This window comes from Pleurodeles waltl, chromosome 8, assembly GCF_031143425.1.
Source record: "Pleurodeles waltl isolate 20211129_DDA chromosome 8, aPleWal1.hap1.20221129, whole genome shotgun sequence".
Classification (NCBI taxonomy): domain Eukaryota; kingdom Metazoa; phylum Chordata; class Amphibia; order Caudata; family Salamandridae; genus Pleurodeles; species Pleurodeles waltl.
Genome location: NC_090447.1, coordinates 375,468,180 through 375,540,268, shown reverse-complemented (window position 1 = coordinate 375,540,268; position 72,089 = coordinate 375,468,180).

Sequence of the window (72,089 nt, the reverse complement as noted above, 5' to 3'; positions counted from 1 at the left end):
TTCATCTATTTAAGTTGCGCAGCAAACCTACAGGATGTGGCGTACAGCAGGACTTCATCATTTCACCTTTGTTGTTTCTCACCTGTATTATTCCTTTGACATGCATTTTCATTTGATGGGAATCCTTTATTACATCTATTCAAATGCCAGTTGATATTCCAGCACTCAGACTTCAGTTTTATTCTAATTTATTCCTTTCCAATTTTCTAACAACAGTACATTAATGGATGTCTACAAACTTTATAAAGCTGATCCCTGTAGAGCTGCTTAACAACGTGAATAATAGCAATAAATGGAATTCCAGCAACTAACTGGAAGCAACAGGCTCTCCCCATGTAGGAGGCTGGCCTGGCTTGTAGTGAGTACCAAGGGGTACTTACACCTTGCACCAGGTCCAGGTATCCCTTATTAGTGCAGAGGGGTGTCTAGCAGCTTAGGCTGATAGAAAATGGTAGCTTAGCAGAGCAGCTTAGGCTGAACTAGGAGACATGCAAAGCTCCTACTATACCACTGGTGTCACATGCACAATATCATAAAAAAACACAATACACAGATATACTAAAAATAAAGGTACTTTATTTTTATGACAATATGCCAAAGTATCTCAGTGAGTACCCTCAGTATGAGGATAGCAAATGTACACAAGATATATGTACACAGTACCAAAATATGCAGTAATAGCAATAGAAAACAGTGCAAACAATGTATAGTCACAATAGAAAGCAATGGGAGCACATAGGGATAGGGGCAACACAAACCATATACTCTAGAAGTGGAATGCGAACCACGAATGGACCCCAAACCTATGTGAGCTCATAGAGGGTCGCTGGGACTGTAAGAAAACAGTGAGGGTTAGAAAAATAGCCCACCCCAAGACCCTGAAAAGTGGGTGCAAAGTGCACCTAAGTTCCCCAGAGAGCACAGAAGTCGTGATAGGGGAATTCTGCAAGAAAGACCAACACCAGCAATGCAACAACAATGGATTTCCAGACGAGAGTACCTGTGGAACAAGGGGACCAAGTCCAAAAGTCACGATCAAGTCGGGAGTGGGCAGATGCCCAGGAAATGCCAGCTGTGGGTGCAAAGAAGCTGCCACTGGATGATAGAAGCTGTAGATTCTGCAAGAACGACAGAGGCTAGAAACTTCCCCTTTGGAGGATGGATGTCCCACGTTGTGAAGAGTCGTGCAGAGGTGTTTTCGTGCAGAAAGACCACAAACAAGCCTTGCTAGCTGCAAGGGTCGCGGTTAGGGTTTTTGGATGCTGCTGTGGCCCAGGAGGGACCAGGATATCGCCAATTACGTGAAGAGACAGAGGGGGCGTCCAGCAAGACAAAGAGCCCACTCAGAAGCAAGCAGCACCCGCAGAAGTGCCGGAACAGGCACTACAAAGTGGAGTGAACCGGAGCTCACCCAAAGTCACACAGGAAGGTCCCACGACGCCGGAGGACAACTCAGGAGGTCGTGCACTGCAGGTTAAAGTGAACAGGCACTACAAAGTGGAGTGAACCGGAGCTCACCCAAAGTCACACAGGAAGGTCCCACGACGCCGGAGGACAACTCAGGAGGTCGTGCACTGCTGGTTAAAGTGCCAGGCTTGGCTGTGCACAAAGGAAATCCTGGAAGAGTGCACAGGAGCCGGAGCAGCTGCAAAACACGCGGTTCCCAGCAATGCAGTCTAGCGTGGGGAAGCAAGGACTTACCTCCACCAAACTTGGACTGAAGAGTCACTGGACTGTGGGAGTCACTTGGACAGAGTTTCTGAGTTCAAGGGACCTCGCTCGTCGTGCTGAGAGGAGACCCAGAGGACCGGTGAAGCAGTTCTTTGGTGCCTGCGGTTGCAGGGGGAAGATTCCGTCAACCCACAGGAGATTTCTTCGGAGCTTCTAGTGCAGAGAGGAGGCAGACTACCCCCACAGCATGCACCACCAGGAAAACAGTCGAGAAGGCGGCAGGATCAGCGTTACAAGGTCGCAGAAGTCGTCTTTGCTACTTTGTTGCAGTTTTGCAGGCTTCCAGCACGGTCAGCAGTCGATTCATTGGCAGAAGGTGAAGAGAGAGATGCAGAGGAACTCTGATGAGCTCTTGCATCCGTTATCTAAAGAATTCCCCAAAGCAGAGACCCTAAATAGCCAGAAAAGGAGGTTTGGCTACCTAGGAGAGAGGATAGGCTAGCAACACCTGGAGGAGCCTATCAGAAGGAGTCTCTGACATCACCTGCTGGCCCTTGTAACTCAGAGCAGTCCAGTGTGCCAGCAGCACCTCTGTTTCCAAGATGGCAGAGGTCTGGAGCACACTGGAGGAGCTCTGGGCACCTCCCAGGGGAGGTGCAGGTCAGGGGAGTGGTCACTCCCCTTTCCTTTGTCCAGTTTCGCGCCAGAGCAGGGCTGGGGGATCCCTGAACCGGTGTAGACTGGCTTATGCAGAAATGGGCACCATCTGTGCCCATGAAAGCATTTCCAGAGGCTGGGGGAGGCTACTCCTCCCCTGCCTTAACACCTTTTTCCAAAGGGAGAGGGTGTAACACCCTCTCTCTGAGGAAGTCCTTTGTTCTGCCTTCCTGGGCCAAGCCTGGCTGGACCCCAGGAGGGCAGAAACCTGTCTGAGGGGTTGGCAGCAGCAGCAGCTGCAGTGAAACCCCTGAAAAGGCAGTTTGGCAGTACCCGGGTCTGTGCTAGAGACCCGGGGAATCATGGGATTGTCTCCCCAATACCAGGATGTCATTGGGGGGGGCAATTCCATGATCTTAGACATGTTACATGGCCATGTTCGGAGTTACCATTGTGAAGCTACACATAGGTAGTGACCTATGTGTAGTGCTTGCATGTAATGGTGTCCCCGCACTCACAAAGTCGGGGGAATTTGCCCTGAACAATGTGAGGGCACCTTGGCTAGTGCCAGGGTGCCCACACACTAAGTAACTTAGCACCCAACCTTTACCAGGTAATGGTTAGACATATAGGTGACTTATAAGTTACTTAAGTGCAGTGGTAAATGGCTGTGAAATAACGTGGACGTTATTTCACTCAGGCTGCAGTGGCAGGCCTGTGTAAGAATTGTCAGAGCTCCCTATGGGTGGCAAAAGAAATGCTGCAGCCCATAGGGATCTCCTGGAACCCCAATACCCTGGGTACCTCAGTACCATACACTAGGGAATTATAAGGGTGTTCCAGTATGCCAATGTAAATTGGTGAAATTGGTGAAATTGGTCACTAGCCTGTTAGTGACAATTTGGAAAGAAATGAGAGAGCATAACCACTGAGGTTCTGATTAGCAGAGCCTCAGTGAGACAGTTAGTCATAACACAGGTAACACATACAGGGCACACTTATGAGCACTGGGGCCCTGGCTGGCAGGGTCCCAGTGACATATACAACTAAAACAACATATATACAGTGAAATATGGGGGTAACATGCCAGGCAAGATGGTACTTTCCTGCACAACCCCCCCCCCAAACGAAGGACAATAAGGCTAGCCATGACCTGATGAGTCTTCATTGTCTAAGTGGAAATATCTGGAGAGTCCATCTGCATTGGAGTGGGTACTCCCAGGTCTATGTTCCACTGTATAGTCCATTCCCTGTAGAGATATGGACCACCTCAACAATTTAGGATTTTCACCTTTCATTTGTTTTAGCCAAAGTAGAGGTTTGTGGTATGTCTGAACAATGAAGTGAGTGCCAAACAGGTATGGCCTCAACTTCTTAAGTGCCCAGACCACAGCAAAGGCTTCCATCTCTATGGCAGACCAATGCTTTTCTCTAGGGGTCAACCTCCTGCTGATAAAAGCAACAGGTTGATCCTGTCCCTCAGAATTAAGTTGTGATAAGACTGCCCCTACCCCTAATTCAGATGCATCAGTTTGGACAATGACTTTTTTGGAGTAACAGGGGCTTTTCAGGACAGGTGCAGAGCACATGGCCTGCTTCAGCTCCTCAAAAGCTTTCTGACAGCTAGCTGTCCACAATACCTTTTTAGGCATTTTCTTAGATGTGAGGTCATTAAGAGGGGCTGCTATGGAGCCATAGTTCTTTATGAACCTCCTGTAATACCCAGTGAGGCCTAAAAAGGCTCTCACCTGGGTCTGAGTTGTAGGGGGAACCCACTCTATAATAGTTTGGATTTTCCCCTGAAGTGGTGCAATCTGTTCTCCACCTACCAGGTGTCCCAGATAAACCACTTTGCCCTGCCCTATCTGGCACTTTGAAGCCTTGATAGTGAGGCCTGCCTTTTGCAGGGCCTCCAAAACTTTCCATAGGTGGACCAGGTGATCATCCCAGGTGGAGCTAAAGACAGCTATATCATCCAGATATGCTGCACTAAAAGCCTCCAACCCTTGCAGGACTGTATTCACCAACCTTTGAAAAGTGGCAGGTGCATTTTTCAACCCAAAAGGCATTACTGTGAATTGGTAGTGCTTTCCAATGGTTGAAAATGCAGTTTTTGCTTTTGCATCCTCTGATAACTTGATCTGCCAATACCCTGCAGTCAAATCAAAGGTGCTTAGATACTTGGCAGATGCCTGTGTATCTATGAGCTCATCTGCCCTGGGTATAGGGTGAGCATCAGTTTTAGTTACCTGGTTGAGACCTCTATAATCTACACTAAACCGCATTTCTTTCTTTCCATCCTTGGAATGAGGTTTTGGTACAAGTACCACAGGAGAGGCCCTTGGACTTTCAGAGTGCTCAACCACTCCTAGTTCAAGCATTTTCTGAACCTCTTGTTTTATGCAGTCTCTGACATTGTCAGGCTGCCCATAGATCTTACTTTTGACAGGCAAGCTGTCTCCAGTATCTATAGTGTGCTCACACCAAGAAGTGGTGCCTGGCACAGTAGAAAAGAGTTCAGAAAACTGACCCAGGAGATTTATGCAGTGGTCTTTCTGCTCAGCAGTAAGACAATCTGCCAAAACTACACCTTCCACTAGAGCATCTTGTTCTGTGGAAGAGAAGAGATCAAGGAGAGGGTCACTTTCTTCTTCCTGTCCTTCATCTGTTGCCATGAGCAGGGTGAGATCAGCCCTGTCATAGTAGGGTTTTAGGCGATTGACATGGAGCACCCTAAGGGGACTCCTGGCAGTGCCCAAGTCAACCAAGTAGGTGTCTTCTCCCTTTTTCTCAACAATAATGTGGGGCCCACTCCATTTGTCTTGGAGTGCTCTTGGGGCCACAGGCTCCAAGACCCACACTTTCTGCCTTGGTTGGTACTGAATTAGAACAGCCTTCTGGTCATGCCATTGCTTTTGGAGCGCTTGGCTGGCCTGAAGGTTTTTACTGGCCTTTTTCATATACTCAGCCATTCAGGATCTTAGGCCAAGTACATAGTCCACTATGGCCCTGATTCTGACCCCGGCGGTTCCTTACCGCCGGGGCCGGGGATGCGGGAGCACCGCCAACAGGCTGGCGGTGCCCCGCAGGGCATTCTGACCGCGGCGGTTTGGCCGCGGTCAGACAAGGAAAACCGGCGGTCTCCCGCCGGTTTTCAGCTGCCCGTGTGAATCCTCCATGGCGGCGGAGCGCGCTCCGCCGCCATGGGGATTCTGACACCCCCTACCGCCATCCTGTTCCTGGCGGGTCTCCCGCCAGGAACAGGATGGCGGTAGGGGGTGCCGCGGGGCCCCCGTAAGAGGGCCCCACTTTGTATTTCAGTGTCTGCTATGCAGACACTGAAATACGCGACGGGTGCCACTGCACCCGTCGCACATACCCACTCCGCCGGCTCCATTCGGAGCCGGCTTCCTCGTGGGGAGGGGTTTCCCGCTGGGCTGGCGGGCGGCCTTCTGGCAGTCGCCCGCCAGCCCAGCGGGAAAGCCAGAATGGCCTCCGCGGTCATGGCGGCTCCCTCCACGCGGGCAGCAACCGCCGCCCGCGGGGGTCAGAATGACCCCCTATGTCTTGTTTAGGAGCTTTTAAAGGTTGTTCCCAACCCTCCTTCACAAGTGTTAGAGGACCTCTTACAGGGTGTCCAAATAGGAGTTCAAAGGGGCTGAAGCCCACTTCTTTTTGGGGTACCTCCCTGTAAGCAAAAAGGAGGCAAGGTAACAGGATATCCCATCTCCTGCGGAGTTTTTCAAGGAGTCCCATTATCATTCCTTTGAGAGTTTTATTAAACCTCTCAACCAGTCCATTTGTTTGTGGATGATAGGGTGTGGTGAACTTGTATGTCACACCACATTCCTTCCACAAGGTCTTTAAGTAAGCAGACATGAAATTGCTTCCCCTGTCTGATACCACCTCTTTTGGGAAGCCCACCCTGGAAAAGATTCCCAGGAGGGCCTTTGCCACTGCAGGAGCTGTAGTGGTCCTTAGAGGAATTGCTTCAGGATATCTGGTGGCATGGTCCACTACCACCAAAATAAACCTATTGCCTGAAGCAGTAGGAGGGTCAAGGGGGCCAACTATGTCAACCCCTACCCTTTCAAAGGGTACCCCAACCACAGGTAGTAGAATAAGGGGAGCCTTTGGAGTGCCACCTGTTTTGCCACTGGCTTGACAGGTTTCACAGGACTTACAAAATTCATTTGTGTCCTCTGACATTCTAGGCCAATGAAACAAGGGGACAAGCCTGTCCCAAGTTTTCATTTGCCCTAAATGTCCAGCTAAGGGAATGTCGTGGGCTAGAGTTAGGAGGAACTTTCTGTATTCCTGAGGAATCACCAATCTCCTGGCAGCTCCAGGTTTTGGATCCCTTGCTTCAGTATACAAAAGGTTGTCCTCCCAGTAAACTCTGTGTGAGTCACTGACATCCCCATTTGCTTGTTTGACAGCTTGCTGCCTTAGACCCTCTAGTGTGGGACAGGTATGCTGTGCCACACTCAGCTCCTCCCTGGCAGGCCCCCCTTCACCCAAAAGCTCAGCAGTGTCTGCTTCCAGCTCCTCTGGTGAAGGTTCTGCACAGGGTGGAAATTCTTCTTCCTCAGAAGTTGAATCCACTTTAGAGGGAGGGATAGTAGGTAGTGTTTTACCTTTACTAACCCTAGCTTTAGGGAGCACTTGGTCCATTCTTCCAGGATCCAAGTCACCCTGTCCCTTTTGCTTTTTGGCCTGAGCCCTTGTCAAAGCAAAAATATGCCCAGGAATGCCCAGCACTGCTGCATGAGCCCCCAACTCCACTTCTGACCAAGCTGATGTCTCTAAATCGTTCCCTAGTAGACAGTCTACAGGTAAATCTGAGGCAACCACAACTTTCTTTGGACCAGTAACCCCCCCCCCCCCCCAAGTTGAGATTTACAACAGCCATGGGGTGGCTAAGTGTGTTGTTATGAGCATCAGTCACTTGGTACTGGTGACCAAGTAGGTGTTGTTCAGGGTGGACCAGTTTCTCTATTACCATGGTAACACTGGCACCTGTGTCCCTGTAGGCCTGAACCTCAACACCATTTATTAGGGGAAATTGCTTGTACTTATCCATATTAAGGGGACAAGCAACCAAGGTGGCCAAATCAATGGCCCCCTCAGAGACTAACACAGCCTCTGTGGTCTCCCTAACTAGACCAACCCCAACTAAATTACCGAAAGTGAGCCCAGCTACTCCCTTGGATTGGCTATTAGTAGGTTTGCTCCCACCACCACTGCTATTACTAGGGGCACTAGGTGTAGCAGCAGGGGTTGTAGTGGTAGGAGGCTTGGTGCTTTTCTTTGGACAACTGGGATCTGTTGTCCAATGGCCTTTCATTTTACATAAATAGCACCATGGTTTCTTTTCTTTGTTTTGATTTGAAGAGGATTTGGTCCCACCACCCCCACCAGAGTGTTTTTGTGGGCCTGATGAAGACTAATTTTTAGATTTGTCCCCACCCTTGTCAGAAGACTTACCATCCTTCTTCTTGCCATCCTTGTCACCCCCTGTATGAACTTTTCTGTTCACCCTTGTTCTGACCCATTTGTCTGCCTTCTTTCCCAATTCTTGGGGAGAGGTCAGATCAGAGTCTATCAGGTACTGGTGCAACAAATCAGACACACAATTATTAAGAATATGCTCTCTCAGGATTAAGTTATACAGGCTTTCATAGCCAGAAACTTTACTGCCATGTAACCACCCCTCCAAGGCCTTCACTGAATGGTCAACAAAGTCTACCCAGTCTTGTGAAGACTCCTTTTTGGTTTCTCTGAACTTGATCCTGTACTGTTCAGTGATTAAGCCATAACCATCTAGGAGTGCATTCTTAAGAACTGTAAAATTATTGACATCACTTTCCTTAACAGTAAGGAGCCTATCCCTACCCTTTCCACTGAAAGATAGCCATAGGATAGCAGCCCACTGCCTTTGAGGGACCTCCTGTACAACACAGGCCCTCTCAAGTGCAGCAAACCACTTGTTAATGTCATCCCCCTCCTTGTAAGGAGGAACTATCTTGTGCAGATTCCTAGAATCATGCTCTTTTACAGGATGACTATTGGGAATACTGCTGCTGCCACCATGGGGTCCAAACCCCAACCTCTGTCTTTCTTTTTCTAAATCAAATGCTTGCCTATCTAAATCCAGCTGTTGCTTCTTGAGCTTCAACCTGGATTCTTCCACTCTCAATCTATTGAGTTCCCTTTCTAACACTCTGTCTTCAGGGAGGGTGGGTTGGGCGTGCCTTGACACAGAAGAATGGTGTGAATGAACAGAGGGAGACCTGTCTCTAACAGATGGCACTCTAACATTCTAGCCTACAGAAGTAACTCTCCTACTGTGATGGGAACTCACATTAGTACCAACCATGCTAGGTGGCTTGCTAGGGGGCAGGCTGGAAAGGTTCCCTCCTAACTCTCTTACTAGGGGATTCCCAGAATCAGAGTGTGAACCATCAGCTAATTTCTCTACAGATGTGCCAACTAAGGTCTTATCCTGTTCAATGAGCATATTAACTAACAGTTCTCTTGAGGGATTCTTCCCTACCCCTAAACCTCTTTCAATGCAGAGACTCCTTGCTCCTTTCCAGCTAAGGTGATCATATGCAAGTTTAGTCAGATCAACAGTTTGACCTGTACCAGACATTATAGAAAAGGTTTAAGGGATAGAAAAAGGTAGAAAAAGTTTCAGAACTTTTTTAAAGAACAGAAAAAAAAACTTTTTAAACTTTTTAGAAACTTTTTGAAAGTTTTAGAGGTACTTTTCAGCACTTAGTAAGTAGAGTAAGAGAAGAAAAGCAAAACTTTTTGGCTAGGTGTAGATACACTGAACTTGTTTTGTATATTTTTCTCTTATGAAAAGTACAATATGACAAAGTGGTAAGTAGTTGCAAGTACTTATCCCACCGCTGCACAACCAATGTAGGAGGTTGGCCTGGCTTGTAGTGAGTACCAAGGGGTACTTACACCTTGCACCAGGTCCAGGTATCCCTTATTAGTGTAGAGGGGTGTCTAGCAGCTTAGGCTGATAGAAAATGGTAGCTTAGCAGAGCAGCTTAGGCTGAACTAGGAGACATGCAAAGCTCCTACTATACCACTGGTGTCACATGCACAATATCATAAGAAATCACAATACACAGATATACTAAAAATAAAGGTACTTTATTTTTATGACAATATGCCAAAGTATCTCAGTGAGTACCCTCAGTATGAGGATAGCAAATATACACAAGATATATGCACACAATACCAAAATATGCAGTAATAGCAATAGAAAACAGTGCAAACAATGTATAGTCACAATAGAATGCAATGGGAGCACATAGGGATAGGGGCAACACACACCATATACTCTAGAAGTGGAATGCGAACCACGAATGGACCCGAAACCTATGTGAGCTCATAGAGGGTCGCTGGGACTGTAAGAAAACAGTGAGGGTTAGAAAAATAGCCCACCCCAAGACCCTGAAAAGTGGGTGCAAAGTGCACCTAAGTTCCCCAGAGAGCACAGAAGTCGTGATAGGGGAATTCCGCAAAAAAGACCAACACCAGCAATGCAACAACAATGGATTTCCAGACGAGAGTACCTGTGGAACAAGGGGACAAAGTCCAAAAGTCACGATCAAGTTGGGAGTGGGCAGATGCCCAGGAAATGCCAGCTGTGGGTGCAAAGAAGCTGCCACTGGATGGTAGAAGCTGTGGATTCTGCAAGAACGACAGGGGCTAGAAACTTCCCCTTTGGAGGATGGATGTCCCACGTCGTGAAGAGTCGCGCAGAGGTGTTTTCGTGCAGAAAGACCACAAACAGGCCTTGCTAGCTGCAAGGGTCGCGGTTAGGGTTTTTGGACGCTGCTGTGGCCCAGGAGGGACCAAGATGTCGCCAATTGTGTGAGGAGACAGAGGGGGCGTCCAGCAAGACAAGGAGCCCAATCAGAAGCAAGCAGCACCCGCAGAAGTGCCGGAACAGGCACTACAAAGTGGAGTGAACCGGAGCTCACCCGAAGTCAGGAGTAAGGAGGTCGTGCACTGCAGGTTAGAGTGCTGGGGACCAAGGCTTGGCTGTGCACAAAGGAAATCCTGGAAGAGTGCACAGGAGCCGGAGCAGCTGCAAAACACGCGGTTCCCAGCAATGCAGTCTAGCGTGGGGAGGCAAGGACTTACCTCCACCAAACTTGGACTGAAGAGTCACTGGACTGTGGGAGTCACTTGGACAGAGTTGTTGAGTTCAAGGGACCTCGCTCGTTGTGCTGAGAGGAGACCCAGAGGACCGGTGAAGCAGTTCTTTGGTGCCTGCGGTTGCAGGGGGAAGATTCCGTCGACCCACAGGAGATTTCTTCAGAGCTTCTAGTGCAGAGAGGAGGCAGACTACCCCCACAGCATGCACCACCAGGAAAACAGCCGAGAAGGCGGCAGGATCAGCGTTACAAGGTCGCAGTAGTCGTCTTTGCTACTTTGTTGCAGTTTTGCAGGCTTCCAGCGCGGTCAGCAGTTGATTCCTTGGCAGAAGATGAAGAGAGAGATGCAGAGGAACTCTGATGAGCTCTTGCATCCGTTATCTAAAGAATTCCCCAAAGCAGAGACCCTAAATAGCCAGAAAAGGAGGTTTGGCTACCTGGGAGAGAGGATAGGCTAGCAACACCTGGAGGAGCCTATCAGAAGGAGTCTCTGACGTCACCTGCTGGCCCTGGCCACTCAGAGCAGTCCAGTGTGCCAGCAGCACCTCTGTTTCCAAGATGGCAGAGGTCTGGAGCACACTGGAGGAGCTCTGGGCACCTCCCAGGGGAGGTGCAGGCCAGGGGAGTGGTCACTCCCCTTTCCTTTGTCCAGTTTCGCGCCAGAGCAGGGCTGGGGGATCCCTGAACCGGTGTAGACTGGCTCATGCAGAAATGGGCACCATCTGTGCCCATGAAAGCATTTCCAGAGGCTGGGGGAGGCTACTCCTCCCCTGCATTAACATCTTTTTCCAAAGGGAGAGGGTGTAACACCCTCTCTCTGAGGAAGTCCTTTGTTCTGCCTTCCTGGGCCAAGCCTGGCTGGACCCCAGGAGGGCAGAAACCTGTCTGAGGGGTTGGCAGCAGCAGCAGCTGCAGTGAAACCCCTGAAAAGGCAGTTTGGCAGTACCCGGGTCTGTGCTAGAGACCCGGGGAATCATGGGATTGTCTCCCCAATGCCAGGATGGCATTGGGGGGGGCAATTCCATGATCTTAGACATGTTACATTGCCATGTTCGGAGTTACCATTGTGAAGCTACACATAGGTAGTGACCTATGTGTAGTGCACGCGTGTAATGGTGTCCCCGCACTCACAAAGTCCGGGGAATTTGCCCTGAACAATGTGGGGGCACCTTGGCTAGTGCCAGGGTGCCCACACACTAAGTAACTTAGCACCCAACCTTTACCAGGTAAAGGTTAGACCTATAGGTGACTTATAAGTTACTTAAGTGCAGTGGTAAATGGCTGTGAAATAACGTGGACGTTATTTCACTCAGGCTGCAGTGGCAGGCCTGTGTAAGAATTGTCAGAACTTCCATATGGGTGGCAAAAGAAATGCTGCAGCCCATAGGGATCTCCTGGAACCCCAATACCCTGGGTACCTCAGTACCCTATACTAAGGAATTATAAGGGTGTTCCAGTATGCCAATGTAAATTGGTAAAACTGGTCACTAGCCTGTTAGTGACAATTTGGAAAGAAATGAGAGAGCATAACCACTGAGGTTCTGATTAGCAGAGCCTCAGTGAGACAGTTAGTCATAACACAGGTAACACATACAGGGCACACTTATGAGCACTGGGGCCCTGGCTGGCAGGGTCCCAGTGACACATACAACTAAAACAACATATATATACAGTGAAATATGGGGGTAACATGCCAGGCAAGATGGTACTTTCCTACACCCCACTATTCAAGAGTAGTTTGTAATCTAGACATCCATCTGTATTCTTACCTCTTTTGTCATGACATGCCATAACATAGCATATCAATGTGAAGAAGGACAAAATATCTGACAGCTGATCTTTGCAGTTAAAATATTCTGCAGCGCTGGCTTGCAGCAGGCTGAGAGACTCGTTTTAAGGTTTGCAAATGTGAGCATATGTTACCAAATGACAGGTGACTAGACCGCCAATCTCTTGGTGCCCTTCTCCCGTTAATGTCTGATGAAACCACAGAGAATCAGACAGCAGAACCTCAGATAACTATAATTTTAGAGCCCTTGGCTTGATGACCAGTGGTGACAGGTCATAGTGACTGCTCTGCCATAATTAGGGCAACGAGAACATCAATTACATTCGCCGTCATGTGCAGGGAGAAAACTCAGTGCTTATGAGGGCCATTGATGTTTTATTTTACACATAGTCCCCCTTTGAAAGTTTGTTTCTGTAACATTAAATTAGTGTTGGTGAGTGGGCAAAAATATGACACCCATTCGACATTTGGACCTGCCTTCACTGTATCCTCTCCTTTAGCATAAGGACTGAAGGTATACAGATCCCTGCCAGGAAGAAAGGGGTCTCTAAACATAGCAGGGGACTCTCCACCAATGGCTCGAATACCATGGTCTCTTGTGACCTGGTGGGCTTGTGCCCAAGGTAACATCGTCTAAACGAGACTCTGATATTTAATAAACAGCTCTAAGACACATTTGCAGTATTCCAGTATGCTTTATTCTGGTGCATGCCAGAGATACTGAAACTTGTGCAACCTGAAGAGCTGCCAGTGGCCACATCCTGTTCTACAAAATTTAAAAAGATGGTACCTCTGATAGCTTTCTCGGCTTGAGAGGGATTGAAAATGCGTGTATCTAGTGCTCACCAGTCATGTACGTTAGTCCGGGAGCTGTAAAGAGGCTAGAAAGCTCACGCCTCCGGTAATTTTCATCCTTGATCATTGGGAAAGGTCAAAGAGAGAAGATGGGGTTCGGGTTAATGTCTGCGGAGGTTTGCAGTGTGCAAGACCCGTTAAGAGATCGGGTAAGTGAGGAGCTCCTGGTGATGGAGCTTTTTCTTGTTGGCTTTGACCAAAGCTGAGAAGAGTGGCAGTGCTCTCATTGGTCCTTGTCAGTCAAAACAAGAGAAAGGGGTAGAAAGTATATCATTTTTAGCCCTCCATGCACATCATTTGTGCCTGGATTAGGCTGAGGTGCCAAAAGCATTTTTTCCTAACAAAAGGCCTTTATTTTTCTCATGACATGTGCGATAGTTTGCTCGAATTATGGCTAATTTAAAAGGTTGGATAGAAGTTTGCAATGTGCTTCTTTCTTTGAAGTCCTAATCATAGGAGTGCAGGACATTAAAATCTCCCCTCTTCGTAAGGAATATTGGGCCAGATGTAGGAAACAGTTTGCGACTCGCAAACGGCAAAAATTGCCGTTTGCGAGTCGCAAACCGGAGTTTCCTATGCAGAAATGCATTTTGCGAGTTGGAACCGACTCGCAAAATGCATTTCAGACTCGCAAATAGGAAGGGGTGTTCCCTTCCTATTTGCGACTCGCAGTGGGATGCAATTCCATTTGCGACCGCGTACGCAGTTACCATCCATTTGAAGTGGATGGTAACCCACTCGCAAATTGGAAGGGGTTCCCATGGGATCCCTTCCCCTTTGTGAATGGACCCCAAAATATTTTTTCAGGGCAGGTAGTGGTCCAAGGGACCACTACCTGCCCTGAAAAAATTCCGAAACAAAAGGTTTCGGATTTTTTTTTAAGTGCAGCTCGTTTTCCTTAAAGGAAAACGGGCTACACTTAAAAAAAAAAAAACTGCTTTATTGACAAGCAGTCACGGACATGGAGGTCTGCTGACTACAGCAGGCCTCCATGTTAGTGAGTGCCCATAGTCGCTATGGGGCCGCAATTTGCGACCCACCTCATTAATATTAATGAGGTGGGTCTTTGCGACCCCATAGCGACTCGCAGACGGTGTCTGAGACACCGTTGTGCATATGGTTTTGCGACTCGGAAATTGCGAGTCGCTCGGAGTCGCAATTTCCGAGTCGCAAAACCAAGTTTTGCTACATCTGGCCCATTATTATTACTGAGGTAACAATTCCTTGAAAAGCTTTCTGATTCCAAATACACAACAACTTATTAAAATATGTTTTCAAAATTTTGTGCACGGATGATGGGCACAGAAGTGTACAAAACTAATGGGTGTGATAGGGCAAGGAAACTAATGCTTCCCATTTACAATCCCATTGCACGAAGCAACAACAACAAAAAAGTATTTACAAAGGCTTGACATTAATTTGTGGGCAGGTATAATTATTTAAAGTAGTATTTGATGTTTTAAAACTTTAAGACAATAAAAATAATTTTAAATTGGCAGTATGGTTTTGATACTGCTTTTTGTACTTTCCTCTATCACAGTTCTCAAGTGTGCTCGTGCATTCAGAACCTCATCTGTTGAAGCCTTTGGTGTGTTCAAGGATGGCCTACACATTCCGGAGTAGACTTGTGTATTGGTGATATTTTTTTCTTTACTATGTGTCCTACTGAGTATTGATACGCGCATGTGCGTTAGACAATGTATTATCTTGAGAATGTGCATGGGTATTTTAGAATAATGTGTGAGTGCTGCCTGCATCTATGCTCTGCACTTATTTTCATTTGACACAGAGCCAATCTCTCAGGCTCTGAAGCGCAAGAGAAACTGTGCTGGGCCAGAGACTATGTGCAACAACCTAGGACAGTGGTTCTTAACCTTTTGACTTCTGTGGAATCCCACTGAATCACATCAAACAAATGCACAAATTAATAATATTTTTTCAAATCTGTTTTATTGCATTTTCGTATTTCAACAGTAACCTTCTACAGCGATGGGTTATGACAATGTAATCCTCTTCCCGTTACAGAGTCCTATCAATCATCCATTTTTAAGGCTCCCTCGCAAACATCAAAAACACAGTAACAAAATCAATAAAAGACTGAAGCCTATTGCAATTCCCTGTTGCTCTGGTGGAGGTAGTGGGTCCTGAGGGGTAACAGGAGCGATGTGTCAGTGCTCAGTGTGGGTTAGGGTGTGTCCACCCTTGTCTGTTCCGCGAGGGTGCAGCCCATGCGGTGCCCATTCCATCATATCAAACAAACAAATTCGCAAATTACGAAACTGTTTATTTAATTCACAAACAAAATATGCAAAACTCTGTAGTTGAATTGTAATGGGAGGTTGGAGCTTTTCAAATTGTAAACTTTAGTTCTAAAGGGTGAAGCAATATGCCAGACTCTCGCATATTACTTTGGCCCTCATTACAACATTGGCGGTAAAAGCCGCGTACCGCTGTGCAGAAGACCGCCAATACACCGCGGCGGCGGCGGGAGACCGCCACAGCTATTATGACACACATCACGGAATCCGCCGAAATACAGACACCCACACAAGTCCGCCACACCAAAGGTCAGCGATAAATATGCGGAAACAAATCCTCCACCTCCACGCCAACAGAAACACGCCCATGCTATTACGACCCACGAATCCACGTGGCAGTCTTTCAACCGCGGTATTCCCTTGGCGGTACACACCGCCACGCTCAAAATACACACACCTCTCCAAAACACCGCCACATAGGACAATTCAAAATACACACACCTGATACACATACAAACACCACTCCCAGACATCCAATACAATATAAAACACACACTCATATCACCCACAAACCCCTACGACCACAAATTAGAGACGAAGGCCAGAGAGAGACAGCACAGAATAGATAACACCATCACACAGAGGCACACTACACCATCACCCACACAACATCCACGCACAAAACACCACATACCACTACACTCACCACACTCATCAACACATACACCACCCCACACATCACACACACCACCCAATGTCACGCCAAAGACACCCCCGCTTCTCCGAGGAGGAGCTCAGGGTCATGGTGGAGGAAATCATCAGGGTAGAGCCACAGCTATTTGGCGCACAGGTACAGTACACATCCATAGCCAGGAAGATGGAGCTATGGCAAAGAATAGTCGACAGGGTCAACGCTGTGGGACAGCACCCAAGAAATAGGGAGGACATCAGGAAGAGGTGGAACGACCTACGGGGGAAGGTGCGTTCCACGGTCTCCAGGCACAACATCGTGGTACAGCGTACTGGCGGCGGACCCCCACCTCCTCCCCCACAACTAACAACATGGGAGGAGCAATTCTTGTCCATCCCGCATCCTGGGCGCCTCGGAGGAGTCGTGGGAGGAACGGACACTGGTAAGTCTAATCTTCACTATCATATCCCCCACCCTACCTGCATGCTATCACACACCCCCACCCTCACACCCTCCCCTATCACCCTAACTCCTCACTAATTTACCCATAACACCAACCACCCATCCCAACCCCAAGACCTGCATGACACAACTAAACATGGACACCCATCACTAAAGCATGCCCACTGCACAGACCACAACACCCCACAACCATCACCACACAAGCCCCCACACAGGAATGCCTGCACTGGGGTTCACGCACACCCATCCATTGCACACCATGAAACACACACATGCAATAATCATGTTCTCATACCCCTGTAGGAACCCGAAGGACCGTCACCACACCAGAGGGTCCAGACAACACGACTCCACCCCCAGAATAGGCCCACAGTGACGACAGCAGCTCTGCCCTACTGGATCTTGATGACCAGCCCGGTCCATCGTGGGCCTCAGGACAGTCGGTTCCCCTTGCCCAGCCACAGCCCAACACCGAACTGCCACCCTCTGGGAACACCAGCACAGCACCCACCCAGCGGACCCATACCTCCCTACCCAGGACAGGTCAATCAGCGGTGTGTCCACCACTACAGGGCACCCAGGCTAAACCACCACCCCAACAACAACAGGGACCTGGGGGCAGTGGTAGTGGGCACACGGTCCAGGGGATGGAGGCACAGGAACACAGGGGAACTGGGAGGGCTGCTGTGCGACAGAGTGAGGACAGGCCAAGGGAACCCACTCTCAACGAGGCCCTCTCCTCCATCATGGGAGCATACCACCACTCCCAGGAGACGATGGCAACGGTCCTGGACAAGTTGCAGGAGACCCTGTGCCTGCAGGAGGAGCAGTATTTGGGGTTCAGGGAGGAGCTCAGGACCATCGGCTCCGCCCTGGGCACCATCGTAGGGGTGCTGACGGACATTCAAAAGACCTTGAGGGACACCGTGGCCCCTGACACTAGCCAGGATGACGAACTGCCCACCACCTCCGCCGGCGCTATTGGACAGGACGCCCCGCCACAGGACCAACACACCAGCACCCCACCCCCTGCAGACGGACAACCACCACGCAAGCGGGCCCTGAGATCCAGGAACATGACAGAGCAAGATGGCAAGACCCCCGCCAGGAAATAAGACTACCTTGATTGTCCCCCCACTGTCCCACTTTGTTACCCTGTCCAGATTGGAACTGCCCCAGCTCCACTTCCAATGGCCAGATGTGCAATGTACCTGTGAGACTAATAGACTGGACTCTGCCATGGACATTATTCCACCATGTCCTCTCCCCATTTCACAACCCCCCTACATTTTTATGCACTTCAATAAACACCCTTGAAACCTCAATAATATTGGAGTCAGTCAATGATTGTGAACTTTGTATTGTCAATTACAGTGTTAAAAAAGGTTAGCCATTGGAAGGTCAACATACCAATGTCACACATCACAAGCCTTTCAAGGGTGAAAGCTGTTGACACGTGGGTCAACACATTAGTGAAACTGAAATGGAAGGGGACAACTCAGTTAACAAATACGGAGTGAAATGTAGGTACAGGATAGAGGTAGACGTGTGAAATGTAATATAATGTGAAACATGAAATTGTACTCAACTGTGTCTCATTGAAAATATTGCTGTATGACTGACTCCCTGTTGTCGTTTTCATCTTCATCAGCTTCCTCCTCATCACTGTCCACAGGCTCCCCAGGCTCCCCCGCTGCAACAACACCGTCATCTGGATCATCCTCCTGCAGAAAAGGCACCTGGCGTCGCAATGCCAAGTTATGGAGCATGGAGCAGGCGATGATGATGTCGCACACCTTCTTCGGTGAGTAGAATAGGGACCCAGCTGTCATATGGTGGCACCTGAACCTGGCCTTCAGGAGGCCGAAGGTCCGCTCGATTACCCTCCTAGTCCGCCCATGGGCCTCATTGTAGCGTTCCTCTGCCCTGGTCCTGGGATTCCTCACTGGGGTCAGTAGCCAGGACAGGTTGGGTTAACCAGAGTCCCCCAATAGCCATACACGGTGCCTCTGGAGTTCACCCATCATATCAGGGATGCTGCTATTCCGCAGGATGTAGGCGTCATGCACTGAGCCAGGGAACATTGCATTTACCTGCGAGATGTACTGGTCTGCCAAACAGACCATCTGGACATTCATCGAATTATAACTCTTCCGGTTCCTGTACACCTGTTCATTCCTGCAGGGGGGGACCAGAGCTACATGGGTCCCATCAATGGCACCTATGACGTTGGGGATATGTCCCAGGGCATAGAAGTCACCTTTCACTGTAGGCAAATCTGCCACCTCAGAGAAAATGATGTATCTCCTTACGTGTTTCAGCAGGGCAGCCAACACTCAGCTTCCATTGTCAACAGGTCCACCAGCGGTCGGTACACCGGCGGATTCCGCCATCTTCCAATATGTCCCAACTGACGGTGCCTAAGAAGGACAACAGCGAAAAAACTGTCAGCATTCCTCCAGGTATGTACCCACAGTCATACACAAGACTACACCAGACAATTAACCCATCCGGGAAAGGTTTTGAGTGTAGGCCTCGGTATGTGTGACGCAGTAGTAAATGAAGCCATGTGGGCCCCAGAAATGGCAGCTGCCTGACCTCTAAAATGGGACAATGGAATTGTGGGGTAACAGCGCTGGCGTTGCACACCGTCGCGGTAGGCGGTCGTAGAGCGCGGCACAATGCTGCATTGGTTAACATTGGACCCTATGGGTCCCAGGAGCCAATGAACAGGTGCGCTGGCGGTGATGATGCGCACCGCCGCGGACGTCACCGCCGCGGACGTCACCACCATTTTCTATCTGTTCAATCACTAGATACCTGACCTTCGACAGGAGAGGACCTACACTGCTAGTGCTGCTGTGACCTCGGTCTGGAAGCGACAATGGCTGCTGCGTCTGGGGAAAAGGCCCCTGCCTTCACTGCACAGGAGTTGGAGAAACTTGTGGATGGGGTCCTCCCCCAGTATACGCTACTCTACGGTCCTCGAGACCAACAGGTCAGTACACAGGGAGCACGTTGTATGGGCTAGGCCTGGGTGGAGAGGGCTGGGTGGATGAGGGAAGGGGGCAGAGTACATAGAACAGTCATGCATGGGGATAAATGGGCCACAGGGATAGAGTTGGGAGGGGGCCAATTACAACGACGGTGCAGTAGGTAATGACTGTTCCTCTTTCCTTGTGCATGTCATGTAGGTCAGCGCCCACCAGAAGAGGGACATTTGGTGTGCCATCGCCAAGGAGGTCCGGACCGTGGGGGCCCACCATAGACGGGGCACCCACTGCCGGAAGAGATGGGAGGACATTCGCCGCTGCAGCAAGAAGACGGCGGAGGCTCAGCTGGGGATGGCCTCCCAACGTGGGAGGGGTGCCCGTCGCACCATGACACACCTGATGTTCCGGATCCTGGTGGTGGCCTACCCGGAGTTGGATGGGCGCTTAAGGACATCACAGCAGACACAAGGGGGTGAGTTCAACCTCATGCAATGGACTTTGCGTGCTGTGGAGCTGTGTGGGTGGGGGTGGTGGGCTGTGGGTGTCCCTAGGCCAGGGCGAGTTAGGTAGGCAAGGCCCCTCCGTTATGTAGGCCATGTGGCACTCTACCCCAGCTCAAAAAAATGGCAAATTGATGTATAGTAGCCCCTTTGCCATCCATGTGGGCAGATGTCTACCATTGCCATGTAGGCCATTTCCCAGGAATTGCATGTGCAGAGGGCAGGAGCACAGCGTAATGCAGGGGGCTGCTGCGTTTGTCTTGTCCGCCAACGGTAGCGGTATGCCATGCACTAAAACTCTCTTTCTTCTGTCTCCACCCTTTTTCTGCTCTCCCTGTCCTTCTGTACATCAGCATCATCAGGCGGAGGTACAGTGGCACCGGAGCACGAGGGAGCTGCATCCCACATGGCCATGGAGGGCCACACCACAGACTCTGATTTCACCAGTGGGACAGAGGGCGAGGGGAGCTTCACGTCGGCCACAGGATCACCAAACAGTGACACGGACTCGTCCGCCGATGGGAGCTCCTCTGTGGTGGCGGCACCATCTGTGCGCCCCACTTCTACAGGTACAACTGCCACCTCCCCTACCAGCACAGCCCTCCCAGCAGCCCCTCAGCGTTCACCCCGTGCCCGCTCACCCAGGAGTGTGGGCATCACCTTCGCCCCATGCACCTCAGGCCCTGCCCCTGTCACCCCTGCTGCCCTCAGTGAGGAGGCCATTGACCTCCTCAGGTCACTCACTGTTGGGCAGTCTACCATTGTGAATGCCATCCAGGGTGTAGAACGAGAGTTGAAACACGGTAATGTATTCCTGGAAGGCATTCATTCTGGTCAGGCTGTCCTTCAGCGAACCCTGCAATCTCTGGCCTCAGCACTGATGGCAGCCATTGTCCCTGTGTCCAGCCTCCCCCCTCCAACTTCCTACACACAGACCCAATCCCCTGTACCCCAGCCCATCCCAAGCACTCCTACAGACCAGCATGCAGACAAGTCAACACCCAAAAGTAGCTCAAGCAAACATAGGCACCACACTCACCACAAGCACTCACACAAGCATCAGACCCATACAGACACAGCAACATCCACTGTCTCCACTGTGTCCCCCTCCTCCTCTTCTCCCTCCTCCCTCCCAGTCTCGTCTACACACACACCTGCATGCACCACATCTACAGGCACTAGGACTCGCACCAGGACACCCAGCACCACAAGCCGCTCACCTGCACTCACCACCTCCACTGCCATATACACGTCCCCTGTGTCCTCTCCCAGTGTGTCTGTGACGCCCCCTCCCATAGTACACAAACGCCGGCAATCACTCACCCAACATCCATCCACCTCACAACAGCCTCCAGTACCTGCACCCAAAACACCTAAAGTGACACCTCCTACAACCACCTCCTCTTCCTCCTCTCCCAGAGCCCCTCCAACTACCCATCCCAGTGTACGTCAGAAACTGTCCCTATGTCAAATTGACCTTTTTGCCCCCACCCCCCCTCCAATTCATCAGTCCCGTCATAGCACCTCAGCCAAAATGCCTCCAGTACCAGTGGTGCGTGTTCCAGGTTTTTGGACTGCCCCGTCCACCAGGGCAGGCCGTAGGACCTGGAGCCAAGGCACTGTCAGCCCACCCCCTGTGAAGGCTCCGAAATTGGAGATTGGACGACGGGAGCGTGTCAAGACTCCTGGTGGTACAAACAGTGAAATGGGATCCAAGGCGATTGGTGAGTCATCTGTAACTCAAAAGAAGGTGGGGAAGGTGCTGAGGAAGTCTCCCCAACCTGTTGTGAGTGTCACAGCGGAGAAGTACGCCATCATTTCCGGCGGTCCAGACACAACCGCCAGCACCCTCGTTACTGGTCCGGAGACCACCGCCAGAGTCATAGCCCAGGAGGGCTCAAGTATCGTCACTGGTCCAGAGACCACCGCCAGAGTCATAGCCCAGGAGGGCTCAAGTATCGTCACTGGTCCGGAGACCACCGCCAGAGTCATAGCCCAGGAGGGCTCAAGTATCGTCACTGGTCAAGAGACCACCGCCAGAGTCATAGCCCAGGAGGGCTCAAGTATCGTTACTGGTCCAGAGACCACCGCCAGAGCCATAGCCCAGGAGGGCTCAAGTATCGTTATTGGTCCGGACACCACCGCCAGAGTCATAGCCCAGGAGGGCTCAAGTATCGTCACTGGTCAGGAGACCACCGCCAGAGTCATAGCCCAGGAGGGCTCAAGTATCGTCACTGGTCAGGAGACCAGAGTCATAGCCCAGGAGGGCTCAAGTATCGTCACTGGTCAGGAGACCACCGCCAGAGTCATAGCCCAGGAGGGCTCAAGTATCGTCACTGGTCCAGAGACCACCGCCAGAGTCATAGCCCAGGAGGGCTCAAGTATTGTTACTGGTCCGGACACCACCGCCAGAGTCATAGCCCAGGAGGGCTCAAGTATCATCACTGGTCAGGAGACCACCGCCAGAGTCATAGCCCAGGAGGGCTCAAGTATCGTTACTGGTCCGGACACCACCGCCAGAGTCATAGCCCAGGAGGGCTCAAGTATCGTTACTGGTCCAGAGACCACCACCAGAGTCATATCCCAGGAGGGCCCAAGTATCGTCACTGGTCCAGAGACCACCGCCAGAGTCATAGCCCAGGAGGGCTCAAGTATCATTACTGGTCCAGAGACCACCGCCAGAGTCATAGCCCAGGAGGGCCCAAGTATTGTCACTGGTCCAGAGACCACCGCCAGAGTCATAGCCCAGGAGGGCTCAAGTATCATCACTGGTCCAGAGACCACCGCCAGAGTCATAGCCCAGGAGGGCTCAAGTATCGTTACTGGTCAGGAGACCACCGCCAGAGTCATAGCCCAGGAGGGCTCAAGTATCGTTACTGGTCCAGAGACCACCGCCAGAGTCATAGCCCAGGGGGGCCCAAGTATCGTCACTGGTCCAGAGACCACCGCCAGGGTCATAGCCCAGGAGGGCTCAAGTATCGTCACTGGTCCAGAGACCAACGCCAGAGTCATAGCCCAGGAGGGCCCAAGTATCGTCACTGGTCCAGAGACCACCGCCAGAGTCATAGCCCAGGAGGGCCCAAGTATCCTCACTGGTCCCGAGACCACCGCCAGAGTCATAGCCCAGGAGGGCTCAAGTATCGTCACTGATCCAGAGACCACCGCCAGAGTCATAGCCCAGGAGGGCTCAAGTATCGTCACTGGTCCAGAGACCACCGCCAGAGTCATAGCCCAGGAGGGCTCAAGTATCGTCACTGGTCCAGAGACCACCGCCAGAGTCATAGCCCAGGAGGGCTCAAGTATCGTTACTGGTCAGGAGACCACCGCAACCGCCGGAGTCACAGCCCAGGAGGGTCCATAATCTCACCGCCCCGCTGGGCAATGATGGAACGTTATGTCACACACCAATGTCCAGTGTGGAGATCGTCATGCCACACACCAATGTCCAGTGTGGAGTTCGTCATGCCACACACCAATGTCCAGTGTGGAGATCGTCATGCCACACACCAATGTCCAGTGTGGAGATCGTCATGCCACACACCAATGTCCAGTGTGGAGTTCGTCATGCCACACACCAATTTCCAGTGTGGAGATCGTCATGCCACATCATGGTCATCTCAACCGCCATCTTAGACTACCGCTGCACAGTCCATAGGCAGCCATGGCAAAGCACTGCTGAACAAGGCCAAGACCGCCATGGCGAAGACCACTGAACAGGGCAAAGGCCGCCATGGCAAAGCACCGCTGAACAGTCCATAGGCAGCCATGGCAAAGCACCGCTGAACAAGGCCAAGACCGCCATGGTGAAGACGCTGAACAGGGCAAAGGCCGCCATGGCAAAGCACCGCTGAACAGTCCATAGGCAGCCATGGCAAAGCACCGCTGAACAAGGCCAAGACCGCCATGGTGAAGACCGCTGAACAGGGCAAAGGCCGCCATGGCAAAGCACCGCTGAACAGTCCATAGGCAGCCATGGCAAAGCACCACTGAACAAGGCCAAGACCGCCATGGTGAAGACCGCTGAACAGGGCAAAGACTGTGTGGATATGAATAGTCTGGCACATCAGGCATCGTTCTCCCATGTGCAGCTGGGACAGTGACAGGACAGGTACTTTCACAGGGAGACTCATCCAGTCCGGGCACCAGTCCCCCTCCAGGACCAGTGGAGACCTGCATCTACCTGAGAGACTGTGGCTTTGCACTCCCCAGGATATGGCAGTGGGCAATCCACCCACTGTAGAGACTTGAAAGACTGTGGCTTTGCACTCCCCAGGATGGCACAGTGGGCAACCCACCCACTGTAGAGACTTGAGAGACTGTGGCTTTGCACTCCCCAGGATGGCACAGTGGGCAAGACACCCACTGTAGAGACTTGAGAGACTGTGGCTTTGCACTCCCCAGGATGGCACAGTGGGCAACCCACCCACTGTAGAGACTTGAGAGACTGTGGCTTTGCACTCCCCAGGATGGCACAGTGGGCAACCCACCCACTGTAGAGACTTGAGTGACTGTGGCTTTGCACTCCCCAGGATGGCACAGTGGGCAACCCACCCACTGTAGAGACTTGAGTGACTGTGGCTTTGCACTCCCCAGGATGGCACAGTGGGCAACCCACCCACTGTCGAGACTTGAGAGACTGTGGCTTTGCACTCCCCAGGATGGCACAGTGGGCAACCCACCCACTGTCGAGACTTGAGAGACTGTGGCTTTGCACTCCCCAGGATACATCAATGGGCATGGAGCCCCGTCGTGGATCTGGCTTTGCATTCATGTGGCTGAGGTGCCCCCCCTTCCCTTCCCCCTGAGGTGCCTGTAGTGTTTCTATCTGATGCCCCGGCAGTGTTCTCTCGGATTTTGGTCAGGTATCTATTGTGGGCGTCGCCCATGCATTTTTGGACTGTTGGTGCATGGACATTGTTGTGTACATATCTGCACTACATCGTGTTTGGTACATTTATTTTTGACAGATTTTGTGATATATATCCGTATATTTTTTAATGAGTAGTATATTGGTACAATACAAAGTTTGGGCACTGTTCACTTTGTCATTGCATTCTTCCGGGGGGGTTGTGGGTTGTTACTGTGATTTATGTGACTGCATTGGTGTGTATGTTGTAATATGCAAGGGTGGGGGTGGGGGTGTTTGGTGGGTGTCCCCGTAACTTTTGCCTCTCCCCTCCCCCGTGTCGTAGGTGCAGTACTCACCAGTATGTTCTGCGCCTACGTCGCTGTTGGTCGTAGATGAGCAGGAATGCAAGGGCAGGTAAGATTTGTAGTTCCGGGTCCATGGAGTCCTCGTTCCTCGTGGGATGTGTTGAGGTGAGCGTTTTCCCATAGCAAAAGCTGTTTCCGCCGTGTTTTTATCCACGGTGAATCCGCCCCGGAAAAGGTGGCGGATTGGTGTGTTGTGATGGTGTGGGCGGTACATTGTCTTCCGCCTGTCTGTTGGCGGTGACCGCAGCGCTGTTTGTCTGTACCGCCCTGGCGGGCAATGTGTTAAAGTGGCTGTCTTTGTTGGCGGTTTCCGCCAGGGTCATAATTCCATTTTTTTGTCCGCCAGCCTGTTTGCGCTATTACCGCAGCTTTAACACCGTCCGCCAGGGTTGTAATGACCACCTTTGTCTTTTTTGTTCCTAATGCATGTTCCCTTTTGTCAACCCATACCAGTGTAGTAACTGATTCGTGAGCGTTTTAAAGTGTTCAGTTTGCAAGTTTGCTTTCTTAATGTATTTACTGTCATTATATCGTTTTCTAAACAGCTGAAGACCCCCTGAGCATGTGCAATAGACCCCCAGAGTTTCAATCACTGGTCTAGGAGACAGAGAATGGTTTTCAGTTATACTGTCCACACTGTCTCTGTAGTTCCAGACCTCCATGCCCCATACTGATTCCTTGAAGCCCAAAAGTCCACTAAACATGTCCTTTGGTCATGCACAGCATTTCCAAGGATGTGACAAATATTAAGCCCTCCTCCCACTGTACATCAGCTACAGCATGGCCATGACTTATGTGGAGCAGTATATTACTAGATGACATAGCCTATGGCCAAATCCAAAGTCTAGAATCAAAATCTCAAAAGCCTTTAGAACACATCCATTAGACCTGTTTAGAGGGATCTGGACACATGGCATAACATTTGGTCATAATCTGCACACACTCTGCATGGCTACAGCGTCTCTTCTGCTATCACTATAAATCCTCACTCAACCTCTCCAAACCACTGTATTGAACAAACCATTAAGTTTAGACTAAACAAATTACAAATCTAGGGCCAGATGTAGGTAGGTTAACAATTGTGACTTGCAATTTGCGAGTCACAGCGACTCGCAAATTGCAACTCGCAATCCGAGATGCAGAAAGGTGTCTCAGACACCTTCTGCGACTCGCTATGGGGTCGCAAAGACCCACCTCATGAATATTTATGAGGTGGGTCGCAGTTTATGACCCCATAGTGAGTCTAGGCACTCACAGGGATGGTGGCCTGCTGGAGACAGCAGACCACCATGTCTGTGACTGCTTTTAAATAAAGCAGTTTTTTTTTTTTTTTTGCATCATGTTTTCCTTAAAGGAAAACGAGCTGCAAAAAGAAAAAATACCGAAACCATTTAGTTTCGTTTTTTTCAGAGTAGGCAGTGGTCCATAGGACCACTACCTGCTCTGAAAAATACTTTTTTGTGGCATTCACAAAGGGGAAGGGGTCCCATGGGGACCCCTTCCCTTTTGCGAATGAGTTACCATCCACTTCAAGTGGATGGTAACTGCGAGTTGGTTTGCGACCACTTTCGCGGTCACAAAGCAACTCTACATCGCGATGCGGTCGCAAATAGGAAGGGAACACCCCTTCCTATTTGCGAGTCGGAATCATATTTTGCGAGTCGGTACCAACTCGCAAAATGTGACTCTGCATCGCGTAAGGCCTTTTGCGCCTCGCAAACTGCGTTTTTCGCCTTTTCGCGAGGCGCAAAAGGCTTCCTACATCTGGCCCCTAGAGAGGTATTTGTATGCTCTCTCTCTATTATTGAATTCTTGCCTAGCTTCAGATATTTAATCAATATGATGAATAGCTTGTTTCCATCGGTCTTATCTTGTATAGTCCAGGCACCAAATTGTCTTGCAACCTCCTTATGTGATGTACTTACAAGTGTGTTCTTTCATTCAAACCATTTTTCCACTACTTTCATGTGTGTTGCACACATAGTAATAAGGATAACATCATCAAGTGTGCCGTGAACCAGAGTATGCTCTCATATGGTACAACTTGCAATAAGTATTGTGATGTCTACTTTTTCCTTTATTTTCACTTTTTTAGTTCTTTTCTTTTTCTAAATCAACAGCCATGGGAAGGCCCCAGGCCTGCACACCTTGATGGGGTGAAACGTATTGGCTGAACGACAAAATAGGAAACTGATGACTAATGAAATTAAATGTTTACTTTTAACCTCCACTTTTTAATTATTTTGTTGTTTCTTATTATAACCTGATGCTAACTAAAATGAATCTAATGTATTATGGCAGTTGATGTCAAACACTACTTTGATATGTGCATCCCCCTTAATAGGTCTTATCAACTGTGATAACATTTGTGATGCCATGTTTTATGGCATCTATAACATCATTTGTGAGGTTATGGCAGCGCATTGAGGGATTTACTATCATGGATTTGTTGCAGTTTTGCACTTTTACTTGGACAGCTTCAGGCACAGTCATGTTGTGTTTGGAAGCTGAAAATGTTGAACTATTACATATCCACTCCAGAACACAGTTTTAATTATAGCAATTATTCCACATTAGATTTTCCAAATCCTAGTCCAGCTGTTAGCAAAGCACTGCATTGCAGTGATCCATAATTTCAACATATTGGCCATAGTAAGATTTCAACATATTGACCTTAATACACAGATATGTATTGACAGCAGCACCAATTTCCCTCTGGATATGCTAAAAAAATATTATTTACCCGCACCTCATTATCGGTGTACACATAACTAGCCTCTAGATAAATCTAGAAATATTTTAAATCCTCCAAACTTTTAGATGTACAAACTACAAATTAGAGACACCTCCAAAAACATGCTGTTTACAATGGTTGTTTTTGTTTGTAGAAAAACTGCCCTTGAAAAATATATGTTGTAATATAAAGGAAAAAAGGGGCCCTCAAACCCCCCTGCCAATGAAGAACAAGCATTGGCAATGCCAAAAGGACTTTCTCTAAATGAAAGTAGATAGCATGGACATGGATTTTTATTTGTGTGGAAGCAAATAACTGTAAAATAATATTGGTATAGGTTAAAAGGTCAGATGGTTTGCACTGTCAAGCCAGACTTAAACATCCACTTAGGTTAATGACTGCCTGCCTCCCATCTGTGTTGCTGCCAGAGAAAAGCACCATAAATGATCTGGTTATCTAAGACACACTAATAGCATTACAATGCCATCAGGCAGATGGAGAAATAAACAACATGATCACAGTTGTTTAGCGGGCAAGCATTTTTTTTGTGGAAGCACACAGGAACCACACAACGTCTAACCAATCAAAACATGTACTCTTGGCTCCCAAAATGTGAACAAAGTCACAACCCCTCTCTAGTGATGGTCACATAACAGTCTGTCGACAGCTGCATTGTCAAGCATGACCATAAAAAAAAACATTGTTAAAGCATCTGCATCATAATATAGACACAGCCGTGCAGGCCGTAAAAAGTCCTCAGTGGGCACTTTAAATGTGTACCACCTAAAAAATGTTGCATCCATCAGGCTTGGTGATTGGGGAATGCAGTAGATTACTAGAAGACCTACTTCTACAGGGAGGTACAGCTTAATACAAAACTCCACTGAGGTGAGAGTCCCTGATCTCCCTCCAAAGACAGACAGGTTTATGCATGCAGTAAAACAAGAAGTCATTTCAAACACTGGTCCATATTTCATTACTGGACTCTTTCAGCCCATGCAATAACTTGTAGAATTAACTTATTTGAGGATGGAGCACATCATTGTTTTGTAATTAGGTGCACGGACCGAGTGTGAACCAATGAGGATCAGCACCAGTATAAACACAAGATAGTGTGCCTGGTTTCAAAATATGCTCCCTGGTATATTACAGCAAATTTGCACGAGGAATGAAACAAGGCAAATCAATTTTACGCTACTTTCAGGTTCCACCTGACAGTGCTGCTGAAGAAAAATCTTAAATGGGGTGTAGAGTTCACCCATTACTTACCATTACTTAACATTGGTTGGCTCCCATATCACTCTTGTTTCCTTGCTTCCTATTGCTCAGCGCCTTCTTCTCAGGCTTCAATGTTTTGTCCCTGCTGTGGAACATAGACCAATGCAGCTTCCTGTGGCCTTCTACTGGCCACAGGCTCCTGCAGGTACCCTTGTTTCATTTTTTGGCATACACTTTTAGAGACAGCGTGCCTCTATAGTCCATCTTCTTCACATAAGCATTTGGTTGTTCCCTATTCCCTCCACATTAGCCCGATATTGCACTTCACCTTTGCCACCATCCCCTCCCAATCGGTTTCTATCACCCCCTACACTCATTTTTCCATTTTCCACACCCTCTCCATCTATATTCCCTGATCCATCACTTGTCGGCATGTTCAACATCCTTGTTTGAACGACTTTGACGATATTACATAGAATGGAAGCAAAATAGCATTTTTTAAAGTTTGCTCAGACTCGTCTATAGAACCACGGATGTCAAATCTTCAAAACCACACCACATAGCAGTTTCATGTGCAAACATAACAAAACACAATTTCTACAATATTTCAATGCAGGGTAAATCCTATCATTTACCTAGACATGCACTAACCGCATTATTACCAATGCCGCTGAGAATGAAGAATTCTGAGGCACAGATAATGTGTCCACACAGTATCTCATGAGAAAGGTACAATTTATCAATATGTCATATCTCTACTGGTCCCAATTGGATGTCCCATAGGTTCACAAAGCATCTTCACACAGCTAAGAATCTCTCTGCCTTCACCAAGTGTACATTGAGGCAACAAGGTTCAGCAGACAGTCACTGCAAATGCAGAGCGTGGATGACGATGTGAGGGAACATGCTTGGGTCAAGTGCTATTACGTGGTCAATGCTGGCCACATCAATAGTGCTTTTTCTTTTGCCTAAAGTCATGCTGAATTGCAGTTCGCGCAGCTCTGAAACATAGAAATAATTTGAAAAAGACAATAGATTTCGCAGAGACAAAACCTATTGACTTTGCCAATGCTTGTTTCAATTTTTGAGACTCACTGATTAAAAAAGCAATAGATGGAGATTCCTTAATACATATTAGCCGCTATTGATTACTCTGTTTGGGTTAGCTATTCGCTTTGTAGCAGGCATACGATTCAAATGCATGTGGTTGGTAACAATCTGCAATGTCACAGTTGAACTAACATGCACTGGCAAAGAATGTTGCCGGTGTTTCCTTGAATCACCTTTTCACTGTTCAAGGCAATCTTTTTGAATCTCCAATCAACATTTTAGTCAATATTGTACCCTGTAAAAATAGATAACAGAGTGCCTGTTTTTTACCAGATCCTGGATCAAAGTATCATACAGAATTCCACTCCTTAGAATAGGAAATAATGCAGTATTTGTTTTCTCTATTAGTTGGCATACAAACTCCCACAACAACTCTGCTGGTTTTTACCTTGTGAAAATCATATGGCAATACCCTATGGGGGCTCTAAACATAGCAAATCTCAGAAACACTGTGTAAGAAATTGGATTATTGATTGAAGGGGTAAGAACTCACTTCAAATAATAATCATAGCCCTTCTCAGGGTGAACCACCAAAGTCACTAAATAAACATTTGCTTAACCCTCTGGCAGCTTAGCACAAAGCAGTCAGGCATTATATAATCACATTTTGTAAAGTGTTTATGCAGCACTCAAATAGTAATGAAGTGAAAACTCAACAGAAGAAAAATCTCAGACCTATTTAGAAAAATAGAGTCAATTATATAAAAAAATGACACCAGAATGACAAAAGGTCAATCAGTAGTACTGGAGTTAAGAGTTTTGAAAGTTGAAGGTTAGAAATAGCACCAGGTTTGGGTATCTGGTCATGCCAGACAACGCAAAGTGACAAGTTCAGGCCCACCATGATGAAGTGGGGGCTGGATACAGGACCAGGTTTTTCCCACTGGACGTTTTACCTTTTGACTTTGATGTGGGAACGATGCCACATAGCTCTGCAGCGCTCTGCATTGGATCTGGTGAGGCTTTCAGGTGGGAGCTGCCTGGCTCTACGGGGCTCTGTGTTGTAAGCATGAAATCTAGTGAACCCTTCAGGGAGTAACTGTGTGGTGTGTCTCTGCACTGGATGCACTGTGCCACCCAGACAGAACCTGCACAGTGCAGCTCTGAGGGTGCACTGCCTTAGATCTGTTTAAGCCCTCAGATAAGCAGGGATAAGTTCACTTTGACTCGAGCCAAGGTCCAAGACTTTAAGGACACCACTTGGTTCAGGACTCACTACAACTGGGTTCAGGAGTGTTCTCAATTCAGGTTTTAGGGATGTTACTTTTATGCCCAGTGCCCACCTGTGGGTGTCCCTTTGTCTAGCTCTTAAACTGGTTCGGTCAGTTCTTCCCTGTTAGCCTTAGGGTGGTCTTCTCCCAACTTTTTGTTTGACTCCCACTATTTTTCTGATGTTATCTTTTCTGGTTTTAGGACTCTATGCACTTTACCACTGAGACCAGTGCTAAAGTGCTTGTGCTATCTTCCCTTAACATGGTAACTACCCAATTTGCATATTTAATTTACCTGTAAATCCCTAGTAAAGTGCACTAGGTGTGCGCAGGGCCTGTACATTAAATGCTACTAGTGGGCCTGCAGCATTGATTGTGCCACCCACATGAGTAGCCCCTTAACAATGTCTCTGACTTGCCATTGCGAGGCCTGTATGTACAGTTTCACTACCACTTCAACTTGGCATTTAAAACAACTTGCCAAGCCTTGAACACTCTTTTTATTACATATAAGTTACCCTTAAGGTAAGCCCTTGGTATCCAATAGGGCAGGGTGCTAAATAAGTAAAAGGCAGGAAATGTACTTGTACGTTTTACATGTCGTGGTAGTGTAAAACACCAAAAGTAATTTTTCACTATGGTGAAACCTGCTCTTCTCATAGGCCAGAACTGGGAACTCACTTATAGACTTTTAAGTGGTAATTTCTGATCTGAAAGGAGTGGCATGGTCATGTTTGGTATGGTTAGAATGGTAGTGAGAAATCCTGCTTATTGGTGAAGTTGGATTTAACATTACTATTTTAGAAATGCCACTTTTAGAAAGTAGGCATTTCTCTGCACTTACTACTCTATGTGCCTTGCAGCCTGTCTCCAATCCACATCTGTTCTGTACTGGTTGACAGCTCCCCTTCTGCATTCTATCCAGACAGCCAACAACACAGGGCACTCAGCTGCCTCTGTGTTCATCTGAATACGGATGGGTCTTCCTGGGCAGAAAGAGTGGAGGGGCTCTCACTTACACTTCAAAGACTAGTAGCCTGACCCTAGACAAAGGACTGATAATCCTTCACAGGTCTCCTGGCAGACAGGACTGGGATGAAAGGGGAACCTGTGCACTTCAAAGCCACTTTTTGAAGTTTTCTCCACTACAAAGGCACATATGGGTATACATAATGTGTCTGTGTCTCCTTTATATCAGACACTTCTAGACCTACAACTGGTCTCTGTCAGAAGGACTGCAGTGCTGCAAAAAGGACTCATCTGGACTGCTTTTCTGGAGGACTGTTCTCCTGCTTGTTGCCCTGTTGCCTGCTGCTTCCTGACTCTACTGGAAGGACTTTGCCTCCTCACCCCCCCCCACAAGTGATCTCCCAGGGCTTACCAGCTTGCCCCCTGTTAAGAAGTCTCAGGGCCATCAAAGACTTCATCTAAGAGAGAAAATCCACTGTGCCAGACAAATCAAGGCAATCTCTGCAGAATCAACGCAGCATCTGCCTCGTGGATCAAAAACTGATGCAGCACCTGCAGAATCGATGCAGCACCTGTTTCGTCATTACAGCACATTTGGATTTACCATGCATCATCTCTGGGCATAAATTTGTCATCAAACCCCGCAATGCAGTAAGGAACCAAGGCTGCGTGCCCAGAAAATCGACGCATCACCTCATCTGCGTAAAAAGAGTAGGCACATCACCTCTGCCGTACTGGAAAACTCAATGCATCGATTTACTTTCCAATGTCCCATCTCTTCTGCAGCCGCAACCTCTTTATTTTTGACGCATCCCAGGTACTTTGTGCTAAAGAGATCCATCCTTTGATTCCTATGGATTACGACTTGCTTAAGCCTCTAAAAAGTGATATCTTGACTTCTGCTTATTGGATTCTTGTCATTTTCATCTTGTTTTATTCAGACAAATATTATCTATTTTTCTAAACTGGTGTTGAGTACTTTTTGTGGTGTTTTCATTGTGTTACTGTATGAGTTATTGCACTGCCTGCTCTGTGCCAAGCTACGGCAGGGTAAGCACAGGATAAATTAGGTTGTGTTGTGACTGACTAGGATTGTGGTCCTACTTGGACAGGGTGCACACCTCTGCTGACTAGAGACCCAATTTCTAACATTGCCTTTCATCTGAGTTTGGCTCCAGCTTTGCAAGTGAAACAAATGCAGGGGCAGGCTTGATGTCAGGCCCTTCTGCGTGTGCCATGGCAAGTTCTTTGAAGTGTAATTAGGGCACTGGCATAGATCCTCCCCTGGCATCCTGTCAGGAAAACCCACACCTCTTCAGACTCAGGTCATTCTTCTACTATCTGGTAGCAATTCACATCACATCATAGGAGAGACATCAACAGTCAGGTTACCCTGAACACTGTCAGAAAGGAAAATTTGGCTGAACCAGGAAAATGTCAACTTTCTAAAAGTGCCATTTTCAAAATGATTAATTTAAAATCTGACTTTTCCATTAGATTTAATTTTACATTTCGATTATCGCAAGTCCATGAATCATTTTCCTACCTAATCTCAAACTGAAGTTATGCATTATAAGGAGTTATAATGTGACCACTCATTTTTCATGGGGATGCCGACCTTGCTGTAGTGAAAAAACAACTTTGTAGGTTTTTCACTGCCAGGAAGAGTAAACCCTTAAACATACATGTCCCACTTTTTAAGTACAATGCACCTTTTCCTAAGGGCTTTTAAGGGTAACCTTAGGAGTGATTTACAAATACTAAAAATCATGTTTTAGGCCTGGCAAAAGGTTTATTTTGCAGGTGGAAATGGCAGTTTAAAGCTGGACACATAGGGGGTCATTCCTACCCTGGCTAGGTGACGGAGGAAGCACCGCCAACAGGCTGGCGGTGCTTCCGGGGGCATTCTGACCGCGGCGGTAAAGCCGCGGTCAGAAAAGGGAAGCCGGCGGTTTCCCGCCGGCTTCCCGCTGCCCCAGGGAATCCTCCACGGCCATGGGGATTCCGACCCCCTTCCCGCCAGCCTGGTTCTGGCGGTTTTCACCGCCAGAACCTGGCTGGCGGGAATGGGTGTCGTGGGGCCCCTGGGGGCCCCTGCAGTGCCCATGCCACTGGCATGGGCACTGCAGGGGCCCCCTAACAGGGCCCCACATTGATTTTCAGTGTCTGCGTGGCAGACACTGAAAATCGCGACGGGTGCAACTGCACCCGTCGCACACCAGCAACTTCGCCGGCTCCATTCGGAGCCGGCTTCCTTATTGCTGGTGCTTTCCCGCTGGGTCAGAATCACTGCGGCGGTCATTTGACCGCGCTGCGGTGTTCTGGCGGGGAAACTTTGGCGGGCGGCCTCCGCCACCCACCGAAGTTAGAATGACCCCCATAGACTGCAAGGGACGTTTTGACAGCGCTACTTTAGTGGGTAGCACAATGAGTGCTGCAGCCCACTTGTAGCTTCAATTTACAGGCCCAACATACATATAGGGCCTGATTACAACTTTGGAGGAAGGTGTTAATCCGTCCCAAAAGTAACGGATATACCACCAGCCGTATTACGAGTCCATTATATCCTATGGAGCTCGTAATACGGCTGGTGGTATATCCGTCACATTTGGGACAGATTAACACCTCCTCCAAAGTTGTAATCAGGCCCATAGTCCTAAATACTAGGGACTTAAAAGAGAATACATGTACCAATTAGATGTGTGCCAACTTTACTACGTTTGGAGGGAAGAGCAAAATTATGTTACCACTAGTTAGCAGGGGTGAAGTGCAAAGAGTCTTATTGCAAATGGGTTCAGCCATAGGAGAAATAAATCGGGGATGACCCTGCTGAAAGGGCACATTAACAACACACTGCAATAAGTGGAATGATGGTTTAAATGAGTTATGCTAATAGGCACCGGTAGACTCAGTTGTTGTTCCCCCAGCATGTTGTATGGTATTATACTAAGCTATAATTGAGCAGTGAGTCCCATTATAACTGTATCTGGGTTGCTGCTGTTCTTGTCGAGCAGAGATGTAGTCAGCTAGTTAAGGTTGAATTCTCTGTTTGTCAGCATGGTCAAGAATGATTCACACATATTGGTGGCCAGTTACTATAATGGTACAGATCAGCTAAAACACTGGAACGTGGGATAATTACCAGTTGGTAAGGTAGCTTCATTCATTTATATCCATTGCTACACTCATATGTGGATTTTGAGCACATAGACCAGATTCACAAAGGCTTACATCTGACACACTCTTCCAGTACTCTTGGAATTAATGAGTAAGCCACATATACTCCTAGATTAAGTCAGACTTTCTCATACATCAAACTTTCTGAATTTGGGCTATGGTGTGATAAAATGTCAAACTCTATTTTAATAATGAACAAAAGAAGCCCTGTTTGACTAAAACATATCTGAAGTTGTTTGTCTTCCCCTTCAGAGGAGAGGCGAATTAGCAGACCAGGTACATCTGTTCCCTTTTAGGGAGGACACAGACAGTTCTTCCCAGACATGATAACTGTGTGGTGAAGGAGATTCGACTGACCAGGGCATATTGTGTAGCTCCACCAATGTCTAGGTAAATTAAGCTGATCACATTGCTATTCAATGTATAAAATAAGCAATGTGCTTGTCCAAAATGTGGGTCAGAGTTCTCATTTTTATATGTAATGCAATGCAGCAAGACACCTTTCTGCTCTGCATGTTAGGGATAGGGCAGGAATGTGCCTTACCTATCAATATATGGTGCATTCCTGTCCTCTCCATGCACTGGTGCACTAAGTGCAGCCTAGCACCAACATAGGCACACTTGCACTGTGGTGCAAGGATGCCTGCAATACAGGCAGGATTATTTTTGTGCAGGAAGGGACACCTTCCTGTACAAAGACAATCCTCAAAGGCAATTTCCTCTTTCTAAGCGTGCTGAAGAATTTAGCAATCTTAGAAAGAGGAAACATCAAGGAGAAACAAATATAGTTTTTCTTGTTGTGCCTCTGGTGGGAAAGCATACAATTCTGGCACATTCCCAGGTCTACCAGTGTTGGTAAATCTGAGAACACATCCAAATGAATGGGTGGATGTGTGGGTTCACCCATGCTCCACCCATGTAATACCTACACCATGGAGTGCAGCGCAAGGCAGTGACTGGCACTGCCTTGCATTACACCAGATTTACCAAACCACGCTAGGTCACACAGCGTGGCCTTGCATGGCTTGGTAAACCTGATTCTAAGATTTGCAGTACCCTATGTTGCTGTGCATAGCACAAGGGTGATGCATAACATTAATACATCTACCCCTGAATATGACACTGTGCTTTAGTTAGGTTTATCTAAGTGGGTGAAATTATTTTCACTGGTTGTGGGGAGAGAGGAAAAACCAAAGATTTATTGAAGCATGCGCTGACACTCCTCAAAGTGACAAAAGTGAGAGAGTATGTGAGGAAATAGAACAGAAAGCAGCTCCCGCTAGCCACATGTTGTGCAGATATCATTCAACTAGAGTTTGGTAAAAACTGAATTTGCTTAGCGTGGGAACACTTTCTACTCCAACATCTTAGGGTCCCCACGACACCCATTCCCGCCATCCTGGTTCTGGAGGTGAAAACCGCCAGAAACAGGCTGGCGGGAAGGGGGTCGGAATCCCCATGGCGGCGCTGCAAGCAGCGCCGCCATGGAGGATTCCCTGGGCCAGGGGAAAACCGGCGGGAAACCGCCAGTTCCCCTTTTCTGACCGCGGCTTTACCGCCGCGGTCAGAATAGCCCAGGAAGCACCGCCAGCCTGTTGGTGGTGCTTCCGCTGCCCTCCGACCGCCAGGGTTGGAATGAGGGCCACAGTGTCAGGTCTCTGAGATGAAATTTTATACACTTTCAAAGAACCCCCAGGAAGAGCAACATGCTGTAAGAACAATACTATGAAGGGAGTAGACACTGGAAGACCAGGGAAAGGAAGTTTAGGGGCATACTGGGGCATCCCAACAACTAACCCCTGAATAGTATTGCATATGTAATTGCATTAGAAAACATCCATGTTCATTATTGTCAGGAGCGGCTTGCGGAAAGGAGAAGGGGTAGGGTGGCGCGCAGGAGGGGGCAGGGGAAATTAAAATAAAATTAAAACTAATTTTAAAAAAACACTTACCTTAACACCGCGTGCTGCTCCCCTCCTCCATCTCCTTGCTGCAGGCACAGGCTCCCAGCCTGCCCTGTGGTCAATCTTGACACGGCTCAAAGTAGCATCAGGATTGGATGGGAGGAGCACCCAGCCAGGGTGCTCCCAGGCAGACTGGGAGCCTGTGCAGTCTATCTCCAGTGCAACAACTGTGTTTCTGGGCTGGAGAGAGCCTACTGCGCTTGTGTGCTTGGCCAGCCCAAGACAGCCGGCCAAACACAAATGCACTCCCCCTCACTGCTCGCCACCCCCGTGGCCCCGCCCTTTTACCAAACAATAATAGTAAACACAGTTTATTATCGTTGTTTGGTAAAAGGTTTGCAGCTGCCTCTGCTGGCGGGGGCAACGCTCCTCCGCCCTAATGGAGGAGCCGCCCCTGATTCTTGTTATTGACTGGACTATGGGGGTCATTCAGACCTCCGCCGTCGGCCAAGGTACCGCCGACAAATTACCGCACCGCGGTCAAAAGACCGCGGCGGCCATTCAAACATTTCCGCTGGGCCGGCGGGCGCTCTCCAAAAGAGCGCCCGCCGGCCCAGCGGAAATGCCCCTGCAACGAGGACGCCGGCTCAGAATTGAGCCGGCGTAGTTGCAGGGGTGCGACGGGTGCAGTTGCACCCGTCGCATATTTCAGTGTCTGCAAAGCAGACACTGAAATACTTTGTGGGGCCCTCTTACGGGGGCCCCTGCAGTGCCCATGCCATTGGCATGGGCACTGCAGGGGCCCCCAGGGGCCCCGCGGCACCCCCTACCACCATCCTGTTCATGGCGGGTTTCCCGCCATGAACAGGATGGCGGTAGGGGGTGTCTGAATCCCCATGGCGGCGGAGCGCGCTCCGCCGCCATGGAGGATTCAATGGGGCAGCGGTAAACCGGCGGGAGACCGCCGGTTTACCCTTTCTGACCTTGGCTGAACCGCCGCGGTCAGAATGCCCTTGGGAGCACCGCCAGCCTGTTGGCGGTGCTCCCGTGGTCGGTGACCCTGGCGGTCACCGGCCGCCAGGGTCAGAATGACCCCCTATGTTACATATCTCTGTAGAGCAATCGAATATATGGTCTACTGTATTCTGCTTAAGCTGTGGTTGTAAATCTAGACATTGAAAGGTACCACCCCCGGATATTATGAGAGTCAGTATGGTCAAAGAAATATTATGAAATGATGGATTAGTTCTTAATTTTAGTCCGTGGTTAAAGGTGGGGGCCACTGGCTCTTGTTATTGGGGACCGGCACATATATTTTCTCAGCAGACTTTGACCCAGAGCAATACAGTGGAAAACTCAAGTGGGAAGAGAAAGATGGAAACAATATGACAGAGAAAGAAAGAGGGATGATAAAAGAGAGGGAAGGAGTGATATACACAACTTTGGGCCCTGGCACGTATTCGTATCCAAATTAAGCACTGGTTGGAGTACATATTAAGGAGAAGGTTCAGGATTGCTCTAAAACGTAAAATTGAGTTTATATGGGATGCCGATTGAAGTGTAAATAAACAGATGAAAAATATAGACAGAGCTCAGTTGTTCCACTCATACGGCCAATATTCGAATACTGATATGGACCCGGAAAAAGCTTTAGAGGAAGGACTTATTGCTGCCTTTCTTTTTATTTTTGAGTGTTCCAAAAAGTCTCAAACAGTTTACTTTTACTTTCAAATTTATATTGCTCTTTAACTGAGTCATACAGGTTGAAGGACATTGGAACTATTATTAAAAACTTTTTATAGTTTAATAAAACAAAGATTTATTTGGAAAACCCATAAAGCCGGCACATCCTAAATTGACGAATCCTATAATCGCAGTAAAACCAGCAGGAGCCATCACCACGTGTTAGCTTGCCCCTGGTAGAAACACAAATGCGTTATATCAATTGGAAACATGTGATTTCATACTGAACATCTGTTCAATATGCTATCTTTTTTACATGTCATTGTGCATTTTTTGCACAAACGTCTATGTTTTAGACTTAAAGTGATACCTATAAGTAGTTCTCAAACTGCATAAAGATTTTTTTAATGTTTGATAAGGAAAAGCTTCAGCTCATCCTTCACAGGTCACCAAAGCTGCAAAGCTCGGTCTACTTTTAAAAATCTACTTCAATCATGTGATCTGACTTACTGAGAATATCTCTCTTCACATTTATTAATTAGAGCTGCATGGTTTCAATTATTCACTGTCATATCCTAAAACTAATGTGATTGATACAATTTAGTTTGAGCAATTGTAGGCACGAATAAATATACACAGTTGTCAACAAGCATAACATAACTGATCAAACCTAGTCTGGAGCATCCACTTGAAATCAGTGTAATAAGCAAAATAATGTGTTCTCCAAGCAGACTGTGGCGAGGCTCCCTGACACTCCCATATGTCACAAATATTTATAGGCTTTGGGCTGAAGTGGGGTCTTTTGAAGGATGCCCCAACCCTCAGGGGCCTGCGTCTCATCTCTCATCCCACCACCAACCTCTACTTGTACAGACATTATTTACTCTCTGTGTCAAAATACTAATGCAACAAAGCTATAGCTAGGATATATAATAGTCCAAAATAAACACATTGCAAGCCCTAAAGTGAAAACGGTTCAGAATGGCAGATAAGCAGGAGAGTTTTAGCAGAACCCTGGGAAAGGCCATGTGGACCCAGTAATAAATCTGATAAGAGTACATATCACTCAATAAATAACTCTTTTGCGAACACAGCCACACTCACCTTTTGGAATTCTTTGTATCGTAGGCTGTCGCAATGCCAACGGTCATGGGAATTAATGCACTCAGAATCGCCTTTCTTCTTTTTTTCCGAAAACCAATATTAGTAAGGGTACAAGGGGTTTGTCACCTTTCCTTAATTAATTGGGAAAGAATGGTAAGCGTGAAAACGATTTATAACGTACAGAACCGTGAATCATGGACCATACCACTAACAAGATTTAGTAACATACGTTAACCATTTACACTAGTGCATGCCCCTTTCCAATGAATGAATTGTATAGTGAAAAACCCATTAGTCATTGTAGCTCCACTAGTTTCTTTTCAACCTTGTGAAACTGGTTGCCTAGATAGTTGGTCTAGTATCACTCTAGGAAGGAAAAATCGTATTAAAAAATCAGACACAATATTTATTAGAATATATGTCATACAACTTCAATTCAAACTTATTTTCTACATCCATCAATGTAACATGTAAAAAAATCCCCAATGAATCACAATTCTTTCAGAAATAAAAAACATAGTATAATGAAAATAAGGATAAAAAATGTTCTCATTCCATGTTCAAGAATTGGTCTGCGGCTCAATTTGTATTTGTTCTTTTCTTCGTATACAACAATCCTAATAATGTTAATGCAGCTATTTGGTGGTAGGAAAATTTGCTCCAACTTCCTCAGAATGCGTATACAATAATACGCATCAAACTTTAAATTCCTACGACGAAAAATAATAACAGCTTTACAAAACTGACACTCTGTGATCCTCTTATTAATACGGTTTGATATCTCTCTTCAAAATCATTTTTATCTTTTTAAGTCTTCATATATTTCCTCAGCTCATATTTAATCAGAAAGCTGTTGTGGGTACAAACAACCCTCAAAATAGTCAATTTATTCAAATCTATTTGAAGTGGAACAAACAGGTTTAGTATTCTTTCTTACTGTCGTGGTTTCGGATTTGCAGTAGAGTTTATGATAAATACCTGAGGTCACAAAGAGAAAATAGCTTCCAGGGCAGGAAAGGAAGCCAGATCTCAACTTCCATAAACTGTGAGTGTTCTCTACTCGTTCACAGCGACGGTCTAGAAAGTGACAACATATAACATTGATTTCCTGTTTAAAAGGGACCTCTTTCTACCACTTCTGTCCATATTACTTGACGAACTTTGACAGGTCCTTTTTTACCACTGGTACAAATATACCATAGAGGAGAGCCATTATGGAGCAGACTTTGGCCCCCTTGAAGTCACACTAGAAGATATTAAAGTTGCATCAGATCAAATTGCGGCAAGCCATACACATGTATCTCAACTTCTATCTCTGTCCAAACTCTGGACCACCAGCTGTGACATGGAAAAGGGGCCAGAGAATCAAAGGAGAGTGATCATTTAGTTGCATTGCATCCTTCGTGATCTTCGGTGATCTGAAATCACCATCCACCTTTATCATGCTAGTTGAAAATCCATCTAACTCCTACAGTGGCAAATGGCAACCCTCTGCATCTCTGGAAAAAGGAGACATAGTAGTAGGTGTGGGATTCTATAAAAGTTCTCTCAGCTCTCCAAGGAGCCAGAGAGGCAACTAGTATGCAGGGAAAATCATTTACTTGGGAGGATGTTGCTAGACAGTGTTGTCATGACCATAATGTGAAGGACTGAAAGAAATATGGATAGTAGATCTGCTACAGGTGAAAATGCACAATGAATATGAAATTGTGGCAGGATACACACAGAAGAAGAATAGTCAGTTGTTTTGCCCTTCCGGTAGAGACACGTCTTGGCAGCAGACTTCCCCTGTGTCCACATAGAAGTGCATAAAAATAAAACAAATGTTTTCAGTCAATGAAATATACTTTTCAGACAAACAACATATTAAGTCATTTGTCCCTCATTTGGTTCTTTATTGCTTCCTAATGTAGCCTTCTCATTACGCTGACCTTCTTAAAGTAAAAATCTGTGGCATTTTTTCACATATTCATCACAAAACCCAGTCCTCTCTACACTGAGGGAACATTCTTGTGGCTTGCCAGAAAACAAGCTCTTTGAGGCTTCAGTTTCTGAGAAGTATTACGTACATGATAAAATGCATAGCTATGTATATACAACATGTCAGTTGTTGATATGTCACATATTCCAATGTCCACTAACCATTGTGAGAGAGGTAGCAATGTACAAAAGCACATGTCAAATGTTTGATACAAAGCTAGAACGTATGACCAACCATGTGTGACATAGAGTTCGTTTAGCACTGTCTCAAACCACAAAGGTGCTGGCTGAAGTTTTTGGTCACTCTGACATAAGCTTCTTACAGATTTTTAGAGTTTCCAGTGTTTATATTTGTCATCTTCCTCCAGTACACGTGAGTGCATCAACATTTCATATGTATTGCTGTCTTCATTGATGTCCCCATAGATAAAGGACAATAAGTTATTTTTTTAAATGCATATGGTAAAAACAGGCAACTGATTTCCTTATGAAACCAAACATGGCATGCCCCCTGCCCTTTCTTTAGTCAAGGATCTGTATGCTAGCGACTAGCCCATATCATTTGTAATGCCACCACTAGGACCAAGCCCCCAGTTTTGTCAGTGTTTGAAGGGAGGCAATATGTACTACTTTACCTAAGACTGTAGGACCAGTGGCAAGGTCTCTCATATTAGGAATGGCATTTGGCAAGATTTGACCTTATATCTATGGAGTATGCAGAATGACAGCATGCCATGCTTGATTATGACCATTCATAGAAAGCAGCACTTTGAGGAATGTCTGTACATAATGACTGAACATTCATAAACCACATGCAATTGTGTCAAAGGATCAAAACATGGCCTAGGATTGGCCGAGACATATGCTGTTCTAGATCCGCACTTTTACATACAACATAAGGTAAGGCGGCACAGGTTGGTGCACAAATTACACTTGAACATGATCACCCACAACCTTCCATGCCACACTCACAGAATATTACACCTGGTTCCCGTTCACAAACAAGCACAATTCGAACTCCTCACCCACACTTTCAGGGCACAACATAAGACTGGCCCAGCAACCCACAACAATCGCACCTTCTTTCACAAACCTTCCAGAAACCTCAGCTCCTGCAGACTCTTACTTGCACAATTATCATTCATATGGAAAACAAGATCAAGCCTTCTCCTACATCACTCCTAGAGCATGGGATGACCTGCAGCTACACCTAAAAGCCTCCACCTTTCTTCTTGAATTCTACAAGATGCTGACAACCTGACTCTTCATGTAGGCCCACTAGGCCCTAGATATGCCTAGAATCACACCTGCTCAATCCCAGAATACCCTCTCAGGTGATAGCACTATGCAAACCTGCAAAACATAACTTAACAACACATCTTTTCAGATACTTCTGCTGAGTGAAATGTGTATGGTAGATATAATGGCCAATATGGTGTAACTTCAGAGAGTGTTGCATGTACATGTTTGCTGAGAGTGGATACAAGAGTGACACATCACTTTTCCATTCCTCTAGCCAGCACCAAGCTATGCAACCAACAATACCAATATTTGTTTCTTGGAGATTATGAGTTAATTGGTGTGAATCTTGTTTATATTTATTTTGTGGATTAGCAAATGAGTGATTTGGAAGTATTCGCTTTACATTTTTTTGACGGTTTGAAGTATTCAGTTGAGTATTTTGTGTACATTTTTATGTTCACTTATTTAGATTCACTTTACCTCTGAGTTTTTATTTACACTGCTTGACATGAACTGCTCCATAAAACCAGGGGCCCGCAACTCCCCTTCCCGCCAACCTTTAACCGCCATGAAAAGGCTGGCGGGAGGGGGACTCGTAATCCCCTGGGCAGCGCTGCAAGCAACTCTGTTCTGGGGGATTTAAACCACTGGGACAAAAGTGCTGGGAAAGTGCCGGGACAAAAGTGGCGGGAAACCGCCGGGACAAAAGTGGCGGGAAACCGCTGGTCCCGGCGTTGCGACCGCGGCGCTTCCGCAGCGGTCGTAATTCATAGGGAAGCACCACCAGCCTGTTGGCGGTGCTTCCGACAAAACAGCCCTGACGGTCAAAGACCGCCAGAGTTGTAATGAGGGCCCTAATGTCCCACAAAACACAATTTTCTAAGCATTTATAAAACAAAAACATATAGTAAAAAGTGCTCCAACACCCATAGATCCATTCAAAACATGAGTATAGGGTTAGAAAGAAGACCCTTTGATCACCAAATTCCATAAACCATGCTTCATTATACAAGTGTAAAACATTAAAATAGTAGAGAGACCATAGTATCCCATGCAATTAAAAATCCAATAGACTAGATGTACCTCGTTTTCATTCATACATACATCCTAATTCCAAGGAATGCAAAACTAAGGAAGGAATGAAGAAGTTCGTCAAAAAATCACATCAATTAATTATATATACTACTCAATGTATGACCAAAAAGTACAAATGTACCAACCTTAAATTTTCCTCAAAATGTGTTTCAACAAGGTCCCAAATTGGCAACACGTCTAATTCTATGTTCCCAAAATGGATTCTTCACGTTTCATTGGCAATATGCACTATAAGTGCTTTACTGGTACGCATCTGGACAAGACAAACACCAAAAAAGATCCAAATCTTCATTGAGATAAAATGCTAAAAGTTATAGATATTTCTTTCCAACAAATCAATTTTTTATCAGCCAAAACATATATACAAGTCATAAGTTGGTCCAATCTCCAGAGACGAAATTGGGGCCACCTAAACGTGTCAATATCATATCTAAATCTCCACTACATACTACAGCTGCAATCTCCCTTAGTCTCTGCAGCGATGTTCATATCCATAAACACGTTAGCTATACATGGAGCCCCACATATCATGCCCAACCTATACTGGCAAAAGAGATTTAGGGGTATCAACCGCATCTCAAAAGGCAGAGGGGTAGTCATAAACAGAGAGCAATCGTGCTTCTATTACGTTAAAAATAAATAGTATACAAAATAATCTCGTACACCACATATTGATAAGCTAGTGCTTTAGACAACAATTCTTTAGTTAGAAAATCAAAGGCTCTTAAGCATCCTTTTTTTGTGTTCTGTTTAGGTGTTCTTATCTATGTCTCATGCTTCTACTTGCGACCCCCAAAGCGTTCTCCGTGCATGTTAGCAAACCTCATTCAATTACGGCATACCCACGAACTGTTCCTTAACCTCCAAATTCATGGCCATTTACTTAACGACATTTGTATCCCACTTTTTTACCCAATCACTGCTAGTCACTGAGCATAAAATGTCGCTTTCACACTCACAATTTCAGGCAAGGCTGTGTCATGGGTGAATTTTAAAAGAGAAGTGACAGGACACAGGTAGAGTTTTGCAAATAATACGCATCATTAATATATGGGGTGTAACATGACACTACAATGTTCTTGCACATTGTGTGACCAGACAACATGCATGCCAGGAGGCCTATGTGCAATGGTACATGAAAAGGGTCCAACGTCACTCGTGAAAAAAAGTGTCCATTAAATACTTGAATTTAATCAGCAGCAATAGATAGTGTGAGATGAAGAGTGGTTTAATGGTAACATTATGTTGTGAACTGAGAAGTAGAATGAAAATTTGAGAATCAAAGTGTAGTGCTCTCAATAATTCATTGGTGGTTGACCATGCAACCAGGCAGCGTGCCTTTGACTTCTTTGACAGACCTGTCGGACAGTGGCAAGTGCTAGACCAACCTCATCATATAATGACTTGATGGGGCATCTGCTGCGGGCTGGAGCAGATATATCAGCTTTGGGATGTTTTCAGTTACTGTCCTGAAGCTGCTACCTAGCCATAACAAGAGTCACATAGAGTCTCGTTACATTGTATTGTTGTTGCATCATTCAACCTTCACATCTATGTGGTCAAGATTGAGGCCCATATTTATACTTTTTGACGCAAAACTGCGCTAACGAAGTTTTGCGTCAAAAAAATTAGCGCCGGCTAACGCCATTCTGAAGCGCCATGCGGGCGGCGTATTTAATCAATGACGTTAGCCGGCGTTAGCCGCCGGCGCTGCCTGGTGTGCGTGGAAAAAAACGACGTACACCAGGCAGCGCCGGCGTAGGGGGATATGGGGCTTGGGCGTCAAGAAATGGGGCATGTCAGGTTGAGGCAATTTTTTCGCCTCAACCCGATTTGCGCCATTTTTTTTCACTCCCAACCCCCATAGAAATGACTCCTGTCTTAGCAAAGACAGGAGTCATGCCCCCTTGACCAATGGCCATGCCCAGGGGACTTCTGTCCCCTGGGCATGGTCATTGGGCATAGTGGCATGTAGGGGGCACAAATCAGGCCCCCCTATGCCACAAGAAAAAGAAAAAAAAAACACTTACCTGAACTTACCTTAATGTCCCTGGGATGGGTCCCTCCATCCTTGGGTGTCCTCCTGGGGTGGGCAAGGGTGACAGGGGGGGTCCCTGGGGGCATGGGAGGGCACCTCTGGGCTCCTTCAGAGCCCACAGGTCCCTTAACGCCTGCCTTTTGCAGGCGCTAATAAACATCGCAAAAGCGGCCGTACGTCATTTTTTTTGACCCGCCCACTCCCGGGCGTGAATTTTGCCCGGGAGTATAAATACGACGCACATGCCTCGGAGTCGATTTTTTAGACGTGAACGCCTATCTTGCATCTCATTAACGCAAAGTAGGTGTCCACGCTAAAAAATGACGCAAACTCCATGGACTTTGGCGCTAGACGCGTCTAACGCCAAAGTATAAATATGGAGTTAGTTTTGCGTCGAAATTGCGTCAAAAAAACGACGCAATTCCGGCGCAAACAGAGTATAAATATGCCCCTGAATATCTTCATCACTAACTATGGTTCAGCTGCGTTATTGTGTAATCGGTTGCCACTATCCAGAGTATCCATGCTACATTGCCTGCACATTTGCACTCCAATGCCTAGTTCCTCTGTCCTCAGTACCAAAATCATTGACTTTAGGCATATTAAACAGGTTATGACACACAGTGTGCCCAGTCATGCTACCACAAAGCACTGGATATAGAAAGTAGCCAGGCCCAGTGCATTGAGGTTTAATTGCACCAGAAATGATAAGGCACATTTGGTGAGCATGGCCAAGGATTTTCTGGGCAAATTGGGTGGTCCTTTGATATGTTCTTCAGGCAGCAGTCTACTCCCATCAGTCATAGGGCACAGTAGGCTCTGAGTGCAAGGAGTGTAGAGTGTGAAATTTGGTCATATCCTAAGCTCAGTATTGTTGCCCCAGATCCTATATGACATGGCCTTTGCCACCAATCAGGAGGTCTGGGCACAGAGTGTCTCACTGCCCTAGAGGGGGAGGGCATATCATTTGGTGATGCATATTTTGACTTCTTCTAACAGTTCATTGAGGGTAACTTTGATTTAGCCTTCAAGTACTGGGAACTAGGCGTGGAATCAAGCTTGAATTTGCAATGCCACTAGTGCACAGTGCACACACTTTTCCTGCATGAAGAAAATAATGGAAAAAGGAAACTTGTTCAACATGAATATTGTACATGTGTACTTTACTACCTTAACATTTTGAAAAATTGTGAATGGTTCAACATGCCTTCTGTCTTCTGAGCCATTGCATTACTTTACAGAACAATGTGTTGGCAAACATTTGTGACTTGGATGTTTTCTCTAAATTCTCAAAAGATTGACATGGAAACCATAACCCCAGCTAAGGACACATTTTCAGAGCAGAACAAATGTAGCTCATTGCAACCTCAATCTAAAATAGCTGGATACCTTACTTGGCAAACCAAGATGGAAAATGTGCACAATGATGCCCATAAGCGATCAAAGTACTTAGGTGGCTGGAGTGTTGAACGTCCTCCAATAACCTTCTTCAGAAACCCCATTTATCTTAGGCCAGCAATTCAGTCTCCATGGTACCATTTGTGGAGAAAGAAATGCCTATATCCAAAAGGAGGAAAACCAAAGAGGGACAGAAATATTGTTAGGGCTAGTAGATGCCCTATTAACAGTGCATCAACTTATATCTGAGGACCACTACACTGGCTCCGACTATTGTAATTGAAACTTGTGAAGATTCCTGTTAAGCAGGGAAAACAAGTGCAAGGCACAAAAAGCAGTTAAACCTAAAATGAAGACTGCATTCAGTCCCTAGATTGTTTATGATCTAATCATAATGCGGACCTCTGGGAGCAGTAGATTGCCTTGGTCACATACGGATCATACAAAAGTAGAATCAATGAGCCAACCAAGAGTTCTGATCTTCCTATAGTACGGTGTCAATAATAATACGAAACATTTTTACACAAAGATAAATCATATTGACTTGGTCTGCAAGTATGTTACACTGTGTCTCCTTTAAAGCTTTATTTAATTATTTGCATTCAGCACATACCTACATATAGCTTTCATCAATTCATTTGACATTGGGCATCCATGAAGGAGCAATTGCCCAGCTGCTTGAGAGAGGAGCATCTCCCTTAACCAGAGGTTGTCCTACATCACCTGCCATGCCTCCATTTAGAAAATTACTCTTTGAATCTTCCACCACTTTCACAAAATGGTGGCCTTGTGAGCATGTGTTCCTTGTCGTATGGCTTTGTAAACTGTTAGACCTGGCATGTTTTGCTGTGGTTCCTCCTGTCTTTTTGCTTTCGGACATCCTGTTTTGACAGTGAGCGAAACTTTATTTTTGATGGCTTTTGGACTCTGTGCACTTTTTCACTGCTAAGCAGTGCTAAAGTGAATGTGCTCTGTGCCTAAACTGTGATACACTGGGTCTCCTTATGATTGGCATATTTAATTTATTGATGTTAGAAATGGGGTCTTTGGTTGGCAGTCAGTTTACCCCCTGTCCAAGCAAGGACCCTCACTCTAGTCAGGGTGAAAGAGAATCATGCTCAGCAAACCCCTGCTTACCCCCTTGGTAACTTGGCACGAGCGGTAGGCTTAATTTCAGAGTGCTAGGTGTAAAGTATGTGTACCAACAAGACCAAAATGACAAAAATCCCCAATACACAAGTCAAGTTATCAATTAAAAGAAAAAGAGTATTCATGTAGTTTTAAACACACACTAACACTGTTAGTGTGAAAATGTACCTTGGGTGCATCAAAAATAACCCAGCACGAGTGAGTGTGCATCAAAAAGAGCTTGCGATGCGTCGATTCCACTCACGAGCGGGACCTTCTGTCGTTTCCCCTTTCGTCGGGTCAGTGTGCATCCTTTCTTCTCTCTGCAGGAGAGCAATGCATCAATCCGGTCAGCACTCTCGGGTCCGGGCAAGCCTTGCGTTGTTTTTACACGCCCAGCGGTACTTGCATCAGAAATCCAGCCGCATGATGATCCGAAAACCACGCAGCACGGGTTGCGATCTCACCAGCCTCTGTCAGCGATGCTGTGCATTTTTTCTCCAGCTCTGTGCGTCGATTCTTCGGTTGTGTTGCAGGTGAGCATCGATCTTCAGCCGTGAAGCCCGCAGCACATTGATTTTTCAGCTGCAGATTAGAGTCCGGTCGATCATTTCCCCGCACGGCATTCTGTGTGTGGATTTCTTCCTCTTAGGCGTCCAGCTTCTCCTTTCAGGGTCCCAGGAACTGGATGGGCACCACAGGGCAGAGTAGGAGTCTCTCCAGAGACTCCAGGTGCTGGCAGAAAGAAGTCTTTGCTGTCCCTGGCAAGCTCTAAATCAAGCCCTTGGAGATCTTCACCAGATGGAAGGCACACAAAGTCCAGTCTCTGCCCTCTTACTCTGGCAGAAGCAGCAACTGCAGGATAGCTCCACAAAGCACAGTCACAGGCAGGGTAGCTCTTCTTCCTCAGCTCTTCAGCTCTTCTCCAGACAGAGGTTTCTCTTGGTTTCCAGAAGTGTTCTAAAGTCTGTGGTTTTGGGTGCCCTTTATATACCCAATTTCTCCTTTGAAATAGGCCTACTTCAAAGCAAAGTCTCTCTTGAATGTGAAATCCTGCCTTGCCCAGGCCAGGCCCCAGACACTCACCAGGGGGTTAGAGTCTGCATTGTGTGAAGGCAAGCACTACCCTTTCAGGTGTGAGTGACCACTCCATCCCTCCCTCCTAGCACAGATGGCTCATCAGGAAATGCAGACTACACCCCAGCAGCTCCCTTTGTGTCACTATCTAGTGTGAGGTGCAACCAGCCCAACTGTCAAACTGACCCAGACAGAGAATCCACAAACAGGCAGAGTCACAGCAATGGCATAAGCAAGAAAAGGCTCACTTTCTAAACGTGGCATTTTCAAACACACAATCTTAAAACCAACTTTACTAAAAGATGATTTTTAAATTGTGAGCTCAGAGACCCCAAACTCCACATGTCCATCCACTCCCAAAGGGAATCTACACTTTAATCAGATTTAAAGGTAGCCCCCAAGTTAACCTATGAGAGGGACATGCCTTGCAACAATGAAAAACACATTTAGCAATATTTCACTGTCAGGGCCTATCTTAGGGGTGTCTGACATGTAAGAAAAGAAAAGGTTTAGGCCTGTCAAGTGGGTACACTTGCCATGTCGAATCTACAGTTAAAACTGCACACACAGACACCGCAGTGGCAGGTTTGAGACAGGATTACAGAGCTACTTATGTGGGTGGCACAACCAGTTCTGCAGGCCCACTAGCAGCATTTGATTTACAGGCCCTGGGCACCTCTAGTGCACTTTACTAGGGACTTACTAGTAAATCAAATATGCCAATCATGGATAAGCCAATTACATACACATTTTGTAAAGGGGCACTTGCACGTTAGCACTGGTTAGCAGTGGTAAAGTGCCCAGAGTAACAAAAATAGCAAAATCAGAGTCCAGCACAAATCAACAAACTGGGAAACAGAGGCAAAAATTTAAGGGAGACCACGGCAAGGACGAAAAGTCTAACATCTGATAAGTCCCAAGTGAAGTGCTCTATGTGAGCCGAGGGCCTGTAAATCAAATGCTACTAGTGAGCCTGCAGCACGGATTGTGCCCTCCAATACAGTAGCCTTTAAAACATTTCTCAGGCCTACCACTATAGAGCCTGTGTGTAGTTCTAAACTGCTGTTTCGACTTGGCAAGTGTACCCACTTGCCACCTAAAACCTTTCTTTTTATTACATGTCAGTCACCGCTAAGGTAGGCCCTAAGTAGCCACAAGAGCAGGGTGCAGTGTATTTAAAAAGATGGACATGGATTTTTAATTTTAATATGTCCAGATAATGAAAAGATCTCAAATTCGTTCTTCACTATTGCAAGGACTAACTCTCCCATAGGCTAGCACTGGGGTAACCTTAAAACATCTTTCAGGTGTAAATTTGAAAATCAAAAAGAAAGAAACATGGAGTTTGGTGTCTCTGGACTCACAGTTTGAAACACATCTTTTGGTAAAGTTGTTTTTTGAATTACAGATCTGAAAATGCCACTTTTAAAAAGTTGGCATTTTCTTACTTTAACCATTCTTTGCCTTAGTCTGTCTCTGAATACACATCTGGGTTTAGGTGACAGCTACACTTGTGCTTTCTCTCTGGACAGGAAGGGCTGGGTGTGAAAGGGGATACATCTGCACTCATCTGCATACTGATAGTCTTCCTGGGTATGGAAAGGGAGAATTAGTTCACATTTACATCTGAATAGGTTGTGTCCTGACCTTCCACAAAGGGCTGATTTACCCACTACTGGTAGCTTGAATACAGGCCTGGATTGAAAGGGATCCTTGAGCATCAGAGACTTCCTTTGAAGTCACTCCTACATCAAATGCTTTTTTGGTTATACGTACTGGACCTTTGACACCAGGGACTAAGTACACTTCTCAACTGTCTGCCAGGAAGAATGGGTGCTGTGCTGCTAGGAGGGACTGCCACTTTGATGTTGCTTTTCTGTGTTGGCATGCTGCCTGCTGCTTCTCTCCTTGGAGTGAGAGAACTGGTGTTAACTCTGCATCTTGCAACCTAAAGTTTTTCCAAGGGCCTGACTGAGCTTGCCTCCTGCTTCTGAAGTCTCAGGGACATCAAAGACTTCTCCTGCATCTTGCTGCTAGCACCTGGGCTCCTCTTCTGTGAGTCCTGCTATCCCAAGTGGTGCAAAATCCAGTCCTGAACCCTTGGAAATGCGTGTGGGCTGCAGTTCAAGAAACTAATGCATTGTCACCAGCACGTCAATTGGAATCGATCCGTTGAACCCGGCACATCGATCAGAACCAGCGCATCCGGCTGCAGAAACAATGCCTCTCCCCTGCCTGCATAGAAGCCATGGATACTTCTGGCCGACTTCATGGCGCAACAACGCTCGACTTTCAATGCAGCCCCAACTTGGCAGATGCAGCACCAATGCATCGGAACTAGTGCACATCACTTCTAGACATCGACACATCAACAACGTTGCCTGATCAGGAAACAACACATTGCCTGCAATAGCAACACATCCCCTCCTTTGGATCAAGGCATTGTCCCAAAACATCGAAGCATCTAAGATAATGTCATTGGGTCAGTCTAACTCCTGTATCTGACCCATACTCCTTCATTGTCAGACTGAATCATTGGATTTGCGCCGGTCCAGTGCAACCAGATAGCCGCAGTCTGAGCTTTTGACTTCTAAGCACTGCATTTTGATTGAGGGCCTCATTTAGAGCTTGGCAGTATTATCACCAAACCGCAGCAGTGATGAACTCAAAAACACTGTCAAGTAGACAGTGTTCCATCTGCTGTATTTAGATGTATTGAGGCTGAGCTACAACTGAGTGTTTTACATAGCAATCAGGCTGGGGGGTTCCTGCAACCCTAATTAGATGTTAAGTCCTGCAGGTGTTGTACTGGCGATGGATTGCTGACAGAGAGGGACCATTGCTGGAGCCATTCCACATTGTACAATGGCAGTGGTTATCACAGAGAGAGAAGTGATACACACACACTGTACCTTAGCCACATGTGTCCACCTGCACACACACAACATACACACAATTATCCATTGCCATTCCACCACAGCACAATATTTGCATGCAGAAAATACACATTGTCACACATCCATGACACAACATACACACACCATTGATACTACACACATCCACACACACACACAACACAGCCACAACAACCAACCCAATGGCACACCCATCTACACAAACACATGCACACAAAAGCGTATTGCAGACTTCACAACAGCGACCACCACACAACCCGCGCTTGAATGCTGCTCACAGCAACACAACACACAACCCAAAACACACAACATACATCAGACCCACATGCACGTGGCACACATACAGACGCAATCACATCACTCATTCCACCTCCCTCCAACTCAACCAGCCAATCAAATTTCACACACACATGCACGTATTGACTCACATACACAACCGGAATCACATTATCACAGGTACCGATTCACTTGCAATGCGCACGCATAGACATGGTGACAAGTGTGATGCCATTGTTATTGTGATGCCAGCATTCATTTAGCAATGAATACTGACACTACAATAATTGTGTATGTGCGTGATATGTGTCTTGTACCAGTGTGTCCCCATCAATCACTGACACAAATGTGTTTCCGACATATGCAAGTTAGAGATATTTAAAAGAAATACTTGTGGTAAGTATATTTCTGCAGAGGTCGAGAGCTCATGTGCAACGCCCACATAACCTACACAGTACATGCAGTATCGCTACCTTCGAGTCTGGCGACGGTGGAGTCGTATGTCATCCGTGGTCCAGTGGCAGAAGAGGTGACATGTGATATCCAGTTGGGTGCAGTCCAAAACAGAAGCAGAAATGTGGAAAAAAGTAGGTTTTGAGTCGCTTGCCTTTCCAATCGTCAACTCAGGTGTGGAGGTCGAACTTCCAATACTGGCTTGGCAGGAAGGCACATATTCGAATCAGCTCAGCGGTAAAGGTGGCTCGAGGCCTGTCGTCAGCCCTTATTCTCAATGCTACACTGTCAAGGTGGTTGGAGAATCTTGGTGAAGTTGACGGGACTCGGGCACTCTTTTGCCTATGGTCACACCAGCATCTAATTTGGGCAGGTAGACTGCCTATTAGGCGGATGGGTTTTCCATCATAAAAATGACTGCAGGACCATTGCCACCAAGATCTAACTCAGACCCTTAGTCCCATATTTATACTTTTTTAGCGCCGCATTTGCGTTATTTTTTACGCAAAAGCAGCGCAAACTTCAAAAAATACAATTGTATTTTGTATGTTGCGCCGATTTTGTGTAAAAAAACGGCGCAAATGCAGTGCAAAAAAAGTATAAATATGGGCCTTAATCCTTAAAAATTTGTAACCCAAGTTGTGTATTTTGGACTTTTGTTGTTTTTATCTTGTTTGACTCAGATAAATATTGACTATTTTTCTTATTTTGTGTGGCATCCTTTTGTGATGTTTTCACTGCGTTACTGTGTGTGTGCACAAATACATTACACAATGCCTCTTTAGTTTAGCCTTTGCTTTCTAGGCATAGCAGGATAGTTTTTGTGTCACTAAATTGAGAACATGGTTTATTATTAACTTTAATAGACTTGTGATGGATGAGGGGTACCCCTACACCTCACCTCTCAGGATGATTGTATCGAGAATGTCATAATTGGCTGGCACTAAATCTTCAAGAATGGAATTCCAGTCACCCCATAGCTATGTTTCTATTATAAACTAATCTTACTAACCATTAGTAAGTTAGCTATTACTAAGGCTTAGTTTTTAACTGCAGACCAGGTATTACACAGACCAGCTTTAATCCTATTATATTAGTTTTGTAGTTACCCAATAAGTTCGGGGTAGATTTACACAGGGTAAACTGCACTTGTTCAGGGAGGGTGTAATGTTGGGAAACAGATGAAGACTTACCTATGTTTTTCATGTCTGTATGCTCTGTTAGTTGGAGTCTGTTAGCTACGTGACTGAGTTTGGTCCACTAGGGGCATAATGTCTCCCTGCTAACCTCATCTGGTGAGGGATGCAAATAGGCTTGCCCTTGGCACACCAGCAGTGTGCCCACTGCTCACATCCACTCTGCAGTCACACTGCGGTTCCAGATCAAGATTGCTTGAAAAAGTTTCCAGAGTATGCATAGAAGCTGTATGACAGAACCACGCATGGCAGAACCACGGATGGCTTAACAACGCGGTCAGGACCACGACTGTGTCTTAGCCATGCATGCCTTTACCACACGCGCCTTTACAACAAATTTCATAGTAAAAGCATTCTTAGTAAAGGTATATTTGATAATGCCATGCGCAGTTGTGTGATACAACCCCCCTCAGCCCTGCCCTAAAACCTACCCTGTCCTAAACACTACCTCAACCTGTTCTAAAAAGTACCCTGAATTCCCACCCCAACCATAAACCCTAAAACCTACCCTCTACTGTCCTAAAAACTACCCTAACCCCCACCCCCACCCTAAACCCAAAAAGCTACCATGCTCTGTCCGAAAACCTACCCCGACTCCCCACCCCGCCCTAAACCCTACCCGGCTCTAAAAACTATCCCAGCCTGTCCTAAAAACTACCCCAAACTCTCACCCTAAACCCTGAACCCTACCCTGTCCTAAAAACTACCCCAGCCCCCGTCCCACCCTAAAAGCTAACATGCCCTGTCTTAAAACCTATCCCACCCTGTCCTAAAAACTACTTCAACCCCCTACCCCTGCTCTAAACCCTACCTTGTTCTAAAAACTACCCCAGCATGTCCTAAAAAGTACCCCAACCACCCACCCCTGCCCTAAACTCTACCCTGTCCTAAAAATGTCCCCAGCCTCTCTTAAAAACTACCCCGACAGCCGACCTGCCCTAAACCTTTGAAGTTACCCTGCCCTGTCCTAAAACCTACCTGCCCTGTCCTAAAAACTACCCTGACCCACACTAAACCCTAAAACCTACCCTGTCCTAAAAAACTACCCCATCCTGTCCTAAAAACTAACCAACCCCCCACCCACTCCCTAAACCTCAAAACCTACCCTGCCATGTACTAAAAACTACCTGCCCCTGCCCTAAACCCTAAAAGATACCCTGCCCTATCCTAAAACCTCCCACCCTGTCATAAAAACTATTCTGACCCCCACCCTGCCCTAAAACCTACCCTGTCTTAAACACTACCCCACCCTGTCCTAAAAAGGACCCTGACCCCCCGCCCTGAACCCTAACACCTACCCTGCCCTGTCATAAAAACTACCCCGACCCCACCCAACCCTAAACTCAAAGCCTACCCTGTCCTAAAAACTCCCTCACCCTGCCCTAAAAATTACCCATACCCCCAACCCAAACTAAACCGTCAAAGTTACCCTTTTCTGTTATAAAACCTATCCCTGCCCTGTCCTAAAAATTACCCAGACCCAGACCCCCGCTCTAAACCCCAAAACCTCCTATGTTCTAAAAACTATCTAACACGCCACCCTGACCCTAAACCCTAAAACCTACCCTGACCTGTCCTAGAAACTACCCGTCCCCATCCAATCCCTAAAACCTACTCCGCTGTGTCCTAAAAATGACCCTGAACCCCCACCATAAAACCTACCCTTTCCTAAAAACGACCCCACCCTGTCCTAAAAATTACCCCAACCTGAACCCTAAAACCTTCCCAGCCCTGGCCTAAAAACTACCCCAACCACCACCCGCCCTAAACATTAAACCCTACCTTGTCATAAAAACACCCCCACCCTGTCCTAAATACTACTCTTACCCCCCAATCCCCACCCTAAACCATAAAACCTACCCCACCCTGTCTTTAATACTACCACACATATGCATGTTGCCTTAACCATGCATTTGCGTGGTTCAGGCACATACGTGGTTCAGGGCAAGCTTAGTAACATTTCCATGCTTACAGCCTGCGTGGCTCCGGCCGCGTTGTAAAGGCTGTTTGCCAATGCGTAGCATGTGGAAGCAGGCTGAGGTGACAGAGTTGACCTGACGTCTCATGGAGAGCTCGATGTCTAGAAAGATGCCAAGGTTCTGGGCGTGTGGGTAGGGCCGAGCTCCAACAGTCACCAGGAGTCATTCCAGAGAGTGGTGTTCTCGCCAAAGATGATAACATCCGTCTTGACTGTGTTCAGCTTTAAATAGTTGCCCTTTATCCATGTTGCAACGTTCTTCATGCAGCAGTGGAAATTTGTCTTGGTAATGTTGGGTTCGGTGGAGAGCGATAGGACGAGCTTTATTGGCATAGGAGATTATGGTAATGTTGTACAATCTGACTATGTCCGATAGTGATATCATATAGATGTTGAAGAGTATGGGGCTGAGGGATTAGCCTTGGCGAATGCTGCAGATGTCATGCTTGGCTTATGATTTGAAGCGGGGAAGGCATACTTTCTGGGTGTTTCCAGTGAGGAAGGATGCCATCTAACTGAGCGCATCATTGATGATTTCTATCTGGTGTAGGCAGTGGTTGATTGTTTGGTGAGAGACTGTATTGAAGGTGGCTGATAGGTCGAGCAGGATTAGAGTAGTGGATTCTTCTTTGATGAGTATGGCTTGGATGATGTTTTAGGCAGTGATCAGATCTGTCTCAGTGCTGTGGTTACTTCTGAAACCCGATTGAGATTGGTCTAGTAGGTTGTTTCTCTCCAGGTCTTTGGTGAGTTGGCAGTTAAAGACCTTTTCCAAGACTTTGTATAGGAAAGGAAGCAATGAGATGGGTGTGTAGTTTTGTGGTCCATTGGGGTCAGCTGAGGGTTTCTTGTGGAAGAGTCTGACCTCGATGTGTTTCAAGGCATCGGGAAAGGTGGCTGTGGCCAGTGGGGTATTGGTGATTGTGGTGAGGTGGTGGCTAATCTTGTTCCTTCTGTGGTTGAAGAGTCATTGGGGGGAGGGGTCGGTGGGTGCTGTGGAATAGATGGAGCTCAGAAAGGTGGTTGTGTCTGTATAGTTGAGTCATTTCCAGGCATTGAGGGGTGATTGTTTGTGGTGGTTGGTTGGAGGTAGGGGTGTTGAAGGGTTGGGGATTGAAGTTCTTGTAGATGCTTTCTATTTTGTGGTGGAAGAAGTCAGCGAGGGTGTCGCAGAGCTTCTGTGATGCGGGGACTATGCTCCTGCGGGGCAGGCAAATTCTCTGATGATGGTGAAGAGTTCCTTGGTTCAGTTGGTGCTAGTGTTGATCCGAAAGGTCAGGGCCTCCCTCTTTGCTGCTTTGATTTGTCTGTGGTAGTCATTGAGGGCTGATTTGAAAGCAGCTTTTGTTCTTGCTGTTACACCATCTTCCCTTGAGTTATTTATATCTGCGTCTAATGGAGCTGAGTTCCAGGGCATACCAAGAGGCTTGCCTGGCTGGTCCGAGAGCTTTAGCTCGTTTGGTGGCAGTGACTTTGTCAGCAGAATTGGTGATCCAGTTGGTGAAGATCTGTACTGCGTGGCGCAGGTTGGGGGGGGTAGTTGGGCTGAGTGGCAGCAAAGGGCATTTGTCCATTGTTGCTGAGAGACCTTGTTCCAGCTGCAGTAGGGTGTGCTGTGGAGGCTGGGGATGGGGCCGGCATGTACGCAGATGGTGAAGTGTAAGATGGAGTGGTCTGACCAGGTGAGGTCCGAGGTGTGGGTGTACCTAACTTGGTTGCTAGAAGAGAAAATGGGGTCCAGCACGTGGCCTGCTCTGTGCGTGGGATCGGTGATTAGCTGCTTGAGTATGATGTTGTCTAGTCTTTCTAGGAGGTCAGTGGAGTTAGTGTCAGTTAGGTCATCTAGGTGGAAGTTGAGATTACCCAAGAATATGAAGAATTTGGATTCTATGGTAAGCAGAGTGATGAATTCAGCTTTGCTGATTCCGGTCCGTGGTCCTGGTGGTCTGTAGAAGTGGGTGCCTCTGATGGTGATGGTATTGTCTATGTGGAGCTGTAAGTTCATGTGTTCCATGAATGGTGTGGTCTGGTCATCAATGATGATGCAGGAGATCGATGTTGTTGGTCCAGTCCTGGTGTTTCGTCTTGTAGCTGGTGGGAATTGATGTGGCGTTGTCCGATGTGGAAACTAGAGTGATCCAGGTTTCCATGATGAAGATTACATCAGGGATGACGGTAGAACAGGTGTCCCAGATTTTGGTGGCATGCTTGAAGAGGGATCTGGTGTTGAGTATGATGCAGCTGAGTTGTCCCAGTGTGGTCTTGGGCGGTGCTGGCGGCGCACTAGGGGAAGCTGCTGGTGGTGTTGGTCCTGGTCTAGAGGTGAAATGACAGTGGCAGCAGTTTAAAGGTCCATCTGTGGTGCGGGGCGATGCCAGGTAGCAGTTGTTGATGTGACCTGGATCAAGGGAGCAGAGGTCATTGGTTGAGTATCTGTGGTGGTCCAGGTGTCCGGGGTTCCTGGTGCTGGGCACGGACCAGGCTTGGACAGGCACATACAGGCTTGCCTTCAGTTTGCCTTTTCACTGCAGCCTCCATTAAATAGTTTCTCGGAGGGGGAAGAGGTGCGGGGAGGTGGGAGGGCAGGAAAAGGGCAGGATCCAGGAGGGCAGGGACCAGGAGTGCAGGGAAGCAGAATCCCAGGGAAGCAGGACCCCAAGGGCAAGCAGCTGACCAGGCTCCTGGGGACACGAGACCTTGGTGCTGCTTGGTGGTGCTGGAGGGGGCAGCAGGTGACCTGGCAGAGCAGCAGTTCAAGCCTGGTCAGAGGTGCCATGCATTAGGCCGAGAGCCTGGTACTGCGAGAACAGGGTTAGGACCTGCTCACTGGATGCTGCACTGCGCCTCTTTTAAATAGGTCCTAGGATGGGGGGAGTTACATGGGGAGGCTGAAGTGTGGGAAAAGGGTGGTAACCAGGAGCACAGGAGGACGGAAACCAGGACCACAGGGGAGCGAGACACCAAGGGCATGCTGCTGACCAGGCTCCTGGGGACAGGAGATATTTGTGCTGCTTGATCCTGCTTTGTGCTGCTGCAGGGGACAGCAGTTGACATGGCAGGGTGGCAGGTAAAGCCTGTTCAGAGGTGTCTGGTGCTGGACAGAGAGCCTGGTTTTTGGAGAGCAGGGTTAGGGCCTATTCCTAATATACATCATATACACAATGCGGAACCCTTCAGACAAGACTAATTATCTGTTGGAAAAAGCTTAGAGATAAAAGGGGAGAGGGAGTAAAATAAGCCAGAAACCATCTATAGTTAGGAAGAAAGTTGAGTAGAACCCAAAAAAGATGTCTACATTTAAACTTCGTAGAGCTCTAAAAAGGCTTGCGGGGTGACGGCTATTGGATTTTCCTGCAAATACTTCACAGCTTGACTTGCATGGCTTTCAAGAGCAGTAAACACAGTTTACAGTAAAAGAAAAGATCCAAGAGTGACATGTTTATAGAAATCTTAAAAGTGGTAGTTGGTTGGACATAAAAACTGATTGCACTTAATGTCTGCATAAGTATATTGAAAAATATGTTTTTCAGGCAAAGTAGACTTTTTGTGTAGTTTTGGAATAACTTTTTTTTACTTTCCCTAAGAGTTCACATCCTCTTGAATTTTTTTGTTGGATTCATTGTACAGTTTGTGCAAGTCTTTTAGAGTGTTCCCAGCAGTTTCCAATTTTTTGGACTTTTTGTGAACTTGTCAGTAGGCTTGTGCTGTTCTGCAACATCTTAATCCTTTGAAATTCAGTGACTCCCGAAACAAGTAATGAGGTTGTTTTCTTTTTGTTTCTAGGATGTTCCAGTGTGTAAGTGAACAATCATAGGATTTTAAAGACAAACCTTTGTATATTAATTGAGGATCCTATTGTAGTACCTGAACTGTTACTCCAATTTACTCTTCATCATTGACTACGTTGTCATGAAGTTCCTGTTGAAAGACAGCACATGGTGGCACCCATGTTCCCCCAGAAAACCTTTCAGGTGAAAGCCTAAAATTTCAGAGGACAAACATGTTGCTATGGGCTCCCCTCGGCACTTCAATGACATGCACACTAATCCACTGCACTACAGCATCTTTGGCTGACAATTTCCAAAGATACCTCACACACCAGAATAGACAAGGACTCTATAGTGTACACCTCTTAGAAACAAGCTAATGATGGTATAGCCATTGACTAGAAAAGAGATTTGTAAGGCCAGACAATTCTACTTACACACCTTGATATTTGGACGATTCTTTTCAAAGCTATTGGCTTACATAGAGGTCAGGCAAAGTCACTAAAAGGATGAAAACTGTGAAAATCTCTTGGCTCACGTTGGACTAGGAAATTATGCAATTTATAATGGCCTAGTAATGCAATTTTCCTTAAATAAAAAATAATATAGGTAACTATAATGTAATAGACTTTATAATTTCTTGACAAATCAATAATTGGATTAAAATATGATAATAATATTTTTAATCAAACAAGGAATCAAAAGTAATGTGTAGTTAATATTTATCCCAATTAGACATGAACCCAGCGGCCAGAGAGTTATAGGTCATAGCAGCTTTCTAGACTGCATAATATTAGGTTTGAATTGTGAGTGCCAAAAAAATACTGACTGATATCTTGACATGATCCTCCACCAGCGATCCATGTTAATACGAGGAGGGACAGTGCCAAACTGAGAAAATAGAAAAATGGCATCAAGAAAAGCAGGAACACGAAATATGCACAAGAAGGGTCAATATGAAAAATGTTGAAACAAGTGCCAAGAAATGGGAGCAAGGGAAGACACAGAGGAAGAGATGTAAGGAGACCTCCCAAAAGGAGAGTAACATCCAATGGGCAGAGAAAATGAACAAGATGATTAAAAGGAGCTGGAAGCAGTATAAGCCAGTGACTGCAGAGAAATAGGATGTGGCATTGGAGCTCGGAGGATATTTAGCCCAGCAGTGATCAGAGGATGGGCCACACAATACAGTTAATGGAAAGGGTAAGAGGGAGAAAGGACTACAATTTTAAAGAGAGTAACCTAAGCACAGACTAAAGGAAATGCTTCCCAAATAGAAAAAAAGATTCAGATTTGACAAAGGGTAAGAGAAAGACAGAGAAGTAAGAGAAGTGGTGGAATAAAAATACCAACTAGACCAAAGAAGAAAAAAGGAAGAAATCAACTACATAGAAAACATTGGAAGCTAAGAACAATATTTGCTTATTTTCATTATTTGTGTTATTGTGTTTTGAATTACAAACAAAGATTGAGATGGGAAGGTCTAAAGGCACAAGAAGAGAAATAAAGAAGAAAGAAAAGACACAAAAGAAGAGAGACAGACAAAGAGAAGGAGGGAAAGAGGGAAAAGAGGACCCATAAAGAGGATCAAATAACCTTTTTCTATTACCATATGTACCACAATCTACTCTCCAAAAATGTATTTTTGATTTCACAAAGAGGAAGAGGTAATAAGGAGATCTCTTCTCTTTTGTGAATGTCCCAGAAGTCTGTAATATTTCAATGCTTATGAAAGGGTTTCAATAGCAAAATGTTAATACATCACATACCGATGTGGGTTTTGAAAGGAAAGGCTACACCATGCCCCACACCAAATACTGAATCAGTATGGAGTTGCAAATCAATTTTAGGGTTTTATATTGAATCCTCAAAATGGTTAAGTACATATTAAACATGATTTTGGGGTCATAAACAGCAGCAATAATAACATTTAGTACATTTGCCCCATGATCATTTCAGATTGCATTGGATATGTTGACTTATTTATTTGGAGTTTTACAGAGTGAAAAATATTCCAGTGGGTAACAGAGCACTTCACAAATTACCATGTTAAATAATAGAAACCCCCAAATATTTAATTAGGAATAAAGATATCTAGGAAAGAGGAGTATTATGCAGTCAGGCAAATTAGGTCTCAGTATGCAATACTCTCACAATGCCCCAGTACTTAATTTGAAAAACATTAAGTGCCAGGGCCCAATGTATTTCACACGGGTCCACTGACCTTGCACTATCCACATATCACTTTAAACTTTAGGACTAAGACCCACTTTTATCATATTTTTAGTTAATGTTAAAACTTTAAATGATCCACTAATGAACTCTAATAATATAATAAACACACAGTGCCACCATGTGATGGATTTCCTTAAACAGGTGCCAGTGTTTGTAAATAACTACTTGCATCAAGCACCAGCAAGCACCAGCAGAAATTAAGCACTGCAGTGCCCCAAACAGGGTCCTTTGGATTCACAATAATAAATCCCTAGCTGAGTCCTAGTAGTGTGGCATAGAGCAGTCAGGCTTTACTAGAGGAACATGTTTTAGGCATTTCAGAGTACCAACACTCAGGATAAGCATTTGAGACTACTTGGCACAACTTGAAACAAATCTGACATCAATTTGAAAAAAACAGGGCAGATTTGAATACAAATTTAGACACCAAAATGAAGTCAATCAGATACATATAATCGGAGATATGAATTCTCAAAGGAAAAATAAATCAACACAGTACACAGCTGTTAAACTTTAACGTTGTGATCAATGGAGAAAACGGCCTGCGACAATCAGTCACTTGTAGGATGAGTCTACTGGAAGTCACTGGGTGTTACGGAGACGTTGGTCCCAGGACCAGGGTTCAGCAGTTAGTACAGTTTGACCTGACTCTTAGGGTGCGGACGCAGACTTGTCCTGGCTGTGCTTGGTGCTGACGAACAGCAGCAGCGGTAGCTGAAAAACACATTTGCGACACAGAAGGTTGAGTTCAAGGGGACACACTGAAGGTTAAGATGGTTCAGGTCCATGGACCAAGGTTCACCAGGCAGTACAACTTTACCTGGCTCATAAAGCCCGGGTACAGAGTGGTCCTGGCTGTCTTTGATGCCGAATGCAGGAACTGCTGGATTTAACACTTAAACATGCTGGTGAGGAAACAGATGCAGAAGCTTGAAAATGAGCCACTGCAGTGGGTGGTTGAAGGTGTTGAGGGATTCCCTCAAGGTGCAGTGACCAACAAAGGTGGTGGTAGCATGGCTGGCTACCAATAATATGTATATATATATATATATATATATATATATATATATATATATATATATATATATATATATATATATATATATATGTATATATATACTGATATATATATATATATATATATATATATATATATATATATACACATATATATTTAGCGTAAACTGTTCCAAAAAATTATTTATTACACTTACATATGGTTTATATTGTTTAATGAATACAATCACATTTTTTATCTAAATATTTACACTTTTAAATGTGGTTTATATTACTTAATGAGTAATATATTTTTTGAAGTAAATATTATGGTTTTAAGTACATCATTTTAAAATTAAAAGACATCCATTAACCCTAGAAACTTGAATAAGCCATTAAAAAAACTATGGGTCTGATTTAGATCTTGGTGGAAGGTAATACTCCATCACAAAGGTGATACATATCCCCCTGCCTTATTACAATCCCATTATATCCAATGGGGATCGTAATACCGTGGGCAGGATATCCATTACGTTTGGGACGGAGTATTCTATCTGCCGAGATCCAAATCGGGCCCTAAGTCTCAACCCTACAAAATATATTAAATATTTGCAGTTCCTAAAATAAATACCCACACTCAACCCCAACATTAATTAACCCAGAATTTGAAACAGAAACTTCAAACTTAACAAAATTCCCCAAATTAATACAGTACCCACATAGTCCAAGAATCCAAATAACTCATTCCAGTTATTTGAAAATATATATCCTCAGCACAATCCTGGACAAAGGGGTTAATGCATTGTCAGGTGATCATCAGAGAGGGTGTGGAAATGGCACAGACTGAATAACATTAAGTTGCTACATTCAGTGAGAGCATATGAAATATGTCCAAATAAGAAAGGAAAGCATGCTATGGATAATCAAGTGATGAGTTGGATGACAGTCCAGGGTCAATTTCTAGAGAAGTATGCAGTTCCAGGCGAAAACCTAAGGTTGAAAATAATGAATTTCAAGGAATGTTGAAAGAAAGCATGACAGCAGGGGATGTATGAAGGGGAGTCAACTTGAGAAAAAGGATTAACAACATTTAGAAGCAAAAGGGAATAGTAGGAAGGTACGGGAATCCTAAGAGCACTGAAGGAAGGTACTGGATGTGGATGCTGTTGGAGCGTCAGACCTTAATAAGTAAACTTACAGGGGGACGCAAATAGGTCGATGAACCTTTTGATTTGCAGTTAAGATGTTCCCACCATAACTTCTGTACATGCAGATCATTAATCAATAATCAATCAGTAACATCAATAATCATTGATAATCAATGACATTAATAATCAATGGAATCAATATTTGTCACACACCATGACTTTTCAGTCACGAATAACCACACCTTTAGTAAAAATTAGAATATTTATTTCCCTATATTAACAATTCTAAGGTCACGTAAGATAATCTCAAAATCAAATGATAAAATACAGAAACAACACTGGCTGTCCAAAGCGACAAAAGAAACGTAATATGATCAAAGCTTGTACTATTATATACTCTAAGGTTACAGTGCAAATCAAAAACAAGTATAATTGTGCAAACGATGTCACATACATTTAGATTCAGCAAAGAAAAGACATCAAACGTTATTCCGTATAGCAGACTTTCATTATTGAGAATCCTTAACTAACACCAGATTAGCATCAGCATGTTGGGCTTCAGGGAAAACAATTTAGCAAACACAAATTTGGAAAACATCTAGCTATGGCTGTAACACAACAGCGCGGTTGGTATCTAGAAAGAAAAAGCAAACATACATTGCATGTCACATTTAGTAATTCATGTACCTCTCCTCCATTGGATCGGCAAGCTAAGATAGTTTGCGTCAGCAGGACATCAGTTCGGTCAGCAAGGCATCAGGATTCAGAATCAAAGTTCAGAAAACTGCAAAGTCTTTAAGCAGTAAAGTTAAGCATGTCTCTTGTCAAGAAAATAATACCCTTTTGGGCAGAAAGAAAATAGGCAATTTGGCTCTTTTCCCTCGGTGCTGTCCGGCTAAGTTGGATGCCCTAAAACTACTTTCCAAGTCCCTATTGGTCAAGGGATCACATGTTCATACTCTGTCCAATAAAACAAAAACTTCAAATCTATGAATTCTACCACTACTCCGTTCACATGTCGCTGATTGACTTCTCTTGTAATGTCCTCATCATCTGGCTCATCGGGTAACAATATTGTTGCAGCTTATACTCCAGTCAGTGTCTCCATTGTTCTCCTCCTGAGAAAGTCAGTCTTACACACATTACATTCATAATGTTACATTTAGCAAGAACAGCATCTTCTAGCAGTCGGTTCTCATGAGAAAAACTTTTAGCTATGAGCACATTTAAACAGTACAGTGGAAAATCACAGTTTAATTCTCTGAGCAGCCATTTTATTAAACATTAGGAAATACAGCTTGACATGAGGCCGTGCAATTAGGCCAAGAACTTCGATAAGTTAAGGCCTACAGTTAATAAAGCTTATACATAATGCATAACCCTTAATATGACATATTACTACATTAATCAAAAAAATGCTCAACATTTCATAATATTAAGCCATTAATAAGTACACTTGGTGAACACTGGCGGCCACTCACCGTCATCACATTTTCAAATATGTGCATTATTTTTTTTGTTATTACATTGTTTACACAAAACCATTACTCAGAATACATGAATACTCATTAATATTTTTTATTAAAACACCTGCACTAGCAATCCCTCCTCTGATGACTAAATATGTCATCACACTATATTATCACTCACAAATCTTTGCATCAGCTAAAATCCTATCACTTCAATCCCTTCATACTTTTGTTCCCTTTTTTGAATTTTCCCTTTTCTTTTCTTCCCTTCTCGATCACTCTTTGACCTTTTCAGTTGCATTCTTTTATACAATTTACACATTCCACATGTTCAAATAAGGAAAACCATGACAATTAGTATCCCCTGTGTAATTTTCAATAAGATCTCTTTCCCAAGGTTGCTTAGACAATTTTCCACTGAAGCAAAACCTTTGCCAACCTTTTCTTTCAATTCTTTTAAATCAGCACTTTAATTAGGTTAGTAATCAATCTTCTAATTTCTTTACTATTATCATGAATGAACGAACAACAATGCCTAGAATTAATCATCCTACAAACTCCAACATCCTTCACTAAAAGAATGTCTAAAGCAAAGCGATTTTGAAGAGTCATAGATCTTTTAGCAGCTAATTCAGTACCCATCAGGAGTATTGCTCCTGAAACATTTGTCAGCATGTTATCCACAATTGTAGACTACTTTTGAATCTTTATTGAATTCAGAAGAACTCCCGCTGATGGAATCATTGCTCCAAATATATCTTCCACTATACCGGAAGGAGACTCCCTCCTCTGACTCATAGATGTAATTCAGTCACTTTTGGAAACTTCTTTAAGTCATCCATTTGAAAAATCTTTGGGAAAACTATTCCCAAGTAACATGTCTCATACCATCCTCTTGGAAGACGGTAATCAGCATACGGACCACAGATGTAATATATCCCAGGAATTGCCGGGTCCTGTCCATTCAGCATAAATGTCCATTTACTCTTAAACAAAAACACATGTCTACATTCACTTGCTCCCACAAATAAAGTGTGAATACGTGATTTAGGTCCAAATATACAAAGTTTCCCTATGTGTTGCACATCTAGAGCTAATTTCCCTTGTGTTTTAATTGCACTATAAGCATAATCATTGTTGTAAGTCCTTTTTGTTAAGCCATTTACTAACATCTCCTTCAATTCCTTTCTCCTGTCATCTGTTATCTAAGAAGCTCTTCTCTAAAGGTCTAAGCAAGCATGTCAGATTATTCCTGTGCACAGAAGCTTGCCAAATGTCAGTGTAGGTTCAAAGAAACCCCTAACTAATACTATGTCATTATCCTTGGCTACTCTACTCAAATACCTAATTATAGGAACAAACAAAAATCACATCATAATTGGAGTAGAAATACTGAATGTACTCCTGGTTATGGATTCTTGTTAGTAACAAACTACAACTTATCCCATACGTTAGTGGCAGACTATGATAAGTAACTCTTTCCTCAACTGATGAAGGAATCTGCGTACACACATAACAATTCCTCGCATCCATTGTCTCAACATACTCAATAAGCGATAGAAGACATTAGAAGAGAGTTATCTTGCGCATTAGTACCCTCATGTAAATACTTCTCATCTAATCTAAACTTCTCTATTGCTGTTAGTGCAGTAGTCGTTTCAAAAGCAGATGTATGGTTGGCTTCACTCTAACCAAGAATACACATTCCCACAATCAATACCACAAACAATATCCCACATACAATCGCCAAACCAATACTCATATAACTCATATATTTATAGCGCCTATTATTCCTACCCTGCTGGCTACTGCAACTCATGATCTGTAAAGAATCAGAAAGCAGAAGAGAAATTTAGAAAACTGCAGCAAAAATCAAAAATGAAACATATTCTTCTTTCAGCAGTTATTTACAGCTTTCAGTCTCACTTCCAGGATCCCTTGTAAAATCAGTAAGCAGCTTGTCAAAATCAGGTTCTCAAAGTCTTTTCTGTTTACTTTCAACAGCCTTTTCTCGAACATTTTCTCTGATTGTTTCAACAGTTCAGTTCATGAGCTTCCTTTAAGTGCCAAAATACGAGGAATGTCTCGATCAAAACAAAAAGACAAAAATTATTTCAGCCATTCACTTGTATTTGCATAAGCCCATTCAGGACCTGCATATCTTCGACTTGCTATTCTCTTTCTTTTCAACTTTCAATCACCGTCAAATTCTCCTTCACTTAGATCTTCTCTCCTTGTTGTATCCAGTTCTTCTTCAATTGTTGTTTCAACAACTGCTTCCTTTCTCTTCTGTTGTGACTCCAGCACTTATCTCCTTTCAGTGGCCCTTTAGTCAATGTTTTTTCAGTGTTGAACTTGTAACTTCTCCTTGCTCTGTGGTGTTTTCTCTTGATGGACCTGCAACTGGTTCAGGAGGAGTCAGATCACAGTGACTATTATCCGCCTCAACTTCTTCCCCCTCAGATTCTGGCAATTGCTCTGTTTGTCTCTCGAAATCATGTGCTTCTGGGAAAGTCCTCCTCTGACTAGGTTCTCCTGCTGCCTCAATTGAGATAGGCTCTCCGTCACCCTCCTGGAGGGCTTCTCCTTCATCTCTCACAGGAGTGACTGAACCGAGCTCAACAGGCTCAGATCTGTTCCCCTTTGTTCTCCTTCCAGCCCTGAGACTGGTCCTATCATTGTTGGTACTCTCAACAACTCCTTTTCATTGCCCAGAGGACATGCCACTTTCTTCGTGTGGCTGGCGTGGACCCAGTTTGGAACTCCAGCGCATTTCACAGCTGTAGTAGTTGTCAGACCTACCTGGAAAGGTCCTTTCCAATGAAGCTCCAAACACGTTTTCCTCACATGTTTGTGGACCGCAACCCAGTCACTGGCTCTCAGATTGTGCCCTGGGTCATGGATCGGTGGCAGTGTGGTGGCTTCCACCTGCTGAGAGAAAAAGCAAACCACATCAGCCAGACCTTTGCAGTAGTCCAACACCATACAAGAAAAGGGGAGCCAGGGCACTCCAATGAAAGTTATAAGTCCAAAGTAGGTGGATAAGTAAAAGAACAATTTAATCCTTAGTTAATAGACAGTTCCAGAATATTCAATTCCACATATGAAGCAGGAATATACGAGTTATGATAATATTCTGAGTCCTCTGAATAAACAGGTATATACAAGTTAACAGAAACAGCCAAGGCTTACCTTGCTGAATGTTCCAGATGTGCGACGCTTAGCATCAACCACCTTTCTTCTTAGTACAGTAGTCCAACACCATATCATCTGAAATGTTGACAAGTGCATTTGCAGGCACCGCTGGAAACCTCATGGTTAGGCCCATGAGGATCTCATGCAGCAACAATCCTGTCTTCCTGTTGGATGTATTTCTCATTGTCATCAGAACTAAAGGCAGTGCGTCAGGCCATTTCCGAATCGTGGACGCACACATCTTCGCAACTCTAGACTTCAAGGTACCATTGATCTGTTCCACTAGTCCTAATGCTTCAGGGCAGTAACTACAATGCAACTTCTGCTCAATGTTCAATGCTGCACCAATTAATTTAATGACTTCATTGTTGAAGTGACTTCCCCAATCTGATTCTAAAGAGATCGGAAAACCCGAAAAGTGGTATCAGTTCCCTAAGCAGTAGTTTAACTACTGTGAGACTGTCATTTGTCCTTTTAGGCTAAGCTTATCCAGTGACTAAAAATACAAACAATCACCGACACATATCTCAACCCTCCACGCACAGGCATCTCAATAAAATCCATCTGCATTCTGCTGAATGGACATCCTGCTCTTTCAATGTGGCTCAAATTAACCACTGTTCCTTTCTCTGCATTCATTTTTGGGCAAATGATGCAACAATGGCAAACTGCTTCAGCAGCCTGTCTAAACCTTGGTTTGAACCAATCATGATTGAGCAAACAAATCATGGCATCCCTCCCAACATATGCTTGACCATGGTAATACCTAGCCATTTGAGAAAACAGAATATTTGGCAAAACCAATTGACCCTCTTCTGAAACCTACAATTCATCTTGTTTTTGGACACATTTAATTTTACTCCATGAACGTTTGTTTCTCTTCCCTGTCCACATTATTCTGCAACATCTTCAATTCCTCCAATCTCTCAATTTCTTTCAATGCAATCCTTGGACATGTTTCATCTTCTTCAAGTAACAGTTCCCACTTATCCTTGAACAATATACAGTTTGATGCGCAAAACCTTGCGACTTGATCCACATATCCATTTCCCAAAGACACAAACTCCTGTGACTTCAGATGTGCACTGCACTTTACCATGGCAATCTTTTCAGGCATTTGAATAGCATGCAAAAGCTCTTTAACTCTCTCACCATTTCTCACAGGTGAACCAGAAGAGGTAAGAAAACATCTCCGTGACCATAACTGGCCAAAATCATGGACTATTCCAAATCCATACTGGGTATCCGTATAGATGGTAATTTTCAGTTGAGCAGAAACATGGCATGCTCTAGTAGGGGCTACCAGTTCCGCTACTTGGGCAGAATACACTCCTCGAAGCCAAGATGATTCCAGGATACCAGTAATTGTGCACATGGCATATCCTGCTCTCAGTGTCCCTGTATTGTCTCCTAGACAAGAACCATCAACAAAGATAATTTGGTCATTCTCTTCCAATCAAGTGACTCTAATGTCACGTCTCGGTTTAGTGCACAAATCAGTTACTTCAAGACAATCACGCTCAACATCCTCCAATTTCTCAATTTCAACATTTTCATTTGAAGTAACGTTGCAGGGTTCAACACTGTACATCTTTTCAATGACACATTTGTTGATCCTAGAATACACATTTCATATCTCGTCAAAGGATATGCCATCACAATGCCGTCACACTGTATAAGGCTCTGACCAACCGCTGCAACTAGGCGCAAACAATCTGGTAAGGCTGCTGCAACTGGGTCTAAAGCAGTCGAAAAATATGCTACTGGGCGGTTTACACTCCATGGACGTGTGACAAGAAAGATGAAGAACATGCATCACGCTCATGACAAAATAATGTGAAAGGTTTTGTGTAGTCAGGCATGCCCAAAGCTGTAGCCTTGCATAGACTCTCTCTCAATTCTGTGAATGCTTTCATTCCAGCCTTGTCTACCACTATGGGATCAGTGACTTCTTTATGAGTCAGCTTCTGCTATGGTCTTGAAATGACTGAAAAATTGGGAATTCATTGGCGGCAGTATAACTAGAAACATCCTGATATCTCTCTGTATAGTCAGTGGATTCATCTGCAATATGGTTGTAACCCTTTCTCTGGATATCTTTCTTGATCTCTTCTCAATCT